This window comes from Lolium perenne, chromosome 1 (assembly GCF_019359855.2).
Source record: "Lolium perenne isolate Kyuss_39 chromosome 1, Kyuss_2.0, whole genome shotgun sequence".
NCBI classification, from domain to species: domain Eukaryota; kingdom Viridiplantae; phylum Streptophyta; class Magnoliopsida; order Poales; family Poaceae; genus Lolium; species Lolium perenne.
Window position 1 is genome coordinate 43,873,378 of NC_067244.2, and position 71,772 is coordinate 43,945,149.

Sequence of the window (71,772 nt, forward strand, 5' to 3'; positions counted from 1 at the left end):
GACTATTGGAACGTTTAGACAAGACATTCGGGTTTTAGCAGTTGATCCCGGGATTTGAACTAACATGAGGCGTCTCATGGCAGTCGGTTTCATCCCACTTTTCTTAACGAACGGTTCGGTAACGAAAGAATGAGATGCGCCAGAATCAAAAAGGATTCGGGCAGGAGTGGAGTTGACTAGAAACGTACCCATCACGATATCCGGAGCTTCCTCCGCCTCTTCAGCGCTGGCATGGTTCAGATGTCCATGGGCGGCATTGGCCTGCTTCTTGACCACTGGCTTCTTTCCTGACGCAGTCCTAGCTTGAGCTTGAGGGGGTCTTGGGGCGTTGGTGCGTTGAGGTGTCCTCATCTTGGTAGGACACTCGCGAGAGAAGTGTCCAGGCTTCCCACAAGCGAAACACCCATCGCCTTGAGGGCGAGCTGGCGGATTGGGGCGGGGGTTGGTATAGAAACCTCCAGGACGGGGTTGCGGAGCTGAACGATTGGGGGCGTAGTTGTTGGAGCGATAAGTTGGTGCTGGCGAAGGGTTCCTCTGGGGTGGGTTGGCGGGTCTTGATGGGGGCGGATTGCGGTACTTGGGGTTGCTGGGCCCACCCTATTACTGTAGCATCTTGCGCTTTCTGGTCTCAATGGCCGCTTTGCACTTAGACTCCACCATAATGGCGGCATCCACTAGCGCCTCCAGATCTGGGTAGGGTACAGCCACAAGGATACTCTGGATCTCCTCATGCAGGCCATTCATGAAACGGTCACGCTTCTTCTCATCGGTGTCTGTGTCTTGAGGGGCGTACCTTGCTAAGGTGTTAAACTTGTCAAGGTAGTCCACCACATTGGAGTTGTTCTGCTTCAGGTTGAAGAATTCATCCCTCTTCATTTTGATTAACCCAGTTGGAATGTGAGCCTTGCGGAACTTGGCGGTGAACTCTTCCCAGTTAATGACATGATCAGGAGCTTGCATGGCCTTGACGTTCTCCCACCATGCTCGTGCAGGTCCAGCGAGGAAGTGAGTGGCGAGGAGAACTTTCTCATTGTCTCCCACAGCAGCGACTTCCAAGTTGTTTTCAATGGTGCGGAGCCAATCGTCTGCGTCGAGGGGAGCGGTACACTTGGAGAACACGGGTGGGTTGGTGTTCTGGAAATCCCGAAGGCGTGACCTTGGCGCTTCTTCGCCGTGCCCTTCTCCATCTTCATTGTTGCGGTTTCCCGCGGCTGCTTGGGCGATTTGCCGAAGCGCGGCGATGTTAGCTTCACTCTCCTGGCGGGCACGCTGGCGATCCTCCATCAAGAGGCGTAGGATCTGAGCCATGCTGGGATCCGGAGGTGGTGGTGGTGGGTTTCCGGAAGTGGAACCTCCATGGCGAGTCTCAACCATCTGAGGAGGTAAAGAGGGTAGCCATGGTCATGAGATGACGGGAAAGAGGGATGTTCGAAGTTCAAGTACTTTGCCAAGGGGAAGGAACATGCATGCATAAGAAAGGAAATTTGGAAAAAGAGTAGCAAATCATAGCAACACGAATAGCAACAATCAAACATCATCGTTGGTTCCACCCAAAAGCATCAAGTTCACATCCATAAGGGTCACACATGGACCAATTCAACGTACGCCATACAAAAGGGACATCCTAGCATAAAACAAGTCGCGAGTGCACGCCTAGAAGTCATCAAGTGGTGCGGAAGGGCCATCAAATGGAGGCTCCTCGGGATCCTCCTCCGTAGTAGTAGTAGCCTCCACAGTGCAAAGGGGTGCGGGTTCCTCGGCCGCGTCGTTGATAAAGGCGCGGTCATCTTCATCTTCGTCGTCAAGCCCATCGAGTCCTTCCTACTCCATGTAGTCCTCATCGTCACTAATAAGGGCGGTGTGCTCCTTGCGGATATCCTCGCCGTCGTCCTGAGTATCCTCGAGCTTCTCCTCGGCGTCGCGGAGGGCAGCCTTGAGGTGCATAACCTTGACCTTAAGCATGTAGTTGGACTCGCGGGTACAGAGGGTCTTCTTCTGTTGGCGGCGATGCTTGAGCTTGGCCAACTTCAGTTCCATCTTGAACCCATCCATCTCATGCTTCAACACCTCGTTCTCCATCCGGTTGGAGTCAAGGCTGAGCTGAGTCTTGAACAGCAAGTTCTCCAACTGGCACACTTGGCGCCCAAGGGGACAATAGTAGGGGATCATAGTAGGAACCCCCTCCTCATTGCGGCGTCCCAAGAAGGCGTGAGGAAGTCCCATGGCCTCCAACTCGACACGGTGGTGAAAGACAAGGCGGGAGAGGGCTGCTTGGAGCACCCTCACAAGTCCATCCTCCCATGTGCGGTCAAAGACCTAGACCTCAATCTCCTCAAGCTGCTTCACACGAGAGCCACGAAGTGTGCAAACCACCATCCAGGACATCTCGCCGTCCTTGGTGCTCTCCATCTGTCCACCCTTCACTTCGGGTGCCAGACGTCCAACGGCCTGTGACACCTCGACGAGGGCGGTCTCAAACAGGTAGGGAGGCTTCTTGAAGCCAAGCTGGATGCTCTCAGTGAACATCGGTGGATCCATCTACACAAAAATTTTAAGTTCATAATTAGTATCATGATCAAAGTGTGCAAAATTTTAAGTGCGTAATGTAAAACATTAAGGATTAATGAAAGTAATATTTAATCTAAAAGAAATTAGGGGAGAGACTAGGCATTATTTCAGCAAATAGTCATCTCGTTTTTGATATAGAAAATAGTTTGGTACTAACTTGCGTCCATGCTAACTAGGGCTTCCTAAGGTCAGGATGGCTCTGATACCAGCTCTGTGGGGACCCCGGACTAGCTGTCCGAAATACCCTGTTATGCATTCAACTCACGATCCCATGATCATTGCACCGTGAGCACATAACCGAACTGAATATCCAGAATAACATCATCCATTACAGTACCGAATAAATAAGTCTTACAAAGCGGGGTCACATGACCCAGTCTTACATAAATGCCTCGACGGGCGAGTTCACAAAACACAGCAGCGGATACACATCAACGTCGTCGGGCCCAAGTCATGCCTTAGACCTACAGGCGTCTGACTTGGAGAGCGTCCTAGGTCGCATAGTCGTCATGACATCCTCCATCGTCTTCATAGTCCTCCTCATAGTCTGGCCAAGTTAATAGCCAGGGACAGAGCCGTAAGTACATTTGGAATTGTACTTGCAAACCATCATAAGAGGGGTACAACACAATCTAACTAAAGGAGACAGGAGAGTAAGACTAGTTTCTCTTGTGGATACAGCATGTGGAAGAGAAGTAGTTTCTCTTGTGGATATAGCATGTTCCAACCATAATTGTTTACATAGCATCCCGACTCCGCAAGTGAAGGGAACACTATGATTTTCCTATGACATCTCTATATCTTTGTTAAAGAAGAGTTGCATCCTTTCATCTCAAGTGATGAATATGCGAGGGAAATCCTATGACATCTCTATATCTTTGTTAAAGAAGAGTTGCATTCTTTCATCTCAAGTGATGAATATGCGAGGGAAATCCTATGACATCTCTATATCTTTGTTAAAGAAGAGTTGCATTCTTTCATCTCAAGTGATGAATATGCGAGGGAAATCCTATGACATCCCTATATCTTTGTTAAAGAAGAGTTGCATTCTTTCATCTCAAGTGATGAATATGCGAGGGAAATCCTATGACATCTCTATATCTTTGTTAAAGAAGAGTTGCATTCTTTCATCTCAAGTGATGAATATGCGAGGGAAATCCTATGACATCTCTATATCTTTGTTAAAGAAGAGTTCCTCTCAAGAACCATCTAGGAAAGGGTTCCCCGATTAGTCTCCATTTCCCACGACCATCTCCATATGGTCAACACACGCCCTTTTTTCGTACCTCATTGGTACAAATCCACACAACACTTTCTTTCAAGACATTTGCTCAAATCAAAATGCAAGCCCCGGTAAAGGTAGACCATTTCAACCCGTCCATGACCGCGGACGCGGCTATTCGAATAGATTTGACTCGGCAGAGTTTGCGCACTTTCCCCACAAGAACTGATAAATCCACCGGGATCATCCCCGGATCGTCATACGAAAGTATGCGAGACTCGGATAACCAGTCATAGTCTTTCGCCCGTATCCCTTGGCACAAGTCCTTCCCTGCGGGCTTACCCCTTCCCGGCACCCCGGCAGCATACCTCCTTTTGAGCGTATCTCCGGCGCCACGACAGAAGACCCTCAGTAATCGTCCGGCTATAGACAACTACAGTGTATTGCCTCCTTCAGAGCGCAACCCGGCGTCGGAGGTCTTCGTGACCCTCCCTAGAGAGTTGTGAAGGGTGCTCATGCCAATTTCAACGAACTACGGACTACGCCCGTGCCCACCTTGGATAATGTGGTTGCGCGAATAAAAGTTGGTCCGGTGTACACATGTACGCAGTGCCCCTTTTTAGAAAACACTTCTTTTTCCCCAACACCTTGGTTGCTCAACCAACCTTCATACACCACTTTCCCACACATCTTTATCAAGATCATTTGTTTTTCAAAAACCATACACTTGGGTTAACTCACCCAAGGTTTTCATAAACATTTACAACAAGGTAAACCTTGAGGGGTTCCCAACCTATAGTTTCACGAGAAGGAACTACTAGGGCACCATGGCCGAGATGCCGACCATCATGCCATGAGGGTATATGTGTGTGTCAGAAGAAAAGGATCTCACTTGCTTAAGGTAAGCGTGTAAGATGATAAAATAGGGTGGATCAACTTTCAGGTTTGGTGGTGTTATTATACATCTTGGGTGGGGTAGGTGTATCACTCTTTCAACCACCAAGAGGGTACACGGCATACTTCTCTCATTGTGAGAATTACACCAAACGTCACGACTTTAATACCTCTATTCAACAAAGTGGGGGTTGGTGTGATCACCTAATTCGGAATGGTTCATGCTCACGTTGAGCACTCAAGAGGACCCAAGGGAGTAGCACGGCCGTGACCATGCATCCCTTCATATGTGAACCAAGATGAAGAACCACCACAAGGAACTATTCCTATTACAACCATACATGGACCAACATAGAGAGATCATCACATAAAATAGATAAGATGCTTAGGGACATCAACAAATGACATCCAACCCACATCATTCAGAGTTCAAAGATGGCTTGCCTTGGTTGGCTTGTCCCTGGTCCTCCTCAAATTCTTCACCAAAGTCCTCCCCTTCCACTTCTCCCTCGTTTGTATCTAGCGTCGCAAAAGTAAACGATGCATACAATCAACTCATAATTCAAGAAACAAGAATAAATAAATGAAAAAGGAAAATATGCAGGGGAGTTGTTTGTCAGTAACAAAACATGACTTGGCCATTTTTATAAACAAGAAGTATCAAGGTTTGAATATAAACATCAAACTATAGACCTATCATTTTATGTGACACACATGCACTTATAACCAGAGATGAAAAATTACTAACAGAGGCTACTGGTATTTTTCCTGGATGCATAGTAACAAAGTAAGACTAACCCAATTGGAATCATTCAAAAATATTTATTTTTCAATTTTTAAGGTCCAAAATACTAACCAGAAACAGAGATCATATTTCATTTATTAAAAATCGCACAAAAATCCTAAAAATACAGGGCCAGCGGCATCTGAAAGGTAATTTCATACCGGTTCTAATGCAATTGGAATCACCTCAATCCGAGTTACCAATTTACTTTTATAAGCAAAACAGTACACTGGTTAGTTTTCAATTTTAGTTTCTATTTAACAATTTTTCAAATTAATGAAATGGGCGGGAACGCCCTGGGCCGTGCATGTGCTGTGCAGAGGGGCCGGCCCAGTGGGGCGCGCCGGGGGCCAGCAAAAAAACAAAAACAAAACAAGGCCGGGGGCCCGTGGCGGGCCAGGCAGGCCGACGTGGCCATGCACGCCGACGTGGCCGTGCATGCGCCATGCGCCCGTCAGATCTGGATCCGACGGCCCAGATCTGGCGCGTGCACGACGTCTGAGGCGCTCGCCGGCGCGGAGGAAGAAAGGGGGCGGCCAGGGGCTTACCGGCGGCTGGCGATGGCGTGGATCGATGCAGGCGGTGAGGTGGCGCAGGTGTGCAACTCGTGGGCATGCTGGCGTGGCTCGGCGGCGTCGGCGTCGCCTTGCTTGGCGGCGTCGGCGTCACGGGTGTCGCCGGTGCGTCGCCTTCGTCGTCTCCTGGCTGCAGATCTGTGGAACAGAGGGCAGCAGAGGAGGTTAGGCGAGGCAGAAGGAGGTGCTGGTGGTGTAGGAGAGTGGGGAGTGGCAGGAGAATGGTGTCGTCGACGGCTCCTCCTCGTCACCTTCACGGTGATCACCGGGCGACGGCGTCGGGTGGCAGCAGCAGTGGTGGCAGCGGCTCGAGCAGCTGCTCGAGCAGCCAGAGAGGGAGGGGAACAGCCTTGCGGCGTAGTGGAGGTGGGAGCTGAAGGGGGAGGCGTGGCTCTGGGGGGGTTTATATAGGCAGAGGGAGGCGAGGCAGTGGCATGGGCGGTGGCGACGGCCAACGGGCGAGCGGGTGGTGGCATCACGCGTGGGCCCCGCGGTGACGGCGGGCGTGTGGCGTCAGCAAGGGAGGGAGTCGAGGCGCCGCGCTGCAGACGAGGCGTGATGGCGCGTCGAGCGAGGCTCCGCGCCATCATGTCGCTTGACTGGCGCGCGGGCTAGGGTTTTCTGGCGTGAGCGAGAGAGAGAGATGGGCTGGTGGTCTTTGGGCCAGAGAAGAGAGAAGAGAGAAAAAGAGAGAGGGCCAGGGTTGGGCCAAGGTAGAGAGAGGGGAGTGGCGTCGGCCACGGTCCAAGGCAGAGAAGAAAAAGAGAGGGAAGAGAGAAAGAAAAAAAAGAGAGGGGGAGGTTTCCCCTCTTATCTCTCGGCCAAAACCCAAGAGAGAAAAGAGAGAGAAGAGAATGGGGCAGGGGTGAAAAAGAGAGAGATCATGCCAAGTGTATGTGCCCAAGTGTGACAAGGGATCATGTGCACAATTGTGAACTCATAAAATGATAATAAAAAGGTGATCATGGTGTTTAAAGTGCAACCCTAGGTGAAATGGTGGTGGGGTAGAGAAGAGAGTAGGGTGTTCCTCCCATCCAAATGTGGTGCTTACCACCATAGGGTTAGGGTCTCTGAGGGGCAAGGTGCATTAGAGGTGGTGCCATTTACATAAGTGGATCAAACCCTAAAAATTAAAGAGGGGTGTGTAAATTTACCTAAGGGTGGGTGACACACATGACATACCAAACAAAAATATTTGAGTTAACCCAGGCAAGGATTCTAACCTACACTCAATCACAAGTGTTAAATAAAGTTTTTTTTTGTTGGTTCAAATTTTTAACTTGGAGAAATATGCAGGTTTTGAAAAATGGGGTGTTACACGCTCTATGGTGGTTCTCGCAGGCCACTGAACTCTTGCCACTCGTCAGCCGCACCGCGCACCAGATTCCCTCGACGGCGGACACACGCGCCACCCAATCGCAACCGCCCCAGTCCCCCTCTCTCCATCCCCAATAGAATTTTCAGACCATTTTCTTGGACCTATGAGCAGCGTATCAAGCTTTTCTCCATTTTATTCAGCTGGGCATGTAGATCCTCTCTAGCAAGCTACATGCATGTGTGGGCATGCATTTGAGAAGATGTCGAATACTGACTGGCGAGTGCATATTTATTTGGGGTTTAGAGCATCTCCAACATGCGCTGTAAAATCTGGCGCTGTAAACGCGCGATTTGGCGCGCTGTATACCGCTAGCGCGCGTGTTAGCGAATTTGCCCGCGGCAGAGACTCTATTTTGCAGCGCGCGTTGCTGTGCGAAAAACGCACCTCCGGCAGAGGCTCTATTTTGCAGCGCGCGCGGCACAAACTGCTAATCCCGACCGTTTTTTGAAAATTTAAATCAAACAAACTATGAAAATTTGATCGAAAATACGAATATATTATAAAAGTTCAACGATACAATGCGACATATAGAACTGGAACTACTCGTCCGAGTCCCAATCGAAGTCCGAGCTGCTCGGAGTCGTCTCCGACACCGGCGTCGTCGTCCACTCGAAGGAGGAGGAGGAGGAGGAGGAGGAGAGGACGATGGTCGACGGCCCTGCGCCGTTCTTCTTTTCCTCCTCCTTCCTCGCAGCCTTCGCGGCCCTCGCCGCCTTCCTCGCCGCGGACTCGGAGCGGCGCTTCTCGCGCGAAGCTTTTTTCTTCGCCTTCTCCGCCGCCTTCTCCTCCTCCTTCTTCTCTTTCTCCGTGTAGAAGGCCGCCGTGGCGGCGACGTCCTCGGGGAAGCGGCGCGCCCATTCAAGGCGAAGCACCTCGTCGCGCTCGGCGATGAGCAGGCGCTGCTCCATCTCCCGCTATCGGCGCTGCTGCTCTCGCGTGATCATCGGCGGCGGCGGCGCGAGCATCTCCGCCTGCTCCCGCGTGAACACATCGTGTAAGTTCATCGCGCGGCGGGAGCGGCCCAGCCGCCACGCGACGGCGTCGTAGGCCCACGCCGCGTCGTGCGCCGTGTCGAAGGTGCCGAGGCGGATCCGCTCCTCGCCGGAACGGATCTCCGCGTCGTATCGGCCGCTCGGCCGCGCCCGAACGCCGTGGTAGCCGGAGGGTGGGCGGCGCTGCGGAGGCATCTTCGCGTGGAGGCGGAACGGCCGGAGGCGGAGCGGCGCGGGAGGGAGAGAGGCGGGGAGAGAGACGGACGGAGGCGAAGACGCGTGGAGGCGGAATGGCAGTTGGCCGCTTCGCGCGTGTCGTGTTTATAGCGCGCGCGGCAGCGCACGCGGCAGATTTCCCGCGCGGGATAGCGCGAAAGCGCGCGGGAGGCAAAAAATTTAGCGCGCGCCGTTTTCCCGCCTCCGCTGGAGCATCGCGGCAGCGCCCGCGTGCGGCAAACCGGCGGTTTTTTTGCCGCGCGGGGCTTTTAGCGCGCCTGTTGGAGATGCTCTTACTTCGGTAGACCCTCCTCCCCAAAACTCCATAACATCAATTGTGAAGACATTGGCGAGATGAGAGGCAGGATGATATTTTGTTGAGCCCGACTCCGTGACACCTAGTAGCTTCTGACTTGAGAAAAGGAAAGGGAAGATACAGAGTGTCATTTGCACTCAGTACCGGTCTACATCTTGGACTTTTGTGCGCGCAGCCATGTACGTCTTTCAAGCACATTGAGGGCCTGTTTGTTTGGGCTATGGCTGGCTGGCTATGCAGGAAAGCTGCTGTGTAGGGAAAGCAGCCGTGCAGAAAAAGCTGCTGCTCCAAGTTTCACTGTTTGGCAATTTGGCTGGCTGTTTAGCTGTGAATAGAGAAATGACTAAAATACCCAGAGTTTTCATAACATGTATTTGTACTAATTTAAAATATTGATCACTATAAACTACCATGAATTTGTTTCTTAGATTATTGCACAATTTGACTTGCACACATACATTTCTATATATTTACACTCCACGTACAGAGCTAACTTGGATGTGTCCATGGCTCAATACTACTAGTTGTACAAAGAAGCTGCAACTCGTATTTGTACTCAGCAGAGCTGCAAGAAATACTAGTACATAGAATCTGCCAAGACCTGGTCGCGTTTGATAATGGCAAGGAGATGTCAAGGGTGGCCGTAACCAGCGACAGGGTCTCACGCGGAGCTCGTAACCACGTTGGAGCTGAGATTCTCTAGCAAGGACAGCAGCGGCGCCCTCCCGCGTCCTTCCGGCCAGGTCGACAGTGGCTTCCATAGATCTGGATCGGCAGAAGACGTGCGCGGTCGATCTGATAGGGCGCGAGCGGCGAATGTAGGGCGCGAAAGGTTGGAACCGGCCTGAGACGGCGGACGACGGCGGGAGATGGAGAATGGGGAGGGGTCGCCGGCGGAGTGGCCGCGGCGGCGCGGGCGATTTCCCCACGTCTCCTGTCGCGATGGGGAAGAAACCATCCCATTGAAGAAAACTGTTCGGTCCAGCGGGGTGGCATTCTAACGTAAATACTGCGAAACGACATGGCCAGATCTAGAAAACGATTCGGGTGGGAAGTGGAAGCTGCGGGAAGCACCTCAAAACGTGCTTCTCCGTATCTGCATGTAGGCTGCTTTGGCTTTGGCAAAGCCAGTTTTTAAAGCACCCTGTTTGTTTCGGTTTGCCTGCTTTTTTCACTGGAAAGCTAAAAAAAGACCAAACAAACACCCCCTGAGTCATCGTCATCGATCTCGTCACATCTGAAAAGAGTGAATTGAGCTGGATCCCTATATAAATGGACTACTGGCACACACACAAATCGTTCTGAAGTTGTGTTGATGCACTAGTGAATTACGAGCGTAATACGTAGTAGTATGGTGCATCAAGCTCAGGGGTAGCTCGTGCAGGACGTGGCCGCAGATGACGCCCTCCACACACTTTCGACACACTACGTCCTTTAGGAGCAGCACCACCCCACGTCCAACCTGCCGCGACATAGTCAACTGCGTTGTCCATCCCCATCGTGGACGTGAGCCGCCTAGCCGACGTCGATGCCGACGAAGCCGCCAAGCTTCGGTCGGCGCTCCAGTCCTAGGACCTCTTCGCAGTGAGTAGCCACGGCATGCCGAAGGAGTCCCTCGACGGGATCCTCGGTTTGTTGCGGTCATTCTTCCACCTGTCACCGGAGGAGGAGCGGAGGCTCCTCTTCTCTGGCTGGCCTATCCATAGAGCCTCGTCGAGCTCCTGGACGAGTTCAACCTCGAGAGCCAAAAGGTGGCAAGCCTCATGCTCGCGTACATGGCAAGGAGCCTGGGCTTTGAGGAGGGGTTCTTCCTCGACAAGGTTGGCGAGCGGATGCTACTGGACGTGCGGTTCACGACTCAGATGGCGGGGACTATACCAAAGGATGAATTGCCACTTTCTCAAAAGAAATTGGTTTCTGAAGGGGGTGTACCAAAGCAAACCCCTGTTTATTTCTCACGTAAAGTTGGGATGTCACGAATAGCAGTATAGCACACAAACCAAACAAAAAAACCAAACAAAATGATCCGAAACTCGTGTTGAATGCACCTTACTCACTGGATGTGGCTTCGGTAGATCTTCGTGACCGCGTCTTAGGATTGACGCTGTTGGCCATGGCTTTTGAAGGCCCTGCAATGGCGCTTGTAGATGACAACATGGTACAACCTTCATGGAACTATGAATTGAGGGTGGCAGCGGAGAAAATATCCACATACTCACATCCTCCTTCGTGGTGGTGAAAAGAGGACAAGAAGAACAACTGCTCGTCGAGCTTATAAACCAATATTTGGCATGATCTGTCACACACCGCCGGCATCGACATTGCTGCTGCGGAGGACAGGAGAATATCTAACCTAGAACAATCCATAACTCTACTAGTATATACAATGGCTCTCCAATTCCCACTCTAGGGGGGTCACTGCTGCTGCTGCAGGGAGAAGGGGAGAGGAGCTGGAAAGAGCAGCAAGGTGAAGATGAGAGAGAATGCTTAGAGGCAAAAATAATACATGCCTTTTAAACCGGAGAGAGATGTGTGGTGGGAATGCATGCATGCAAACTTGTACTATGAGTAGATGCATGGTGCATACGAGCCATGGAAGCTGACCACTCCGCGGGAAACAACAAGCGGAAAAGAGGCCCAGTTAACTATCAACCATAGAAGCACTGGGAGGCCCATGATGGGATGAGTGGATACGGAAATTCCAAAGACATGCATCCCAAGAGTTTAGTCCCACATGGCTAAGCCAAGAAGATGGAGAGCAACTTATAAGGTGGAGCATCCCCTTGTCTTCTAGATGGTACAACCACACGAATGCCACACCAATAGCGCGTGCGCTCGCGTGAATATTCGCGACTTATGACTTGTGGACGTCGACGCGGTTAGCGATCCTAGCAAATAATATCTGCATTTTTTTCAACTAGTTTCTTTTCTAATACTTGTGCATGTTTATTTTCATGAGGATTTTTTCAAATAGTTTCTTTTCTAATACAAATGCAGGCTCAACTACTTTCTGTCAAGGCCTAATACCACCTGGGCTATGTTATTTTTGCGATATACTACTACTGAAGTACATTCTATATATAGGAGTATGATTTGAGGTCAACTTTTCTCGAAATTAGCTTTGATATTCATTAGATATGGCGGTTTTTGGTGGCTCTCGAACCGGCTGAGCCGGACCGGTGAACCAGTCGTTTGACCAGTTCACTCACCAGTCCGTTTTTTAAGACGATATGGATGCAGTTCTATCCTGTGTCTTAATTTGGCACTAGACTGTCTGCTTAGCATAGCTGCTCAACGCTTCAAAGCTTCAGCTTCCGTAATCTTCCAGACATAATTTTGCAACATTTAACCGTGATACTGGAATGCTCTTCATCATGATAAATAAGCTTAATATTGTTTACTTTTTATAGGTGGCCTTGATATATACGTGGAACTATTGCAACGATTCCCCAACATGGATCGACCTGGGCAGTAGTATATTTCAGATCAGGTTCGGGAGCTCCTCCAAGACTTCCGATTCGTACATATGGACTTCTGCGGTGCATAATAAAGTTTTGTGGAGACTGAGCATATGCAATGGCAATGAAGTGAAAATCTTAGTTTCTTATCCCCCCTTTTTTGATCATTACAGGGTGCCTACAAGCAAGCTATGCAATGTAGCAAAAGTATCCCTAAACAAGCAGCAAGTTCCACCAGAATCTCAGTTTCCACTACAGGCCGCTCACCTTCTCCAAATTCTTCAAATGCAACGCCCTTCAATGAAAATGAGGTGTCAGCAGCTCAACAGGCCATTCTGATGTTTCTTGCTTTGCTATTTTATTCTATATAAACCTGTACATCTACCAAATAACTCAACTCAGTTTCTGCTCTACTCTCTTAGGTGAAGTCTAAAATAGCTCTTTGCCATTCTGCTCTACATGAGTATCGTGAAGCACTACAAGAGGTTTCTGTTTTTCTTTCTTGCTGTTATTACTTCTTAAATTTAGCAAACATGTTTTACCCCCTTAAATGTTGGTCGATATCCGGAAACATGGATCCATTAAAATACTATATGTAGGACAGTATGAATGCAGATGTGTCTGCTTCTTCTGCCAGTGACAAAGACAAATGATGTATGGTTTGTTCTGCATTTTTTCTGCAGATGGAAGGGATTCCTTCTAAAGTGAGAAGCCTGAAAATGAATCTGATGTTAGGCAAGCTGTATAGGATATCCAGGAATAACCGTGCTTCGGCCATATGTTATAAAGAGTGTTTGAGGTACAACATACCGAAGGATTTTCTTCTATGATCATGGATTCTATAACTAGATAGTCTTTATAATATAAGCAGTTTTAGAGTTTCAGTGGGTCATTTCTTTTTTAGCTTTGACCCATTATGCAACAATTATCAACATGGACAATAGCGAATTGATGTCACTAGATTTGTCATGAAATATATTTATCTTTGTTTTAGAAACATATTGTTTAAATATTTGTGGTCAACGTGTTACTTTAAAGTGTCATTGTCCTATGCTAGTTTTATTATTAATCAGGCAGACAAGTTCATAGTCATAAATTGATATTGATTTTTTCTGTTCTATCCTAACAATTATTTTCTACACTTCAAAATGGCAACCACCTAGGATGTACATTAAGTCCCTGTTCATGTATTCTGCCTCTTAGGAGGATTGTAAAACTTCAATCTTTCCAATGAAATGAAATGCAAAGAGTCCTTTGCGTTTTCTCGAAAAAAAAATGGCAACACCTAGTTTTTCTCCTCTATGAATATCTTGTCATATTTTTACTCCTTGCTGATGTATTTTGACAAGTTACTTTCTACATCTTTATGTTCTGCTAGGCAATGCCCTTATGTATTTGAGGCTATTGCAGCTTTGGCTGAAATGGGGCTTTCTTCGAAGGAGTTTTCTTTATTATTTCTTCAAGTAAGTGTCTGCTTTAGTTTATAATCTGGAAAGGAAGGAAGCATGGTTTCTCAAAATGAATATAGTCTAATTTTAGTGAGAACAGATTAATGTCAATTATGCTAACTTTCCTGGTTGCGGATCATGTTTGCAATCCGATACTAGCGATTCTTTGCATGTTACTGTAGTTGGCTACAAAAATTGACAGGTGACTGTTTGCTTTACTATACAGCAAAGAGCTATTTCTCCACATTTTATACAAGAAAGGTGTTCAAATGTTTATATGGAGGGTGCACACTGCAACAAATGCCCATTTGTACTGTTAGTTCAACTAGTTGTATCCTGTTTATGGATTGCTGAAGGATATTTCTGAGCTGCATACGCTATTTACCTTTACAATCAAACATAGTTACATACTTACATGGCCATCATCCCACCAAAACTTACCCACTTTTTTTTTGCATTTCTTCTCTGTATATAAGCTCCAAGTTGTCGATGGATATAAATGTATGAGAAGTGAGCCCTGCATATGTGAACTATGCAGGAAAATGAGCATGCAATTTCTTAGTGTACCCTTAAGTTGTACTCATATTTTCAATCATTAGCTGCTGAAACTTATGTAGCGGAAAACTTGAAATGATTATTGTGTGTCTCTGTAGGCACCAAATAGAGGAGGCAAGCCACCAGGTGATTTTGTGGATGCACAACGTTGGTGGAATGTAAGTGAACTATGCTGCAATCCTGTTAGTCTGTTACGGATAGGCAGGATGTTACATGTTCACTACAGGAATGGCTCGCTGCGCCGACGGCCGTGGCGTACGCCGACGGCCAAATGTCGGGGCCGTCGGCGTACGTCCGGTCCATGGCAGCAGCCCACCGAGCCCCTCGGCGTATGAATACCCTCGGCGTAGAGAGAGCTACGCCGACGGCCACCCTCGGCGTACTCTAGACCGTCGGCGTAGCACAGTCATGTGCTCCGGTCCCGCTCCGGCCGTGACGGCTCGGTCACGGCGTCAGCGAGGCGCCGAGGGCCACCCTCGGCATAGGGCATCACCCACCTATGCCGACGGCCACCCTCAGCATACATATTTTTTTTTGTTTTTTTCTTCGCTCTCATTTGCTTTATATTATGTTTGTTTTATTTATGTATTAGTATGAATTATGTAAAAATAGTTACTTTTTTAAAAGGAAAAAATGGTAGATGGCTTATGTAGATCCCACGAGTGACGCTCTTCGTAGACGGGTCGATGGGAGCCAGTAGGCCCAACATCTGCTATGGATGTACATATGTCCTAAAACAAAGGAAAAAAGTCCATTGCTAACCCTAACTCAAACCCTAACCCTAACCCTAGGGGTAGATTTGCGGGGTCCCCGCCCTAGGGTTTCCCTAGATACAAACCACCGGAGCGTCCGAATCGGTGGAAACTCCTGCTACGGCTCATCCGGGGCCTATTTCATTCCAAACCTATAGTTTCCATGTGCATATGTCCTAAACAAAGCAAAGCAAATAAAAAAATCCATTGTTTCGCACGGAAAAAGCTATAGGGGTAGATCTGCAGGGTCCCCGCCCTAGGGTTTCCCAAGATACAGATCACCGGAGCTTTGGAATCGCTGGAAAACTTGCAGTTGTCCCTAACATATGTACAAAACTGTGATGTAAGGTTTGTCTAACCTTGCATGTACCCGCGTTGATGATTTTCGCATACATGGGCTAGCACTTGGTAAAATCCAGGATATGTATGTGGAAACTCCTGCTACGGCTCATCCGGGGCCTATTTCATTCCAAACCTATGGTTTCCATGTGCATATGTCCTAAACAAAGCAAAGCAAATAAAAAAATTCATTGGTAAACCCTCGCACGGAAAAAGCTATAGGGGTAGATCTGCAGGGTCCCCGCCCTAGAGTTTCCCAAGATACAGATCACCGGAGCATCGGAATTGCTGGAAAACTTGCATTTGTCCCTAACATATGTGTACAAGTGTGATGTAAGGTTTGTCTAACCTTGCATGTACCCGGCATTGATGATTTCCGCATACATGGGCTAGCACTTGGTAATATCCAGGATCTGTATGTGGAAACTCCTGCTACGGCTCATCCGGGGTCTATTTCATTCCAAACCTGCGTCGGAATCGCTGGAAAACTTGCATTTGTCCCTAACATATGTGAACAAGTGTGATGTAAGGTTTGTCTAACCTTGCATGTACCCGGCGTTGACGATTTCCGCATACATGGGCTAGCACTTGGTAAAATCCAGGATCTGTATGTGGAAACTCCTGCTACGGCTCATCCGGGGCCTATTTCATTCCAAACCTATGGTTTCCATGTGCATATGTCCTAAACAAAGTAAAGCAAATAAAAAAATCCATTGGTAAACCCTCGCACGGAAAAAGCTATAGGGGTAGATCTGCAGGGTCCCCGCCCTAGGGTTTCCCAAGATACAGATCACCGGAGCGTCGGAATCGCTGGAAAACTTGCATTTGTCCCTAACATATGTGTACAAGTGTGATGTAAGGTTTGTCTAACCTTGCATGTACCCGGCATTGATGATTTCCGCATACATGGGCTAGCACTTGGTAATATCCAGGATATGTATGTGGAAACTCCTGCTACGGCTCATCCGGGGTCTATTTCATTCCAAACCTGCGTCGGAATCGCTTGAAAACTTGCATTTGTCCCTAACATATGTGTACAAGTGTGATGTAAGGTTTGTCTAACCTTGCATGTACCCGGCGTTGACGATTTCCGCATACATGGGCCCGCACTTGGTAAAATCCAGGATATGTATGTGGAAACTCCTGCTACGGCTCATCCGGGGCCTATTTCATTCCAAACCTATGGTTTCCATGTGCATATGTCCTAAACAAAGCAAAGAAAATAAAAAAATCCATTGCTAAACCCTCGCACGGAAAAAGCTATAGGGGTAGATCTGCAGGGTCCCCGGCCTAGGGTTTCCCAAGATACAGATCACCGGAGCGTCGGAATCGCTTGAAAACTTGCATTTGTCCCTAACATATGTGTACAAGTGTGATGTAAGGTTTTTCTAACCTTGCATGTACCCGGCGTTGACGATTTCCGCATACATGGGCTAGCACTTGGTGAAATGCAGGATCTGTATGTGGAAACTCCCGCCACGGCTCAAACAGAGCCTATTTTATGGTAAAGTATGCCCAACCTATGGTTTCCATGTACATATGTCCTAAACAAACCAAAGCAAGTAAAAAAGTCCATTGGTAAACCCTCACACGGAGAAAGCCATAGGGGTAGATCTGCGGGGTCCCCGCCCTAGGGTTTTTCAAGATACAGACCATCGGATCGTCGGAATCGCTGGAAAACTTGCATATGCCCATAACATATGTGTACAAGTGTGATGTAAGGTTTGGCTAACCTTGGATGCACCCGTTGTTGACGATTTCCGCATACATGGGCTAACACTTGGTAAAATCCAGGATCTGTATGTGGAAACTCTCGCCACGGCTCAAATGGAGCCTATTTTATGGTAAAGTATGCCCAACCTATGGTTTCCATGTACATATGTCCTAAATAAACCAAAACAAGTAAAAAATTACATTGGTAAACTCTCGCACGGAGAAAGCTATAGGGGTAGATCTACGGGGTCCCCGCCCTAGGGTTTCCCAAGATACAGATCACCGGAGCGTCAGAATTGTTGGAAAACTTGCATCTGTCCCTAACATATATGTACAAGTGTGACGCCTCATTTTATGTGCTAAATGTTTTCCGTTTCGCGCGTTGGCGGACGGGTGCACGCGCGCGCCCGGTACGACCATACCGCATGTCCCGGCGGCCCCGTTTTGCGTAGTTGGCAAAGCAAACGGAGCCAAAAAAATCGAGCGGAGCCGCGTGGCGTCATTTTATGTGTCCTAGTAACCACTGCAAAAGACGGAACTGGGATACGGCAATTATCTTGGAAAACCCTTCACGAACAGGGCTATCTCGTCCGGAGTTCTATGGCTTTTAGGGGAAATGAGTAGGAAACGGCCCGTTTCACCACATAGTTTGTCGGAACGAGGCCATATTTGGCACGTGCGTGGGCCTTAGGATGGGAAGAAAGGCCCCGGTCGCGGATTTCCAATCCGAACCACGGGCGACGGTTTTTCCATTTTCGGGGTGCCGGAAGGGCTTTTTTTTGTGAAGCAGCTACATGGTGCGCATTTCAGTATCGCGCGGGACCTCCGCGCAGCGGTAGGATACCTCCTACGCACCACCTATCACATGCCATATGCGCGCGGAAGCCATCTGGGAATCCCACCCGCTTCCTGCGGTGCCCCGCCGAATCCGCTGGAAACTGACCGGATTTGAACTGGGGCGACACTTTCCTTCGCTCAATAAATGGAGGGAAAAATGTTTTTAGGTCTAGGACGCATCATTTTATGTGCTAAATGTTTTCCGTTTCGCGCGTTGGCGGACGGGTGCACGCGCGCGCCCGGTACGGCCATACCGCATGTCCCGGCGGCCCCGTTTTGCGCAGTTGGCAAAGCAAACGGAGCCAAAAAAATCGAGCGGAGCCGCGTGGCGTCATTTTATGTGTCCTAGTAACCACTGCAAAAGACGGAACTGGGATACGGCAATTATCTTGGAAAACCCTTCACGAACAGGGCTATCTCGTCCGGAGTTCTATGGCTTTTAGGGGAAATGAGTAGGAAACGGCCCGTTTCACCACATAGTTTATCGGAACGAGGCCATATTTGGCACGTGCGTGGGCCTTAGGATGGGAAGCAAGGCCCCGGTCGCGGATTTCCAATCCGAACCACGGGCGATGGTTTTTCCATTTTCGGGGTGCCGGAAGGGCTTTTTTGTGAAGCAGCTACATGGTGCGCATTTCAGTATCGCGCGGGACCTCCGCGCAGCGGTAGGATACCTCCTACGCACCACCTATCACATGCCATATGCGCGCGGAAGCCATCTGGGAATCCCACCCGCTTCCTGTGGTGCCCCGCCGAATCCGCTGGAAACTGACCGGATTTGAACTGGGGCGACACTTTCCTTCGCTCAATAAATGGAGGGGAAAATGTTTTTAGGTCTAGGACACGTCATTTTATGTGCTAAATGTTTTCCATTTCGCGCGTTGGCGGACGGGTGCACGCGCGCGCCCGGTACGGCCATACCGCATGTCCCGGCGGCCCCGTTTTGCGCAGTTGGCAAAGCAAACGGAGCCAAAAAATCGAGCGGAGCCGCGTGGCGTCATTTTATGTGTCCTAGTAACCACTGCAAAAGACGGAACTGGGATACGGCAATTATCTTGGAAAACCCTTCACGAACAGGGCTATCTCGTCCGGAGTTCTATGGCTTTTAGGGGAAATGAGTAGGAAACGGCCCGTTTCACCACATAGTTTGTCGGAATGAGGCCATATTTGGCACGTGCGTGGGCCTTAGGATGGGAAGCAAGGCCCCGGTCGCGGATTTCCAATCCGAACCACGGGCGACGGTTTTTCCATTTTCGGGGTGCCGGAAGGGCTTTTTTTTGTGAAGCAGCTACATGGTGTGCATTTCAGTATCGCGCGGGACCTCCGCGCAGCGGTAGGATACCTCCTACACACCACCTATCACATGCCATATGCGCGCGGAAGCCATCTGGGAATCCCACCCGCTTCCTGCGGTGCCCCGCCGAATCCGCTGGAAACTGACCGGATTTGAACTGGGGCGACACTTTCCTTCGCTCAATAAATGGAGGGAAAAATGTTTTTAGGTCTAGGACGCATCATTTTATGTGCTAAATGTTTTCCGTTTCGCGCGTTGGCGGACGGGTGCACGCGCGCCCGGTACGGCCATACCGCATGTCCCGGCGGCCCCGTTTTGCGCAGTTGGCAAAGCAAACGGAGCCAAAAAATCGAGCGGAGCCGCGTGGCGTCATTTTATGTGTCCTAGTAACCACTGCAAAAGACGGAACTGGGATACGGCAATTATCTTGGAAAACCCTTCACGAACAGGGCTATCTCGTCCGGAGTTCTATGGCTTTTAGGGGAAATGAGTAGGAAACGGCCCGTTTCACCACATAGTTTGTCGGAACAAGGCCATATTTGGCACGTTTGTGGGCCTTAGGATGGGAAGCAAGGCCCCGGTCGCGGATTTCCAATCCGAACCACGGGCGACGGTTTTTCCATTTTCGGGGTGCCGGAAGGGCTTTTTTTTTGTGAAGCAGCTACATGGTGCGCATTTCAGTATCGCGCGGGACCTCTGCGCAGCGGTAGGATACCTCCTACGCACCACCTATCACATGCCATATGCGCGCGGAAGCCTTCTGGGAATCCCACCCGCTTCCTGCGGTGCCCCGCCGAATCCGCTGGAAACTGACCGGATTTGAACTGGGGCGACACTTTCCTTCGCTCAATAAATGGAGGGAAAAATGTTTTTAGGTCTAGGACGCATCATTTTATGTGCTAAATGTTTTCCGTTTCGCGCGTTGGCGGACGGGTGCACGCGCGCGCCCGGTACGGCCATACCGCATGTCCCGGCGGCCCCGTTTTGCGCAGTTGGCAAAGCAAACGGAGCCAAAAAATCGAGCGGAGCCGCGTGGCGTTATTTTATATATGTGTCCTAGTAACCACTGCAAAAGACGGAACTGGGATACGGCAATTATCTTGGAAAACCCTTCACGAACAGGGCTATCTCGTCCGGAGTTCTATGGCTTTTAGGGGAAATGAGTAGGAAACGGCCCGTTTCACCACATAGTTTGTCGAAACGAGGCCATATTTGGCACGTGCGTGGGCCTTAGGATGGGAAGAAAGGCCCCGGTCGCGGATTTCCAATCCGAACCACGGGCGACGGTTTTTCCATTTTCGGGGTGCCGGAAGGGCTTTTTTTTGTGAAGCAGCTACATGGTGCGCATTTCAGTATCGCGCGGGACCTCCGCGCAGCGGTAGGATACCTCCTACGCACCACCTATCACATGCCATATGCGCGCGGAAGCCATCTGGGAATCCCACCCGCTTCCTGCGGTGCCCCGCCGAATCCGTGAAATGACCGGATTTGAACTGGGGCGACACTTTCCTTCGCTCAATAAATGGAGGGAAAAATGTTTTTAGGTCTAGGACGCGTCATTTTATGTGCTAAATGTTTTCCGTTTCGCGCGTTGGCGGACGGGTGCACGCGCGCGCCCGGTACGGCCATACCGCATGTCCCGGCGGCCCCGTTTTGCGCAGTTGGCAAAGCAAACGGAGCCAAAAAATCGAGCGGAGCCGCGTGGCGTCATTTTATGTGTCCTAGTTATTAGAAGTCGATGTGGTAAAAAAGGTAATCTGGATAATATATACTAGTATATTATAGTTATTAGATGAAACAATGAAAGAAAAAAAATAAAAAAATACATGTGCCGAGGGGGGCCCTCGGCGTATCCAAACCCTAGCGGCAAGCCCAGGGTCCACCTCAACGGCTAAGCCGATGGTGGCCCTCGGCGTAGGGCACGAGCTGTGCCCGAAAAACACCTGGTCGGCACGCGTTTTCGGCCAAGTCCCCGCCCCCGCCCGTGCTCGCGTTTTTCCCCGCCCTCTTTTCCCTGTCGTCCCGCCGCCGCCTCCTACCCGCCGCCGCCGCCGCCTCCTACCCGCTGCCGCCGCCTACTCAACTGAGCCCCGCGCCGCCGGCCCTGCTCCTCCTCTCGCCCGCCACCTCCACGGCCGGCCTGCCCCCTCCCCACCGCAGGTCGCCTGACCCGCCGCCGCCCTCCTCACCCGAGCCCCTCGCCGCCGCCCCTCCTCACCCGAGCCCCTCGCCGCAGCCCCTCCACCTCACCCGAGCCCCTCGCCGCCGGCCCCGCTCCTCCTCTCGCCCGCCACCTTCCCGTCGCCGCCTCCTGCCCGCCTCCTCTGGCACCTGCCCCCTCCTCCCGTCGCCGCCTCCTGCCCGCCGCCGCCTCCTCTGGCCCCGGCCCCCTCCTCCCGTCGCCCCCTCCTCCCGCTACCGCAGCTGCCTCCTCTGGCCCCGGCCCCTCCTCCCGCCGCCTCCTCTGGCCACGGCCCCCTCCTCCCGACGCCGCCTCCTGCCAGCCTCCTCTGGCCCCCGGCCCCCTCCTCCCGTCGCCACTTGTCCCGCAGATGGTAAGTGATTTACCTCTTTTTTTTCATTTTTGTTTTCCTTTAGTATTGGTTGAAATAGAAATGTGTATAGTTGAAATAGAAATGTGTAATGTGTAATGTGAATGTGAATAGAAATGACGATCCCGTATTTGTAATGTGTAATGTGAATGTGAAATAGAAATGTGAATGTGAAATAGAAATGACGATCCCGGATTTGTAATGTGTAATGTGCATGTGAAATAGAAATGTGAATGTGAATGGAAATAGAAATGCAAATGTGAATTTGTTCTAATAACATGGATTTGTAATAGGCTATGCCGTGACCGCCTCGTCGTGAGCCTCCCGGTGTGACGATCCCGGATCTTGACGCGCTTCTCACGGGCGCGGAGTTGGACACTCTACTGAAAGAGGGTGCTCCCGAAGTAAAAATAAACTTTGTGTCTTGGTTCATGAAAAAAGTAATGTCTAAGCTGTCCCTCTTACCTACCAATATGTGACTTGTCCCTGTTATTCCACGTAACTAATGCACACAACAAATTTGAACCGTGCTTGTAGGGAGCTGATGCAAACGTTGAGATGACAGATGAGTTGAGATGTGTTTCCCAAGGTTGTAACCGTGACGTCATGAAGTATGAGAAGTATGACGTGAATGGGTTTCGATTCCATACAGAGACACACCAGAAGGGCCGGGCGAATCCAAAAACGATAAATACTGGTGTCTTCACTAAAGGATCCGATACCTTTGATTACTACGGGAGGTTAGAGAATGTATACGAGCTGACCTTCAATCGTACAAACAAACAACTCAATCTCGTTGTGTTCAAGTGTCATTGGTTCGACCCAAGAGGTGGACAGAGAATTACCAAGTCCATTGGGTTAGTTGAAGTTAAGCCTTACACCACCTATACCGGAGCCGATGTCTATATTGTTGCTCACCAAGCCAAGCAAGTTTATTATTTGCCGTACCCATGCCAGAAAGCGGCCCTCAACGGCTGGGAAGTCGTGTTCCAGGTATCGCCACATGGTAACCTACCGATTCCCTCCGAGGACGATTACAACAACATTGACCCTGTAACATACGGGGGAATTTTCTATCAAGAGGAAGAGGACTTCGGGCACTTTGAGTTAGAATGTGTTCTTGAAGAGGACCTCAGGAACGATGCAGAAACTCGTGGTGAATCAGTGGTGGATCTAAAGGACATAGATATGCTCGAGAAGTTACAAGTGGAAGATGATAGCGATGATGAGCCTCCACCCGTCTATCAAGATCCAACTTACTACTCAAAAGATAGTGATAGTGATAGTGGCAAGGAGAAACAAAATGAGATTGACGATGAGATTGATGACGGCTGGTGAGGGTCTTTTATGTGTTTATATTTCAACATGCTTCTTATTTGTTTAGTATCTTTATGCTTAGTATTTATATTTTTTTCAACATGCTTCTTTATTGTTTAGTATCTTTATGCTTAGTATTTATATATTTTTGAACATGCTTCTTAATTGTTTAGTGTCTTTATGCTTACTATTTATATATTTTTCAACATGCTTCTTAATTGTTTTCTCTTTCTCAATGCAGGTGATTGAACAATATGAGCGGCGGCAAGGAGGACTCGTCGAGCTTGCTTAAGAAGATGCAACAACGCAAGAAGAATGTTAGAAGGAGTGAGAGGGCACCGCGTCGCAATCCGCGTTACGAGGACAGCGCGGGAGGAGGAGGAGGACGAGGACGAGGACGAGGACGGGGACGAGGTGGTGGAGCTGGAGGTGGCTTGGGAGGAGGTGGAGGTGGAGGTGGCTGGGGAGGACCGGACTTTGAGCCACCACCCTCGGCTTCAGGCGACGTTGCTTCCGGGTTCTTTTTGGAGGGGCCGTCTAGAGAGGAGGCGAAGACGGAGTCTAGAGCCGAGGAGGACTCTAGCCGCGGGTTTGAGACTCCGGAGGAGGATGGGCGGCCGAAGCCACTGAAGATTTGTGGGGAAGCGAGAGTCCCCGACGAGAGGAAGGAGCCTAAGACCCATGAGGCGAAGACCCTTATTATTCCTGCTGGCCCCGAGTAAGTGTACTAATTTGGCAATTTCGATTTTCATGTACTAATGTTTGATTTTCATGTGCTAATGTTTGATTTTCATGTGCAGCAATTGGACATTTCCTCCGGGGGTCAAGGGGCGCCTGCCTAGCAGCATGATTGGAGCTTTGCTTAGGAAGTTCTGGCCGGGCAAGTACTATCCCCTCGGCCCGTCCCAGTGGCGAGAAAGAAGCTAGCCACTACTTGGACGGACTACGAGAGTGCCCCTGGCGTAGGCTTCCCGACGGCTGCTGAGGCCGTGATGAGAAAGTTTTGGGTAAGACATATTTTCTCGAGCTTCGTTCATATTTGATGACCCCAATGTTCTAACTCATGAATCTCACAATTGTTTTTTGCATGATTGAAGTGTTTTTATCGTGTGGCGCCCGAGGTTGAGGAGACGGCCGCGAACCTTGGGGACTGTGCGGGCGACTTGTGAGAGGTTGACACCGCAGGTGTGGTACAACCAAAGGATCACGTCCGCGGGTCACTTCTGGGCAGAGAGAGGCGAGAGGGTCCATAAGCCGGACATTGTCGGTAAGAATGCTAAGGCCGAGTACGAGATGACGGTGGAGGACTACATGTCGGTGAGTAAAATGTCAATGAGATTCTACATTGCTACTAAGTTGCAATTGCATTAGATTGAGTTGAGTATTGCATTTTCAGGTTATCCCCGATTGGGCCGAGCCGCATGCCGAGGCATGGGAGGAGATGGTTAGGACGAGGTGGCTCAAGATGGACGAGGACTTTGCAGCCGTGGCGAGGCGGAACGCGGAGAACCGAGGCGACGGTGGCACACACTATGGGGGAAACCTCAGCTACGAGCGCTACAAGGGGAAGACGGTATGTATACATTTTATTTTCCATCATGTTCAAAGTTGGTACTCACAACATTTCCTTTCGCGATGCAGAGGGCCGCGTTAGGACCCGAGGAGGAGATGTCTGACCTCGAGATATACAACAAGATGCGGCTTAAGAAGCCCGATCTCTCGCAGCCTCAGCCCTCGCTCCCTGAGTACTTCGGCACCTACGCCGAGGACGTCGAGAACTACTGCGCGATGGTGAGGCATCGTCACCCGGAGGTGGATGACCCCATGAGCGCGGAGGTCGACGAGGAGTCATTGGTCCTATCGTCCGGAGGGTTGCCGCATGGCCGTCTCGCCATGCTGAACAAGGCCGTCAAGCATACCCTCACCACGACCTTCACGCGTCTCAAGACGGGACTCACCAAGGACAGCCCCCCTCACCCGCCTCGTCGCCGGGCTCGGCAACAACCCGCATACGACGTAAGTTTCCCTCATTTCCATCCTCTTTCCGACTTTCGTTCATACATTGCTAAGTGCTAACGAGACATGAATTTGTGAAATTGTAGCCTGACTTCGAGGCGGCCTACGTGGCCGCTCATCAAGAATATCAGGTGGCCTTCAACCAGCACCAGCAGCAGTTCATGGAGTACATGGCATATATACATGTAAGTTCCAACCTTTGTTTTCGCAAATGATGACAAGTCCCACTTTCCCCTAGTTTGATGCTTCATTTCTGCAAAGACTGACATGTAAACTATCTTGCAGGCATCGATGGTGGCCAATCAAACTGGACAGACAGTGGATTTAGGGCCGATGCCTCCCTTTCCGGGGCCGGCGCCAAACATGCCATCGAAGGAAAATTTCGCTGCGGAGTACTATGGGAGAACAACGGTAAGTTCTTCGCCAAACCGAATACTACGGCTTTCCTTTGCCTCGCAAATTGCTAACATCTCGGGAACATGTGTGTAGGGAACGGGATGTTCCGGAAACCAGGGTGGTGGGAGGGACATGACACCGGTTCATCATGGTGGTCCTTCTCCCGGTGCTACACCCGGTACTTCTCCCGGTACTTCTCCCGGTCCTTCTCCCGGTGGTTCTTCCGCAGCTTCTACCGGAAGGAATCGGCCCGGGCCGGTGTTTAGCGGCGACGAGCTCCTCTAGTTGTCCCATAGGAGCTACTTATGTATCCGCACTATTATGTATCCGCACTATGACACTATGACACTTGTACCTATGTTATGAGACTACGACTATGTATCCGCAACTATGTTATGAGACTTGAAGTTCGTGCTATGTCTATTTGCACTTACTCTATTTCGTGTGAATTATTTTGTGATTTAATGTGCTGCTAATCCTGGGAAACAACCAAACCAGCAAAAAAAAGAAAAATATGGTCAGTGCTACGCCGACGGGCTACCCCTCGGCATAGTGTCGACCTGGACCATATGGTCAGCGGTACGCCGACGGCCACACGCTCGGCGTAGCATGTGCCGGGATGCCCAGGATGCGCCACGTGGTCGACTACGCCGACGGGCAGGCGCTCGGCGTAGCGTGCGCCGGGGAGCGTCCAGGATGCGCCACGTAGTCGGCTACGCCGACGGCCAGACGCTCGGCGTAGCGTGCGCCACGGCTCGCCAGGGCCCGCCGCGTGGCAGTGTACGCCGACGGCCGCACCCTCGGCGTAGTGGTAACGTCCGTCAGGCCGACGTCGCCCGTTAGCGTGCTACGCCGAGGGGTAGTACGCCGACGGGTGGGCCTCGCCCTCTGCCCTCGCCGTCTACGCCGACGGTCTCCTCTACGCCGAGGGCCACCTGGCTTCCGCCGAGGCGGACCTTCCCCGAGGAGCTATGCCGAGGGTCCCCGTCGGCGTACCGTACGCCGAGGGCGAGGCGGTGGTACGCCGAGGGCCGCCGGCCGTCGGCGCAGCGTGCAATTCCTGTAGTGGTTGGAAGGCTGATGTTTTTGGAGGATATCATAACATGTTTGAAACATAACCATTTTAGGCATGACACCAATTGTAAAGATGGTATATATTGGAATTAATATATTTTGACAGCTGTTAAGGTTGCACTGTATGTGGTGTTTTATATTGTATACCCTAAGTAACTACATAGGTACTTGCTTTCTTATGATAGATTTCCTTAGTACATTGATGATTGAAAGTTGAAGCAGCATGGTATAAATGCTATAGGACTTACTAAATTGAAACACTACTTTGGCCTTCTTTTGATTCTGAAAATATGCCACCATTGGCACAACAAAAGGAAACATGCGCTTGTGCTGTTTTCTGTACCACCATTAATGCAAACTGATCAATTATTACTGAATGAAAAAAGTAAGCATACACCATGATCTGGTTCCTGGAGATCAAGGTCAAACAGTACTTTAAAAAAACGATTGGCCATAAGAGGAAGAAACCCTCAGCGCTGTTTTTGATAAGAGGAAATGGGTGTGTATGACCCATTGCGAGTGCGGAGGCTCGAACACGGGCGGGCGAGAACGTTTCAGCATGTGCTAGCCATCCAGGCACGCCCTGGTTCACAAGGGCAAGCAGTACTTTTAAATTGGATATTTAAAAGTTTACCAAAGGATCCATATTATTTTTTCCGAAGTTACAGTCCATTTCTTATTGCAGTCCTGAGCGACATGATTTGTTATTGGTTCATTACAAACTTTATTTCTCTTTCAGGCAAATATTTGATCATACATCTTGTTCTTGTCATTGATTTGCTCAACAAAGTTTACTTATTGTCTTCTTAACAGAGGTATGTAGAGGCGCAGTGTTGCATTGCTTCACATGATTATAAAGGTATTGCATGTTTTCTTTTTTGAATTTCATTTGAGGATTCTCGCATAAGATGTGCTTCGTATTTTTATTTTTTTGAAATGATCAAGGAATCACAGGGTTACAAAGGATATTAGCCAGTAGTAGTTAAATCTTAATGGTCCCATGTAAATATAGCACCATGTAGTCATTGTTTAAAACACCGGACCAGACTGGTAAAAACCAGAACCAGTGTGTTGTCTGGTTTGTAAGAGGAAAAGATCGCAGGAGCAAAAAACTGGAAAAATGTGACACAAACAAGGTGCGCTGTGCAGGAATCGAACCTCCGACTGACACGCAGGCTCAGCTACTTTCTGTCTCTGGTTAAAATAGCCGGCTATAGCCGATAGACGCGATTTTTTTTGAAGCTATGAAAGGCTATAGCCGGGCTATAGCGGGCTATAGCCATATAGCGGATTTGCTAAATAATTAAAAAAGCTAGGCATCATATAGTCATATATATATATAAAAAATCACAAATTAATAACATAATAACATCTTCATATAGAAGATACACATAATAGTTCACACATAGTTAAATACATAGTTTTGTCCAAATATTACAACATCATTACGTAGTTTAGGACGTAGTTATGCCCATAATTACATAGCTAGAGCTTGGTGGCTATTTCGCCAAGCAAATGGGCCGGTCGACTGAAATTTTGGATCCAAAATTTTGGGTCCATTGAGCGGGTAGTTAGCGGCTATGAGGCTAAATTAAGGCTAAATAGCCTTAGCCGGGCTATTAGCGGCTATTTCTGTTATAGCCTCTAAAGCCTCTGGCTATAGCCGGCTATTTTAAACAGAGCTTTCTGTCAAGGCCTAATACCACCTGGGCTATGTTATTTTTGCGATATACTACTACTGAAGTACATTCTATATATAGGAGTATGATTTGAGGTCAACTTTTCTCGAAATTAGCTTAGATATTAGTTAGATATGGCGGTTTTTTGTGGCTCTCGAACCGGCTGAGCCGGACCGGCAAACCAGTCGTTTGACCAGTTCACTCACCAGTTTGTTTGTGAATTTGATTACCTTTCTCCAATTGGCGATCCTGATTTCCACACTTCTTATATCCAGGTTGAAACCATCATAGGCAAGAATGATGAAGCAATCATGAATTTTGAGAAGGTAAATTGACAAGTGTAGGCTTGGAATTCCTTCTAACGAAATATATTTATCTGAAACAGTACATGCTTTGCAGGCTCGGTTAATTGATCCAAACATTATGACATATATGGATGAGTATGCAATTCTCCTAAAATTTAAATCGGACTACACTAGGCTAAACAAGTTGGTACATGATATGCTGCATATTGATCCTGCAAGACCAGAAACATGTGTTGCTCTGGCAGCATTTTGGGAGAGAAAAGATGAAAGAAAAGCTTTGACATATGCTGAAAAGGTTATTCCCTTTTATAGATATGGTTTATGGAAGCTGCCCTTCCATTTAATGTTTGTTACACTGTTTTACATTTTACAGAGCCTCCGAGTTGATGATAGGCATATAACTGGCTATATTATGAAGGTAATACCACAAAGCATTGTCCATACAGCATAGTTTATTTTTGTACCGCTGTCCTCTTGCGTTGCAGTATTATGGAAATGTTAAGCATATTTGGGTCGTTTACACCAAACCTGTTGCGACTCTTGATGTATTTACTTCAAAAATTTATGTATAGCTTTAGGATCCTATGTTTGTTTTTCTTCTTTATCCATATGTCAGGCTTAATGTTTGCTTACTGTTCTTTAGGGCAATTTGCATCTTTCATCAAATCGGCGAGATCTGGCAGTAACAGACTTCAGGGCAGCTCAGGAGCTAAGGGCGGATCTTCGCTCTTATCAAGGTTGTTACAAATAGATACTTCTGGTTGCTTATTCAAATCCTGCAGGCAGCCTAATATAAGTATATTCTCAGGTTTGGTCCGTGCTTATCTAGCACTTTCTAAATGTAAAGATGCATTATTCACTGCACGTGAAGCAATGAAGGTTATGCATCAGTCTGCGAAAGCCCTTAAGTTAGTTGGTGATGTGCATGCTATAAGTTCCAGTGGAAGAGAGAAGGTAAACTACCAAAAGCCTTTGTTTCTCTTATGATCTTATTTTGTATACATTCCCCTGTTATTGCGCCCTTTAGCAAGCTATTCATTTTGTTGCGTATATACGTATTTCCAGGCAAGAAAGTTCTATGAATCTGCCATTCGTCTCGAACCTGGATTTCTTGGAGCAGCATTGGCACTGGCTGATTTGCATATTGCTGAAGGACGGAATAAGGAAGCAGTTTTGTTGCTTGAAAGATATCTAAGGCAATGGGCAGATGATTCTCTACATATCAAGTTGGCTCAAGTATTTGCGGCAACAAATCTGCTCTCTGATGCACTCTCCCACTATCAAGCTGCACTAAGGTACACTTTCCCTTGGAGTTGAAACTGTGTAACAGCTATGGTAAATTGTAGGAAGGCTTCATATTGAAATCATGTACTTGCCCTGCATCTCAATCATATCTGTATACAGTCATGGGCATTTCTCTTGCCAGAGCCATTGTCTTTACGTGTCACCTATGGGCCGCTATCTCCAAAAGGGTCTATTGGGACTGTAGGACACCAGACTTGCTTGATTGAATGTGAGTAACTAACCGATTAGTATGTACAAAATGTGTTTAGGATTTTTTGGTTATTTCTTTTGTCCTTTTAGAAGATTTTATAAGTTCCAGTGGAAGACAACACTAGGCTAAACAAGTTGGTACATGATATGCTGCATATTGATCCTGCAAGAGCAGAAACATGTGTTGCTCTGGCAGCATTTTGGGAAAGAAAAGATGAAAGAAAAGCTTTGACTTATGCTGAAAAGGTAATTCCCTTTTATAGATATGGTTTATGGAAGCTGCCCTTCCATTTAATGTTTGTTACACTGTTTTACATTTTACAGAGCCTCCGAGTTGATGATAGGCATATAACTGGCTATATTATGAAGGTAATACCACAAAGCATTGTCCATACAACATAGTTTATTTTTGTACCACTGTCCTCTTGCATTGCAGTATTATGGAAATGTTTTTCAATGGAGTACATAAGCATATTCGAGTGGTTTATACCAAAACTGTTGCGACTCTTGGCATATTTACTTCAAAAAAAAAATTCGTGTCTAGCTTTAGGATCCTATGTTTGTTTTTCTTCTTTATCCATATGTCAGGCTTAATGTTTGCTTACTGTTCTTTAAGGGCAATTTGCATCTCTCATCGAATCGGCCAGATCTGGCAGTAACAGACTTCAGGGCTGCTCAGGAGCTAAGGGCTGATCTTCGCTCTTATCAAGGTTGTTACAAATAGATAATTCTGGTTGCTTATTCAAATCCTGCAGGCAGCCTAATATAGGTATATTCTCAGGTTTGGTGCGTGCTTATCTAGCACTTTCTAAATGTAAAGATGCATTATTCACTGCACGTGAAGCAATGAAGGTTATGCATCAGTCTGCGAAAGCCCTTAAGTTAGTTGGTGATGTGCATGCTATAAGTTCCAGTGGAAGAGAGAAGGTAAACTACCAAAAGCCTTTGTTTCTCTTATGATCTTATTTTGTATACCTTCCCCTGTAATTGCGCCCTTTAGCAAGCTATTCATTTTGTTGTGCATATATGTATTTCCAGGCAGGGAGCGGCGCGAAGCTCTTTTTCTTTGATTGACATCAAGTGACTATGGATCCATGATGAAAGTCGTAAGAAGAGAATTTCATGAAGGTCAGAGGGGAGGACTAGCTAAGGGAGGTTCAAGTCTTTGCGATGTTGAGGGACTTGCTTGGTGTTTCGGGCTTCACAGCAGCGGTATGAAAGTGGGGGCGACAACACAGGTGAAGTGCAGAGTCCTACCTTTCAGGGTGAAAACCCAAGGTCTGGCCTTAATTGGTTGTGCCTGGCAATGTCCTTGGTGGAGGCATTTGTTTTGATAGCGGGGACTAGTCTGTATTTCAGGTGTTCACTTGGCGGTGGATATATTGCTGTTGTTAGGCCCGAGATACTGTAGCGGGACTTTTTTTCTTAGTTTTCTTTTCTTGTTTTTGGCTGTGTGCATCCGTAGTGCCATTAGGGTGGTGCGTTGTTGCAGAGGCTGGGTATAATTGGTATCTTTTTGATATTAATATATTCCCTTTATCGAAAAAAAATGTATTTCCAGGCAAGAAAGTTCTATGAATCTGCCATTCGTCTCGAACCTGGATTTCTTGGAGCAGCATTGGCACTGGCTGATTTGCATATTGCTGAAGGACGGAATAAGGAAGCAGTTTTGTTGCTTGAAAGATATCTAAGGCAATGGGCAGATGATTCTCTACATATCAAGTTGGCTCAAGTATTTGCGGCGACAAATCTGCTCTCTGATGCACTCTCCCACTATCAAGCTGCACTAAGGTACACTTTCCCTTGGAGTTGAAACTGTGTAACAGCTATGCTAAATTGTCGGAAGGCTTCATATTGAAATCATGTACTTGCCCTGCATCTCAATCACAGCCGTATGCAGTCCTGGGCATTTCTCTTGCCAGAGCCATGGTCTTTACGTGTCACCTATGGGCTGTGCTATCTCTAAAAGGGTTTATTGGGACTGTAGGATACCAGACTTGCTTGATTGAATGTGAGTAACTGACCTATTAGTATTTGCAAAATGTGTTTAGGATTTTTTGGTTATTCCTATTGTCTTTTAGAAGATTTTATCGTAGTTTTAAATTTAGTAATGCATCTTAATTAAATAGTGTTAATTGAGCCCAGTGAATTCTGTCGTATAGATATTTTATGTAGATGTTTTGCCATGTCTAACAACTCCATTAGTTTCCATCCCTTTTAGCCATGGAAGGCAGACCCAGCAAGCTGGCTACTGAAAAGCTACCCGAGCTGTAAATGGAACCGCATCTTTACAAATGCGTGTGCTTTAGTTATCAATTTGAGTTCCCATTAGTGCATCTGGACCCAGGTAGAGATATGAACGTCCCTGGTAGTAGGCTGCCATGTAGTTCATTCACTTCGAGAAGCTTTGTTAAAGAAATCTCTTCTTGGCATGCCTGCTCTTTTATCCTTGTTCCAAGTTCAAAGAAAAAAGAACTCTCTTTTGCAGGATAAACCCGTACAATGAAGCTGCCAAGAAAGGATTGGAGCGGTTGGAGAAGCAGATGAAGGTATATGCATGCCACAACCGAAAGCTCCCCCTAACATTGATGAACTTGTGTCATGTTCTGGTTTCCCTCTAGCCTGGCTCCGCTGTAAGTTAAGAAGCGCTGATTGCTCTGGTTCCCCTTTGCTTTGCAGGGAATAGACCCGGATGCGCCCGAAGACGAGGACGAGAACGAAGCCGACGACGATGGTGACCAAGATGACGCCGAGCTGCTGTAAGGACCATGGGTTCAAAACGACGTCACATATCTGAACGCCGAATGTGCAGCGAATGCCGAAGCTGTAATGTGACAACGCCGATGGAAGGCAGCACGCTGGGCTCTATGTGGTGCGGATGGAGGTTTGAAGGGTGGATTGCGTGGCGCACTGCCGTGTGCCGATGCAGTGCGTGGGTCTCAGAATGGTTGTGCAATGTACTCTATGAAAACTGGCTAGGATAGGAGGTGATCTGGTGTACTCTAGGAAAACTGGCTAGGATAGGAGGTGACCTGGTGTTGTTCTGCAAACCCTGTTCGTCATGGAACGGAATATTGTGAGCTCCGTGAGTGCTTGCTAACAACTTAACACATTGTGCTTATGATTTGAATGATCGCTGGGAATTGCTTCTGTTCCAAGAGGAGTTACCTGTAACTGTAAAGTCTCTTTGACTACCCCTCCTCTGTGAAATTTGCATTTTCTGGAAGTTTGGAACTTTTTTTTTTCGCGGCGCGTGCCATATCTTTATAGAAGGGAGCAACAAAATTACAAGAAATCAGAGTGGGATGCGAACATCTGCCCTCGGCTAACCCACACACACCACCAAAACCTAGAGCTCTACTCTCGCAACCTGACTCTCCGCTCTCCTCCCCTCGCAGCTGACCAAAGGTTGAACTCCTCTAGAACTAAGTCTATGAGCTGCGCCGTGAACAACTGCCTTTCTAGGTTTCCGAACACATGGGCATTCATTTGCTTTCATAGCGTCCAAGCAATCAGCAGAAGTAGTCTTAGTTCCCATGATTAAGGCAGGTTCATCTCTGCCTCCATATATATGAGCCGGCTGAACAACAACCGTCTCCACCGGATCGATCCGCGGGCCAAGTTATACGTGCCAATGGGGAGAAGCAAGGGCGCCACCGCTCCCAAGATTAACGGCGAGGCTCCCAGGCCATGCCCCAGCCTGATCCCTGACCTGCTGTCGAACATCCACGACCGGCTGGGCTTCCTGGACCGCGTGGCCTTCGCCGCCGTCTTCGCCTCGTCCTGCGACGACGACCTGTTCAAGCCTCACGCGCCGTGGCTCGTCTTCCCCCGCAACACGCCGGAGACCGTCGAGCTCTTCACCATCGCCGATCAGCGCGGCGCCACCGTGCCCGCCCCGGCGCCCGCGCTGCGCGACCACGTAATCGTCGGCTCCGCCCGCGGGTGGCTCGCGACTGCCGACGCCCGGGGCCAGATCTACCTCGTCAACCCGGCGACCGGCGAGCAGCACGAGCTCCCGCACATCGCCACCACGGGCGTGTTCCTGCCCAGCGCCAAGTACCACCACTTCTCCCTGGTGATGGAGCCCTTCCTGACCATCAGGTACGGCCACGGGCCGCCGTTCAACCACTGCTGGGTGAACACGCACACGTGGGACAACAGCCTGATGCGCACGCAGTTCTACCGCAAGGTGGTGCTCTCGTCGTCGTCCCCGCGCCCGGGCGCCTACGAGGCGATGCTACTTTGGAGGCGAGAACTCGGCGCCCCGGCCTTCGCCTCGGCGGAGGACCCCTCGTGGAGCCTGGCCCGCTCGCCGGAGGGCGTGGAGGACGCTATCCACCACGACGGCCAGTTCTACTCCGTGTCCTACGCGGGCCTCGTGGAGGCGTGGGAGCGCGACGCCGGCTCCGGCGAGTACACCAGCACGGCCGTCGCGCCAAGGCTGCTGGCCGTGGAAGAACACAAGCAGGAAGACGGAGAGCCGTCGTGCCGCAAGTACCTCGCGGCAGCGCCAGGCGGGCGGCTTATGGTGGTGATCAAGTACTACTACTACGCCGAGCTGCAGGGCCGTCGCAGCTGGTCGTGCTCCTTCAAGGTACATGTCTTAGGGGACGACGGGCAGTGGAAGGAGAGGACGGACGTCGGCGACCTCGCGCTGTTCGTGGGGATGAACAACTCGCTGTGCTTGCCGACGACAGGGCGCCCGCAGATCGAGGCCGGCTGCGTCTACTATACCGGCGACGAGCTCGGGTCCTTGGAGGCGCGGAAGGGCTCCTTGTCGTCGCACTCGTACGGCAGTCGGGATGGCTCTGATCTACGGGCCGTCGGGGTGTACAGTCTCAAGGACGGCACGCTGAAGAAGATGGAGGCGCTCGGGAAGGAGCAGCGAAGCTTCTACCCGCCGCCGGCGTGGATCACGCCTTCCGTCCCGTGAACTGATCCGTGCGTATGTGTACCGATCGGATCCCCAAGTACGTAGCGCCAACCGCCAGGGCATCCGTCCATTGCCACGCCGTTTCGGGCCGCAAGTGTTTTTCTTTTTTGAGGGAATGTCCTTCGGCCAGCTTTAGTCTCTACTACTTATAAGGCACGAAGTGCCGTAGGAAAATTGAATCTCAACCGTTCATGTATAGAGATCAGACGGTCCATACTCATTTGTTCTCCCCTCCCCAAATCACGCGCTCTTCCATCTCGGCCGCGATTGACTGTTTTATCTTTCACCTCTTCGAGTCCTCCCTGATCCCTGGTCGCCGCCGCCGGAGGTACCGCCTCTGCCTTCAATCGCCGCCGTCCACTCTGCCCCGACCGCCGTGCTCCCGCCACATCTCCCTCACCAGCGCGCCAATCCCCACGCATCGACGGCGGGTCATCTGTCCACTCCTGCGGCCTGCCCTCGCGACAAGATCTCGGAGCTGCTGCATCCCCACTAGCGCAGCCGCATCGCAGCAAGCCCTCCCCATCGGCCCTGTTTTTCTCCGAGAACATGTGGGGCGGCGCCATGGCTGCCTGCTGAAGCTGGTCTGGTATCCAGGACCGCAGCCGCAGATGATACGGGAAGACAAACTGCCGCCCCAACTACAACATGTGTTTGTCCCGATGCGCGCGCGCCAGCCCGGAGCTGCCACTGTCCCTCCGCCCCGTTGTGTTTGTCACTCTGTTTTATTTCATGGATACAAATCCTGCACTTCTGTATATCATCTTTGTAATAGAAATTCTGCTCTTTTGGTGATAGGTTGCAGTGAGAAACGATGAGTAGGTGCTGAAGCCGCAACAATTATCTTGGGAATCTTCCTGGTATACCAGCGAGAAGGAGGTGTAGGATCTGTTCTACAAAGGTTGTGTTTCCGTTTCATTGTACATTCTCTGTTCATCTTAAAAACGTTGAAATAGTGATACTGGATACTCTAAAACACTTGGGACTTTGGTGTATTTACTTTATTGTTTCTGTAACTTATACGGTGCCACTGGTCTGGATCACGTTGTGGTGCCTTCATGGAGAAATTGACTCAGGATCCGAGTGCGTATACCAGGATTTGTGTCCTATTTAAATTGGAGTTTTTCTTGTTGATCCCAACCTGGGCCATGCTAATTAATTGCATTTCAAGGAACATGTGATAGAGCAGGGTCTTGGATGATGTGATTAGGATCATAGAGTGCGCAGGTTTAAATTGATAACAAATAGTGTGTCACTTTCTACATGCTCACTGCCGCATGCATGGTCAAAATTTACAGGCAGAGATAGATCGTGTGCAACGCCGTCAACAGCGCGCCTCCTCGAGGTAATGGTGATGCCCGAGCCTTCATTATTTCAGTTTCGCGAAGAATTCACTGTTTGTATTTAGCAACTATGGCATATTAATTCCAAATTTCCAACTCCCATTTGATTGTTTTGGACTGACATTTTTTTTAGAACCGTGGGTGAATGATTCATTCTCTTGGTACCCCTAATTCTTTTGGTGAATAAGGAAAGTACTGTATCTCACATGTATTAGATTTTATCAGTCTTAACTTTCTAGATAAGTTTCTCATGTTAATTACTTCAGTCGATGGATCACTTAAAATCGCCATCCCAAATTAGTGAACATGAGTTCAGACCAAATATTAGGGAACCAAGCTCAATAAAACCTCAATTTTGAATAGTAATTAACAAGGATTGCTGGGTTGCAGGGCTACACACCACCTCCTTATGTGCAAGCTCGTTCATGCTATTCTAATGACGGTGCAATTTTTGTGCTATCCATGAGCCTAACATAGTTATATGTGTAGTGATTGTTTGGGATTTGCACAACTTGACTTGTGTGAATTTACTAACTAATACAGTATCAGTTTGCATAAATTATACACATGTTGTGAGGCCAAAGACCCACATCTTACCATAAGTTGCTGATCTATAAATTTGGACAAAATTTTGAAATCATGCGATTGAACTCAATATTATCACAATTTTTTCTATTTTTAAATTCAAGGAGTGAAGTATTAAAGTGAGACACCAGTCGAATTTCCTCCTGATAAATTGAGATCTGCTACAAGGTTACATTTCTTTCTACTAAAATGAGATGCCACCATTACTTCCAGTGCTAAAACAATCTTTTTTTTTGGGCACCTTCCTGTTTTGTATTGTTGGGTGTTAAGATGTTCGGAAGTGGCACGTAGGTGAGCTGGTGTGGTGCGAGGAAGATATATAGACCCGCTGTCAAAGGCGACATGGAAGATCTTTATTGGGGTTGCTAAGCAGTTTTGTTGCGTTTGCTTTTACCTGCTTAAGAGTAGCTTCAGCGATGCTAAAATAATGTGGTGTTCAATTCCCGTTAGATGCTTTGGTGGAAAGTGGAACCTGTAAATTTTAGTTCAGATAGTGCAATTTCTAATGATATTTAGATGTTCACGTGTATTTTGCATTTTTTCTCATGTTACTTCACATGAGACTAATTAAAGATTATGTCAATAAACACTTTTTTGCCACAGGCACATGTGTGCTTCTAGATGCTGTCTTAAATCAAAGGAAAGAGGTGCCAGGTGTTAATATTGTTCACGTTCAAGAACTGTTACATACTTACATGAGGAAGAACCCACTAGCATCAATAATATATATAGAAAAATCTGGAATACATGTATGTACAGTCCATTCATAACCATTGAGATATGTACCTTTCCAGCAGATGCATTCCCGCATGGCATGAGGTCACAATATAAAACCTTGAACGGCTAAAGAATAAATTACAAGGCTTGACTATGCAACTAAAATGACATGGACGCAATTAGATTAGCAAATATGTATCATCTGTAGGACTCCTAGCTACCACATTGAAATCTCTCACATCATATTTTAAATAGGATATAAGCTGACATGTTACCCCTCAACATGTAACAGTTTGCACTTTATTTTCTATATACTTGATTACATTATATATTAGTGGAAACACGTGCGTTGCACGGGCACACTTACTAGTGATGATTAAAGACACTTGTACCATTTATTATTAAGAAAGACAAAACATCATCATCCCAAATACAACTAAAAGATTAAAAACAAACCTTTGCAAGTTCATGCGCTAATGAATAGGCCTCCCTCGCTACGGGAAAGAGTCAAGGTGCCGACGGCAATTTACTGGGGCCGTCGGCACATGTCCCGAATAGGACATGCCACGAAGAAGGTCGTCGGCACAGAAAAGCTTGTGCCGATGGCCACCGTCGGTACAGAAAAAGGCCGTCAGCATAGGCATGGGCTGCCCGTCGGCACAGAAAGGCCGTCGGCACAGGTCCTCGGCAAAACGGTGTTAGGGGGTAGGCTCTGTGCCGACGGCTTTTTTCCTCTACGCAACCCCCGGATCGATATCGCCTTTTCAGTTTTTGGAAAAAAAAGGAAATGGTAAAAAAATTCAAAAAATAAAATCCTTTAAGATGTCTATGTGTTATGTCATCTAGCTGCAAGAGAATTTAATAAAACTCAATTTCAACCTTTTTTGCAAAATTGTGTCATGTATCGGTAAAATGGTTTTCTGGTAGCATACGTCGTCGAAAAAATGTATAATATATCAAAATGATCGTGGGTTTACCCGGTTAGCCAATTTTTGGATTCTCAAAATTCCAAATAAAATATGAAAGCAGGAAGATTTTAGTTTTTGACAGAAAATCTAGATTCTTTAGAAAATAAAATTAATAATTAAATTCTGCATAAAGATTATTATTGATGTTAATTTAAATAATTATTTAAAGTTCAAAATTATAAAGAGTTGGGATATCACGGTGTAAGGGTTAATAGGATTGATATGGTAGTATTATCATCAAGGTGTTAATTCTATCTTGGAAGCTCAACCCAATGGAGAAGTTGCTAGGGTTGGAGTAGGGTTGGAGTAGTATGAGGATGGGTGACCGAGCAGAAAGTTAGACCATTAGTGTAATTTGACTTAATAGTTAAGTGTAGTTAGAATTAAATATGTGAGAGATTAAGGAAATTTGAAAAAAAAAGTTGAAAAAATTTGAGCCAGATTTTCCAAGCGGCCCTTAGTTTTATGACGACGACTTGGCTGTCGGCATAAGTTGTTGTGCCGACCGCAAATGGGTCTGTGCCGAGTCTTTATTGTGCCGACGATGGCCGTCGGCACAGCCTATGACGACGACCAAAGTGGCCTGTGCCGACGGCTAAAGTGGCCTGTGCCGATGATTTCTGGCTGTCGGCACGTTCACTGGTTCCGTTGTCTGCGCCGGCGTTATTGCGTGCAACCACCCGCTGCCGCTGTTGTACATTAAGACGCCCTGCGGTTCGTCTCTCACCACTCCCAAACCTTCTCTTCGCCGTCGCCCCTCCCAGATCTTCTCCTCGCCGCTCCAAACAATGTCGACCTCGTCCTCCCGCAAGATCGCCGCGGCGAATGGCTTCGGCCGCGGCAGCCTAATCGTGCCGGAGGCGTGGGCGCTGTACCGCGCTGGATATCCTGTCCCGCCGGACATGCGCCTGCCAAGCAGCGGCGGCTGGAGGATGGCCGCGAACGGCATTGGCGTCCCGCTGCCGCCGAAGCCGGACACAGAGCAATGGAGGGACGGCATCAAGGAACGGCAGGCTCAACTCACTGCCGAGGAGCGGGCGGATCCGACATGGGCGGCCAAGGACAACGACGAGTGGTGGGCCACGTACTTCAAGGCGAAGTACGACTTCGAGATGCGCAACACCATCGGCCTCATCTGCGGGCCGGACAACTGGAACAAGGACGGGCGCGCCCTGTTCTGGGGCATTCCGGGGCGTACCCTCGACAACATCATCCGCGGCATCTGCAACGGCGCTCCAAGGTTGGAGACACCGCCCTCACCGCCAGCGTCTCCTCGAGGAGGACCACCGCAATGGCAGCCGAGGAGGACGACGTACTCATCCTCCTCGAACTCTTCTTCCTAAGGGACCGGCCCGGTCAACGCCGTCCTCATCGTACCGCTCGGCGCCCTACACCGTCCCCAACGGGAGGTGAAGGAGGAGCCGGCGACGCCCGTCAACACGAGGCGTAGCGGCAGCGGCTGCCGGCGGCAGCAACAGAGGCGTGGCGGCGCCCTCCTCATCCCGAAGCCGGAGGTGAAGGAGGAGCCGGAGGAAGCGTCGCAGGCGGCGCTGCTGGCGGAGTACGAGCGGCAGCAGCGGCTCATCGCCAGCAGCGACGACCCCAAGGACTACCCAGGGTTGCGGGCGGCGTGCTTGGCGTCGATGAACGACAAGGACGCCTGGAGGGGCGACATCGACAGGGCGATCGCCATGTCCATCCGCGACTCTGGAAAGCCGCTTGTGGACCTCACCGACGACGACGCAGGACCAAGCAGCTTGGTGAAGGACGAGCCCGACGAGCGCGTCAAGCAGGAGGTCGTCACCGATGACATGTACAACTTTCGCCAGTACTACGACGCCTCCGGCCACCGCAAGTACTTCTAGATTAGATTTAGTTTAAATTTAGTCAAATTTCGTTCGAATCTATGTAAATATATGCCAAGTTTGGATGAATCTATCGAATCTCGTTTAAGTTTAAAATTTTCGAAATTTTGTTTGGGGGACGCGACTGGGGAGCGACGTCCCCTAAACGCGGCACGAACGAAACACGTCCCCAAACGCTCAATCCGGCGCGGTTTGGAGGACGCTTTGGGGGACGCGAGATGCTCTAAACATAAACTTATTTTGGACGAAGGGAGTATGCCACTTATTCAAGAGTTAGTCAAAGTTACTAGATCTCTGTTGAAATCTAGTTCCATATTATACCAAGGTGTATGTTGTACTCCTTTTCCACTACAGAAGGAGTATCACACTTATTCATGGACTCGATGGGAGTACGGATACCTTAGAGCATCCCCACTCGTTGGCGCTCCCCACGCCCAAATCCGGCGAAATTTTCGTCCGGATTGGATGAAGTTTTGGCGTGGGGAGCGCCGAAGTTCCAGCCGTCCCCCCGGCAGGAAACCCCCAACCTCGACCATTTGACATATTTCAAACAAATTCAACATAAAATTTAACAAGTTCGGCAAACAAGAGGACGAAAATTGCTGAAACAAATTCGGCGATAACAGTACAATGTTTAACAAGTGCTGAAACAAATGAAGCACACAAATTTCACAATTTTTCAAACAAATTAAGACAGACTAGTTGGCGTCGGCGTTGGCGTTGCCTCGGAGCCTCCATATGTGCTCCACCAGATCATCTTGCAGCAGCTGGTGCATTGTAGAGTCTCGAATCTCCTGGCGCATAGCAATGAAGGCACGAGTTGCCAGTCCGGCGTACATGCTTGCCAAGCAACCAAGGATCATCATGTGCTCCTCGTCTTGGGCGGCTGCTGCCATCTCTTCTTGCATAAGCTCGACGAACATCTGCTCCTCCTCTTCGTCCGAGTCCATGGCCGGCGAGGCAAATGGACGAACACCTGACGGGCGTGGTCGAGGCAACCCGAGCCGCGAGCGACGACGAGCAAGCAGGCCGGAAAACAGGCCGGCGGAAGAGCAGCCAGATAGGCCGTCGTCCAAACACGGCGGAATATAGGCAGGTGGGGAAGGAGTGGCGGCGCAATCTGGGCAACAAGCCGGCGGGGTGGTGCCGGCGGCGAGAGAGATACGAGGGGTGGGGGAGAATTTGAGCGACGTGGCGGTGGGGTTCGTGCGTCGAGTCACCGACAGATCGGGCCCTTCCCCGCTTTTCACTCGTCCGGAGTCCCTGAGAGCTCCCCGGGGGGCCGGGGGGGGGGGGGGGCGTGGGATCGCCGGATGAATTTAGGCCCAAATCCGGACAGCGAGGAACCGGGGGGCGCGGCGGGCCGGGCCCACGCCGTCCGGATGGAAAAATCGCTCGCCGGGGGCCTCCTCGGGGGGACGAGTGGAGATGCTCTTAGATATACTCTGAGGTGGGCCTCAAAGAGAAAAATAATATATGTGAGGCGGTATCTCCCTCTATATATGAGTTGACGGCACCACCCTCAGCCCTAGGGCACCGCCTCCACCGGATCGATCTGCAGGACTACGTACATACCAATGGGGAGAAACAAAGGCGCCGCCGCCAGGCGTAAGAAGGCCGGCGCCTTCGTCAGGAAAGGCAACGCCCCCAAGGTTAACGCCGAGGCCCCCAGGCCCTGCCCCAGCCTCAGTCCTGACCTCTTGGCAAACATCCACGACCGCCTGCGCTTCCTCGACCGCGTCGCCTTCGCCGCAGTCTTCGCCTCGTCCTGCGACAACGACCTGTTCAAGCCCGAGCCGTGGCTCCTCCTCCCCTGCGACAAGCCGGAGACTGTCCAGCTCTTCTCCATCGCCGATCGGCGAGGCGCCACAGTGCCCGCCCCGGAGCCCGCGCTGCGCGACCACTTAATCGTCGGCTCCTCGCGCGGGTGGCTCGCCACGGCCGACGACCGGGGCCAGATCTACCTCGTCAACCCGTCAACCGGCGAACAGCACGAGCTCCCCCACATGTCCACCATGGGCGTCTTCCTGCCCAGGACGAACTACCACTATTTCTCCCTTAAAAACGAACCCTACCTGACCATCCGGTACGGCCACGGGCCACCGTTCCACGAACACAGGGACGCGCACGCGAGGACTACTACGTACGCCGCCGACCAGATGCGCAAGTGGTTCTACCGGAAGGTGGTCCTCTCGTCGTCTCCGTCGTGCCCGGGCAGCTACGCCGTCATGCTCATCACGGAGTGGAGGACTGGCGCCCCGGTCTTCGCATCGGCGGATGACCCCATGTGGAGGCTGGCCCCTTCGCCAGACGGCGTCGAGGACGCCATCCACCACGACGGCCAGTTCTACTCGGTCTCCTACACGGGCGTCGTGGAGGCGTGGGAGCGCGACGCGGACTCCGGCGCGTACACTAGCACGCCCGTCGCGCCAAAGCTGGCCGTTGAAGAACACAAAGGAGAAGGCGGAGAGCCCTCATGCCGCAAGTACCTCGCTGTCGCGCCTGGCGGGCGGCTGATGGTGGTGATCAAGTACCCCGAGGTGGTTAAGGAGCGCTACGGCAGCGACAAGTGGTCGTGCGCGTTCAAGGTCCATGTCCTCGGCGACGACGGGCACTGGAAGGAGACGAGCGACATTGGCGAACTCGCGCTGTTCGTCGGGGTGAATACTTCATTGTGCGTGCCGACAATAGGGCGCCCGCAGATCAAGGCCTGCTGCATCTACTATACCGACGACGAGCTCGGCCCAGCGGAGCTGCGCAAGCACAGCGGTCGGGATAACTCTGATCTACGGGCCGTCGGGGTGTACAGTCTCAAAGACGGCACGCTGAAGAAGATGGAGGCGCTCGGGAAGGAGCAGCGAAGCTTCTACCCGCCGCCGGCGTGGATCACGCCTTCCATCCCATGAGAGCTAGGCCTGCTTTGGACTGGATTTTTCTTTAAGATCGCTAGCAGGTTCAAGTTAAATAAATTGTAATTTATCAAATTGCAAATGTCTGCGTGCGCCTAGCTACATGTTATCGAAAAGTGTTTTGCTGAATAAGACTGCACATAGTAGAAGTAACATAGCTAGTAACATCAGAAATCTCAAGACATTTTAGTGACATGGTATGCTAATAAATGAAAAAAAAAAATGAGATGGTAACTAGCTATGTTACCATAACATCACATATCTCAAGGCAAGATAAATCTACAACATAATAAATGATACAATGCATGACTCACTATGAAGGTAGTAACCTAGACTAGTAACATGACCTATGTTACTAGTCTAAGTTACTCTCCACTATGACCAGCCTAATAATTCGATCAGCTACGCAAGCTCTGACGGCGGCTACATGCACAGGACCGGGAAAATTTAAGAACAGAGCACTTCTCTACATGCAAACCACGAATTATTATGAATCGAATGGAGTACTATATGCTTGTAGCCCTATCCTACACAGATAAACCCACACAACCAAGCCGCAAGAAGGAATCAAGCGCTTGGATAAGCAAATGAAGTGATATTGTCGTAACGGCTCGCTCCTTAACTTGCATGAACTCTATCAAGTTTTGGTTTCCATCGATATGGCGACCAATGAGTCTCCTGCTGTAGGAACCATGCATGTTGTAGTATCTTCTAAGAGCTCTAAGCTCCCAGTGTTCTAAGCTTCTGTGGACGATTGTCAGGTCGCTTTCGCCGGGTCTACGGTTGTGGTGGATTTTTTTTTATCGCACAGTAGGTAGTTTTTTTTATTGCAGGAAGGATCAGCAATTTCTAGACAATTCACACATAGACGGTTCACTCGGTACTCCCAATGGAGGCGTGGAGCAGGCGAGCAGCCATTCCTCCCATCTCTCTCCCTCACACGAGTCGCTCCTTCCTCTCTCTCTCTCTCTCTCTCTCTTGCTCATGAAATTCCCTCTGCCGCCTGCGATTATGGTTGACCGCCTCCACTGCTGATCGGCGCCGCTCTCTCCAACCTTTGGGGATGCGTGGAGGGAGATCCATCTGGAGAGGTAAGGCTCTCCCACAGTGAAGAACGCCATCGACGTTGTTGGTCTGAGGCATGGAGCTCGGACTCCGGCAAGGGAAACCAGAAAAATGGCGCAGCCGCTCCTCCTCCGCCTAATTTTTTCAAGGGCTCCTCTCCATCTAGATTTCGACAAGTCCGAGGCTGCGCAGGGTCGTTGTCCGCCTGTCCCCGCGAGCAGCGCCACTTCGATTCCAAACCTGACTCTGGCATCTCCAAGACCTACCCACAGCACACTACGGGAAAAACGCTCGTTGCCGTGCAACCACATTTTGCCGTGTGCTCGCGCACGGCAAAGAATACTTTGCCGTGCAACGTAAACAGAAAGCGCACGGCAACGACCAACGCACGGCAAAGAGGACCTACGGCGCACGGCAAAGATAAAGCGCACGGCAAAGCCTCAGCAAAGCGCACGGCAATGAAAGAAGGCACGGCAAAGAGAGGAAGGCGTTGCCGTGAGATGCCCTTTGCCGTGGGCCAGCCCCTGCCGCACGGCACAGGCTTCTTTGCCGTGCGCTGTGCACAGTCTCGCACGGCAAAGGCTGCTTTGCCGTGTACATTTTCCTTTGCCGTGTGCCTTGTGGTATTTTCTCCTTTTTCTTTCTATATTGTACTTATTTTAATGCTTATATTTTATTCTTGAAATATGACAAGTACCACATCTTTATTAATGAATGTTTATACTATATTTTTGCAATACGACAAGTACTCTAAGTCATTACTCCCCCTCCAACATATCAGGGTTTCGGCGTAAACAAACCGCGTTCGGGGAATCTTCCAAGTGCTATCGCCTGAAAGAGAGGAATGCCACACAGCCTTGCACCATTTGGTGAATCACACCTTCCAACACACTTTCACACATATCCTAGGTCCACATGCAAGTGTTGGTGGCATTCCGGTGCTCCGGCGGTCGTTCCCAGCCGGCGGTGCGTGCATCGGGGGGTCTACCCCCCTAGATTTCACCGCGCGAGGTTCCACCAACATACTTTTTGATAGGTTTAGTTTTGTTTAGGCCATATACACATGGAAAGCCAGGTTTGGCACACTTTGGCACATTGTAGCCACCGGTATACCCGCAGCGGGACACTTCAGCCTACAAGTCGAGGAATCTTCCAAGTGTTATCGCCTGAAAGAGAGGAATGTCACACATGGGAGCAATGCCTTGCACCATTTGGTGAATCACACCTTCCAACACACTTTGACACATATCCTAGGTCCACTTGCAAGTGTTGGTGGTATTCCGGTGCTCCGGCGGTCGTTCTCTCCCGATAAAGGCGGTCTGCGTGCCTCGGGGGGTCTACCCCCTAGATTTCTCCGCGCGAGGTTCCACCTACATACTTTATGATAGGTTTAGTTTTGTTTAGGCCATATACACATGGAAAGCTAGGTTTGGCACCATTTGGCACACTATAGCCTCCGGTATACCAGCAGCGGGACACTTCAGCCTACAAGTCGAGGAATCTTCCAAGTGTTATCGCCCGAAAGAGAAGAATCTCACACATGGGAGCTATGCCTTGCACCATTTGGTGAATCACACCTTCCACCACACTTTCATACATATCCTAGGTCCACATGCAAGTGTTGGTGGTATTCCGGTGCTCCGGCGGTCGTTCTCTCCCGATAACGGCGGTCTGCGTGCCTCGGGGGGTCTACCCCCTAGATTTCTCCGCGGGAGGTTCCACCAACCTACTTTTTGGTAGGTTTAGTTTTGTTTAGGCCATATACACATGTAAAGCTATGTTTGGCACACTTTGGCACATTGTAGCCACCGGTATACGCGCAGCGGGACACTTCAGCCGACAAGTCGAGGAATCTTCCAAGTGTTATCGCTTGAAAGAGAGGAATGTCACACATGGGAGCAATGCCTTGCACCATTTGGTGAATCACACCTTCCACCACACTTTCACATATATCCTAGGTCCACATGCAAGTTTTGGTGGTATTCCGGTGCTCCGGCGGTCGTTCCCCCCCGATAACGGCGGTCTGCGTGCCTCGGGGGTCTACCCCCCTAGATTTCTCCGCGCGGGGTTCCACCAACATACTTTTTGGTAGGTTTAGTTTTGTTTAGGCCATATACACATGGAAAGCTAGGTTTGGCACACTTTGGCACATTGTAGCCACCGGTATACCCGCAGCGGGACACTTCAGCCTACAAGTCGAGGAATCTTCCAAGTGTTATCGCCCGAAAGAGAGGAATCTCACACATGGGAGCTATGCCTTGCACCATTTGGTGAATCACATCTTCCAACACACTTTCACACATATCCTAGGTCCACATGCAAGTTTTGGTGGTATTCCGGTGCTCCGGCGGTCGTTCTCTCCCGATAACGGCGGTCTGCGTGCCTCGGGGGTCTACCCCCTAGATTTCTCCGCGCGGGGTTCCACCAACATACTTTTTGATAGGTTTAGTTTTGTTTAGGCCATATACACATGGAAAGCCAGGTTTGGCACACTTTGGCACATTGTAGCCACCGGTATACCCGCAGCGGGACACGTCAGCCTACAAGTCGAGGAATCTTCCAAGTGCTATCGCCCGAAAGAGAGGAATCTCACACATGGGAGCAATGCCTTGCACCATTTGGTGAATCACACCTTCCAACACACTTTCACACATATCCTAGGTCCACATGCAAGTGTTGGTGGCATTCCGGTGCTCCGGCGGTCGTTCTCTCCCGATAACGGCGGTCTGCGTGCCTCGGGGGGTCTACCCCTAGATTTCTCCGCGGGAGGTTCCACCAACATACTTTTTGATAGGTTTAGTTTTGTTAAGGCCATATACACATGTAAAGCTATGTTTGGCACACTTTGGCACATTGTAGCCACTGGTATACCCGCAGCGGGACACTTCAGCCGACAAGTCGAGGAATCTTCCAAGTTTTATCGCTTGAAAGAGAGGAATGTCACACATGGGAGCAATGCCTTGCACCATTTGGTGAATCACACCTTCCACCACACTTTCACACATATCCTAGGTCCACATGCAAGTTTTGGTGGTATTCCGGTGCTCCGGCGGTCGTTCCCCCCCGATAACGGCGGTCTGCGTGCCTCGGGGGTCTACCCCCCTAGATTTCTCCGCGCGGGGTTCCACCAACATACTTTTTGGTAGGTTTAGTTTTGTTTAGTACATATACACATGGAAATCTAGGTTTGGCACACTTTGGCACATTGTAGCCACCGGTATACCCGCAGCGGGACACTTCAGCCTACAAGTCGAGGAATCTTCCAAGTGTTATCGCCCGAAAGAGAGGAATCTCACACATGGGAGCTATACCTTGCACCATTTGGTGAATCACACCTTCCAACACACTTTCACACATATCCTAGGTCCACATGCAAGTTTTGGTGGTATTCCGGTGCTCCGGCGGTCGTTCTCCCCGATAAAGGCGGTCTGCGTGCCTCGGGGGGTCTACCCCCTAGATTTCTCCGCGCGAGGTTCCACCTACATACTTTATGATAGGTTTAGTTTTGTTTAGGCCATATACACATGGAAAGCTAGGTTTGGCACCATTTGGCACACTATAGCCTCCGGTATACCCGCAGCGGGACACTTCAGCCTACAAGTCGAGGAATCTTCCAAGTGTTATCGCCCGAAAGAGAGGAATCTCACACATGGGAGCTATGCCTTGCACCATTTGGTGAATCACACCTTCCACCACACTTTCACACATATCCTAGGTCCACATGCAAGTGTTGGTGGTATTCCGGTGCTCCGGCGGTCGTTCTCTCCCGATAACGGCGGTCTGCGTGCCTCGGGGGGTCTACCCCCTAGATTTCTCCGCGGGAGGTTCCACCAACCTACTTTTTGATAGGTTTAGTTTTGTTTAGGCCATATACACATGTAAAGCTATGTTTGGCACACTTTGGCACATTGTAGCCACCGGTATACCCGCAGCGGGACACTTCAGCCGACAAGTCGAGGAATCTTCCAAGTGTTATCGCTTGAAAGAGAGGAATGTCACACATGGGAGCAATGCCTTGCACCATTTGGTGAATCACACCTTCCACCACACTTTCACACATATCCTAGGTCCACATGCAAGTTTTGGTGGTATTTCGGTGCTCCAGCGGTCGTTCCCCCCCGATAACGGCGGTCTGCGTGCCTCGGGGGTCTACCCCCCTAGATTTCTCCGCGCGGGGTTCCACCAACATACTTTTTGGTAGGTTTAGTTTTGTTTAGTACATATACACATGGAAAGCTAGGTTTGGCACACTTTGGCACATTGTAGCCACCGGTATACCCGCAGCGGGACACTTCAGCCTACAAGTTGAGGAATCTTCCAAGTGTTATCGCCCGAAAGAGAGGAATGTCACACATGGGAGCTATGCCTTGCACCATTTGGTGAATCACACCTTCCAACACACTTTGACACATATCCTAGGTCCACTTGCAAGTTTTGGTGGCATTCTGGTGCCCCGGCGGTCGTTCCCCCCCGAAAACGGCGGTCTGCGTGCCTCGGGGGGTCTACCCCCCTAGATTTCTCCGCGCGGAGTTCCACCAACATACTTTTTGGTAGGTTTAGTTTTGTTTAGTACATATACACATGGAAAGATAGGTTTGGCACACTTCGGCACATTGTAGCCTCCGGTATACCCCCGATAACGGCGGTCTCTACCCCTAGATTTCTTCGATCGAGGGTCCGTCCCGGTACTTTTAAAATATCATGATAATTACATTATTAAACAATATACATGTTAAAAGACATGTTTAATATAATTTTGAAATAGATTTGAATTTTATCGATTATTAAAATGGTGAAAAAACAACTGTACCGTGCCAAAGCGCACGGCAAAGACAGTGTTGCACGGCAAAGAGTTGTTTGCCGTGCAGAGGCGCACGGCAAAGGCTCTGTTGCACGGCAAAGAAGCCTTTGCCGTGCGGAAGCGCACGGCAAAGCCTCGAGGCGCACGGCAAAGCCTTAGGCACACGGCAAAGGTGTGCCGCTCGGCAAAGGCTGGTTTGCCTTATCCACGCGCGCGGCTCGGCCCGACCACACATCGCCTCCCACCAGCCACGCACGCTCCTCACCAGCTGCCTGCGCCGCCGCCGCCGAGACCCCGCCCCCGTCGCGCCGCGCCGCCGCCAAGCACTGCCCCCGTCGCGCCGCGCCGCCGCGTCGCCTCGTCGCCGCCTCGCCCTGCCCCCCCGCCGCCGCCTCGCCTCGCCTGCCCCGCCGCCGCCTCGCCTCGTCGCCGCCTCGCCCTGCCCCCGCGTGCCACCGCCGCGCGCCAAGGCCATCCCCGCCGCCGCCTCGCCTCCGCCACCACCGCGCCAGGCCCCTCCTCCCGCGCCAGGCCCTCCTCCTCCTCCCGCCCCGGGCTCCCCCTACGCCTCCTCGCCCGAGTCCGCCCCCAAGCGCGCCCCCGCTCCTCCTCCCCGGCGCCCCCGCAGACCGCCCCGAGACCGAGCCCGAGCCCGAGCACGAAGGTAACAACCCCTCTCCCCTAGCTGAGTTGGCTTCTGCAGCGGAGCGTGAGCGCTGCTCTGCCGCGCGCCGCTGGATCCGCGATCTGCGGCCGCCGTGCGCGTCCCTCGCCTTGGCGGTCCCGCTGATTCGGGCTGCTTTGCTACCTTTCGATACGTGCGCGCAGCGGCAACGAGAAGCGCCGGTGACGAACGATCATGTTTTTATTTTTAGTTTGTTTGGTACACACACTTCACGTGCCGCCCCTGGTTCGCACGGGGATGCTAGAATAATCCAGTGAGTGGTGGCATAGTTAATGTGCCCATGGTTTTTTAGCTCATTCGGAGGAATTAATGCCAGTGCTTCACGCGGCATCATCGTGGTGGTGATGGAAGCAGGCGGTGTTTTCGCATGGTTGCACTTCGGTTACTAAGGAAATTGCAAAAAATGTAATGTGCTGCGGTAAAAGTTGTGAAATTTGTGTGTGCCCCGGCCCTTCTCCGATTATAATGTGATAGTAATAGTTGTCAAATAAATTGTGTTCGCTTGCAATAATTAGTAATTCATTTTGTCGCTATGCAGGCGATGCTTCGAGGAGGACACGGGGGGCAGCGTCGCGAGGGTCTCTGAGGGGGCGTCCCGGATCTTCTTCGAGGTGGTCACGGGGGCGGCGTCGCGGGGGTCTTTGAGGAGGCGTCCCGGATCTTCTTCGCCGATTCGCTCACGCGTCAAGGGTAAAAATCTCGCCCCTATGTACCTAGGTTTTTTTTTGGGTCTTGATCACCAAGTATGTCGCGTTACCTAGGCGTCTTTTCCCGACCGTAAGGGTTACGCGGATAAATATGCATTAGTGGTCTCGCATATTATGAAGCGTAACTCTTACGGCATTTATCGGGACAGTCGGCGGATGCGTAGTTGGGTATGTTCTCCCTGCTCTACCCCGACCCGAGTCAGGATTTCGGCAGCGCCTCCCCGTTGTTCTCCGGATGCACACCCCTCTCGGCTTTTTGGCGAGACGTGTATCGGGAGAGCAGCGGGGAGGTGCTGCCGAAATTCTGTCGGATCAGGGTAGAGCAGGGAGAACGTACTCAATCTACGGATCCGGCGGCTGCTAGGAGCCCACCTAGTAGAGATTCAGGTTGATGCATGCGTAAAAAAGGAAAAATTAAAATGCGGATCATGTTTGATATAAATTCTACGTTTGTCTGTTTTGGTGCTAGTTAGAGGATGGATAATCGTGACTGGATGTACGATGGCAGAATTGGTCCGTGGAAATATACTGAGGAATGGGGAGAAAAGACCAAGCAGTTCGTGGACAGGGCGTTTGACATCCCTAGCAGACCTAGGACAGTTTTTTGCCCTTGTAGTAAGTGCGCTAACCAAAAAACGCAGGACAAGGAAACTATGAGTCTTCACCTGATCAAGTCTGGGTTCAAACCATCCTACAAGATTTGGACTTTTCATGGAGAAAAGGCGAAGAAACGTGCTAGGAAGGAGGTGCGGCAGATTCAGCCTACGAGAGAATATGATACTGGGTTTGATAGGTGCCTAGAGAACTTGGCTAATGGTAATGTGCCAGAAAGCCCTCATGTAGAGGCGGAGACATCTAGGGATGCGGAGACAAGTGAGGAGCCGGAGGAAAACACAAAGAAGTATTACGAGGCTTTGTTTGCTTCGCAGAAACCCCTACACGTAAATACAGATGTTACCCAACTAGATGCCATCGCTCGCCTTTTGGCCTTTAAGTGCCACAGGAATGCGTGCGAGAGATGGGTTCGATGAACTTCTGGTCCTCGTTGGCAGCATTCTGCCGAAAGGGCACCTCTTGCCGCAAAACTTCTACTATTCGAAAAAATTGCTCAGTGACCTGAAGATGTCATCTCAGCAGATACACGCTTGTCCAAAGGGATGTATGCTATTCAGAGAGGAGCATGCTAACACAAATTATTGCATCCATTGCAAAAGCTCTAGGTACTTTGAGGTTGACACCAATGGTGATGGTCAGAAGAGGCAGACCACGGTTGCCAAGAATATCCTCCGCTATCTTCCAGTCCTACCGAGGATCCAGCGGCTCTTCATGACCGAGGATACGCCCGGCCAGATGAGGTGGGCTGTAGAAGGGATCAGACAGCAGTGGCAAGATGATACATCCGTCGGATGGTACTGCATGGAAGAACTTTGTCAAGAAATATCCCCTGAAAGCCGGTGACCCGAGGAGCGTAGCAATTGCGATATCAACCGATGGGTTCAATCCATATGGTATGTCGGCTGCGGTATACAGTTGTTGGCCAGTGTTTGTTATTCCCCTGAACCTACCCCCTGGCGTCTGCACGAGATCAGAGTACATGTTTGTGTCGATGATAATCCCAGGACCGAAATACCCGGGTAAGAACATGAACGTGTATCTGGAACCACTGATTGATGACTTGCTTCTTGGCTGGGAAGATCGCGGGATCCGAACTTATGACGCGGCAAAGAAGGAACACTTCGATATGTATGTCCAGTACCACACGTCTACTGCATGACTTGCCGGCACGTGCTTTGTTCTGCGGGTGGTGTACACATGGGAAGTGGCCTTGTCCGGAGTGCAGCAAGCCGTGACTTTCTTACGGCTAAACAAGGGTGGCAAGTATTCCTGCTTTGATGAAGCTCGATAGTTCCTTGAGCGAGAATCATGAATACGGGAGTGATGTAAAGAGCTTCAAAAAAGGCCGTGTTGTCCATGCACCGAAGCCAATTCCGAAGACCGGACAGAAACCAAGGCCGAGTTAGACGCTCTCGACCTAACCACGATGGGAATGGTTTCTGGGATATGGGGAGACACACCAATGGACCCACAAGCCGTGCTTCTGGAAGCTTCCTTACTTTGAGTTTCTGGAGCTCCCGCATAACATTGATATAATGCACACCGAGAAGAATATCAGTGAAGCCATTTGGAGCACCATAGTGGACACTGAGAAGACGAAGGATAACATAAAGGCTCGAATTGACCAAGAAAAGTTGTGCGATAGGCGAGTTGAACATGAAACCACCTCATGGTGCCAAAAAACTTGGACTAAGCCACATGCTCCGTTCTGCCTCACAAAGGCCCAAAAAGGGAGGTCTTCCAATGGATGAAGGACTCCTTGTTTTTCCCCGATGGGTTCGCAGCCAAGCTGGATGAGGGGTCTTAACATTGAAACGTTGCGAGTACAAGGACTGAAGAGTCATGACTACCACGTATGGATTGAGCGGATAATGCCGGTGATGATTCGAGGCTATGTCCCTGAGAAGACTTGGCGAGTGCTAGCGAGGTTGAGATATGTCTTCCGCATGATTTGTGCTTGGGAGTTAGACACTAAAGTGATTGAGAAGCTGGATGAACAGGCACCCATGTTGCTTTGCGATCTAGAGAAGATCTTTCCTCCAGCGTTCTTTAATCCGATGCAACATATGATCCTCCACCTCGCGAAGGAATGCTTAAAGGGGGCCGAAGCCGGGGCCGTTGGCAGTTTGGTCCCGAGAGAGAAACACAAAAGCTTCGTCGGATGGCGGCAATAAATGCAAGATCGAAGCATCCATAGCCGAGGCAGTCCTGAACGTGGAGGTGGCAAACTTCACCACTAAGCACTATGATCCCAACATTCCCACAAAGCACAACCCGGTCCTCCGTTACAATGCCGCCAACAATGAAGATGTACCCAAGCTTAGCATCTTCATAGGGCTTGGCGGCAAGTCAAAAAATGGCTCGAAGCCGTACACAACGAATTTACATGAGCGGGAGTTGATCCACTCATATGTCTTGAACACCATGGTGGAAGTGAAGCCGTACATCAAGTAAGTGCTAACCATTTAGTTATTCGCAAACATTCATCGTATGTTCGTGGCTAACTCTTCCTCCGTTCAACTTTGTAGACAATTCACGACTAAATATTGGAGGTATACCCACAGGGATCCTACCTCGGAAGAATCCAAGGATATTTTCGATAAGGGCGGCGGTCACGGTTTGAGTAGGCTGGTTCTACGTGGTTTGGTACTATCCTATCCAAATTTGTTTGTACACTGTCGACATTTCGGCCGACATTTCTTGTTCTAAACTTGTCGTCCTAATCTTGTAGGCAAGAACTGACAAAGACATGAATCCCTTGCTACGAAAAATTGCTAGGGGCTTCAACCATTCCGTCGACTCGTTCAATTCTTATGACGTGAACGGGTATCGCTTCGGACCCATCAATACACAACAAGCCGTCCAAACAAGAAGACAATAAATAGCGGGGTGGTATGTCAAGGTGATGATGGACTCCATTACTATGGAAGAGTCGAGGGTATATACGAGCTGAATTACGGGTTTGACAAAGGGCTAAATCCCGTCGTATTCAAATGCCATTGGTTCGACCCACGCCGCGTGAGACGGGATCCTGAAATTGGATTGGTCGAAGTTGAAAGAAGCTCTGTTTATAAGGGAGAGGACGTGTACATTTTGGCCACCCAAGCCTTCCAAGTATTCTATCTCCCGTACGCGTGCCGAAACCCGACCAAACGTCTACATGGATGGGATGTTGTGATGATGGTTCCTTCACGCATTAGGCCACCCCCGCCAAACAAGGATGATTACCGCCGCGTAGACCCCTCAACAAGGAGTGTTGATTTTTATCAAGAAGAAGGGCTCCCCGGTCATTTCACTATCGACTTGTCGGCCGTTGTTGATAACATGGTCGTAGACGATGAGCAAGAAGAAGATGCGGTTATGGAGGAAGACAATGAAGAATATGAAGCTGAGGATGTGTGTGCCGTAGAAGACCTAAGTTTGCTCGAGGCGTTCAAAGCAGGCATTGACCTAGGTCCAAATGGACCACCTCCAGGTTTCATCGATGATTATTGGTTCGCTGATCCTGATGATGATGAAACATGTGGTCCGATTACGGATGTCGACATAGGCTACTGATCTATGTAGTTGTAATTGTGAGGCTATCCTATGTAATAAACTATGTGCTATGTAGTTGTAATTGTGAGGCTATCCTATGTACTGAACTATGTGCTATTTGTAATAAACTATGTGCTATGTAGTTGTAATTGTGAGGCTATCCTATGTACTGAACTATGTGCTATTTGTAATAAACTTTGATCTATGTAGTTGTAATTGTGAGGCTATCCTATGTACTGAACTATGTGCTATTTGTAATAAACTTTGATCTATGTAGTTGTAATTGTGAGGCTATCATATGTACTGAACTATGTGCTATTTGTAATAAACTATGATCTATGTACTGAACTATGTGCTATTTATTGTTGATTTCACTAATATTCATCTGTTTACATTGCATACTAATAAACCACTCTTTTCATTGTGTTTGCAGGTGATTGAAACATGCCGCCAAGAAAAAGAAAGGGAGGTTTCAAAAAGAAGATCAAGGCCGTGGCTGAGCTTGTGGGACTTTCGAGTGGTTCGTCGTCGCAGACACGTCCTCCTAGCGCTCCTCCTAGCCCTCCACCACGGAGGAAGAATGCCCAGCCACGGCGACTTCGTACCCCTTCTCCTAGTCCTCCCCCAGCCGAGGATGATGACGAGGAGCAGTGGGGTGGGGAGGACGAGGAGGACGGTGAGGAGCACGGTGGGCAGGATGAGGAGGATGGTGGGGAGGATGGTGGGGAGGACGGTGGGGAGGACGGTGGGGAGGAGCTCGAGGAGGATGAGGGGTTGGGGGGTTTGCCGCAGGAGCTAAACAAAGACCTAGCTTGGTATCCGCCCGAGGAGGAGGTGTACGTTGCAGCCGAGGAGAGGCTGGAACCACGGGACAAGAAGCCGTATAAGCGCGGGATTACGAAACTCCCCAAGCTAAAAACTTGGGCCTTCCGCGATGTTGTTCTCGTGTCCGCTGGAAAGAGGTACATACTGATTTTGGCATTCCATTATTGAAATTTTTATCATTATACAATTTTTTTATCACATGCATACTGATTTTGGCAATTCGTTGTGCAGCATGTTCAAGTATGGTGACCCGAGGAGGCTCCCGACACGTGAGTACTCGAACATCCTTGGAGGCCTAATTAGGAAGCATTTCCCTGGGATTGTCAATCTCCCTAGTGGTGGCCGCGATGTGGCTTGGACTTGGAAGCACTACAGCTACGCGGAAGATCCTAGCGGCAAGTGCACCAACATGCAAGAGCGGGTTGTCCGCCACTTCTGGGTACGTGACTTTTGGCTTCTTAGCATTCAAACACTTCTTGACTACCAATAGTTGCTCTAATTCCTCTTGTTTTACCTATGTGCATGGTTGCGTAAATACTTCCACGAGGGCGAGGGCAAGGAAATTGCGTGCGACGTTATCTTACACGAGTTGTGCGGGGTGAGGGTGGCGGCATGCACTACGAGGCACGTGTCCGGTGCGTCCGCGGCCGGCACGCCGAGCACAAAGTTTGGATGAGTAAGGCTGATTGTCGGGATACGCTCATGGCACCGTGGCGGTACTGCAGCTATTAGCATCGATGTGTTCTTTCGATCCGCAGTTTCATGTAGTTTATGTTCTAATAATGGGTCTATCTTGTGTATGTAGAACCCTCCTCAGTACGTCGGGGAAGACAAGGCGTGCTTTCTTGCGATGGTCATATGGTGGACATCCCCCGAGTACGCCGGAAGCACGAGGAGGGCAAGCGAAGCGTTTAGAGATGGGAGGTGGATCACATGTCTGGGCAGCAAGAACTTGGCCCTTACCTTGCAGCAAGAGGTGAGCAAATGGTTTCTTCATTCTTTCGTTTCATGTTATTGTTAGCCCCGCAAGGGTGTCCCTCTTCACTTACTTGCATGTACTCTTTTGCGGGAAGTGAAGACAAGCGTGACACCAAACTTGTTTGGCCTTTTCCAAAAGTCCAAGACCAGGAGGGAGCCGCATCTGAAACGGGGTCCGTGTGGGTCAACGGGCTAGCGGAGGCCCGGTGTGGCGCGTACCGCTCGAAGTTCAAGGACAAGCACGGCGAAGACGCCGACCCAACCACCGAAGACTTTGACGTTGAGGTTGCGGTGCTTGCGGGACAAGGCAAGAAGGGTGGCCGCCTATGGATTCTTGACGGGTTAGTCGACCCAACGACCATTCCATCTCTACGCCAGATCCGTCGTGGGCGTACGAGCGAGCAGCCTCGGGTAGAGACCCGCCCACGGGCTTCGGACCTAGGCGTGGAGAAGTTACGGGTAAGTTCTTCGTCGATCCTCTACGCTTCATTACATGTTTTCCATTGCAATGTTGCGACATCGCGGCAACACAACGTAGGCGGAGATGGAAGAAAGGGAACGGAGGCACCAAGAGGAGCAGATGCAGATGACAGCGGCGGCTTAGGGAGAACATACGAATGCAGCGAGCGAATGTTGCAGCGAATGCAACAACGGCGACGGATGTTCAGGCAGATGTTCATGAACCGGACCGTGCGACTTCACCACCGGGGAGTAGTGGTCCTAGCACGTCGTGTCCTCCTATGTTCCCACATTTTGTAAGTGGTTAACTTAATATCTCCGTCTCAATCTTGTTTGTTGTCTAACCGAACTTTGGATATTGCGGATCCCCACGCCCGATCCGGCTGTGATGGCGCTCCTCCGGCAAGCGCCAAGTCGAGCCAGCCGACACCTGGCTTGACCGTCAACAATACGGGCATCATCCGGAGCCTGCAGCAGTTTCTAGGTGAGTTCTCCTACACATCTAATTCTTCCATACCATGTCACTTGTGAATTTTAGCCATTCAACCATGTCAATTTTAGCCATTATGTTCAATTTTAGCTATTCCATGTTAATTTTACTCATTCCATGTCATTTTTAGCCATTATGTTGAATTTTAGCCATTTCATGTCAATTCTAGCGATTATGTTCAATTTTAGCCATTTCATGTCAATTCTAGTTCTTCCATGTCTTACATGTCAATTTTAGTCATTCCATGCCACTTATGCATCAATGAACTTGTAGGAGGACAAGGAGGTGGAGAAGGACAAGGAGGTGGAGAAGGACAAGGAGGTGGAGACGGAAATGGAGAAGGTTGATGTTGGTTGTATGAACTTTGTTGTGCTATTTGGATCATTCTATGTTGGAGACTTTGTTGTTGGACTATTGTATGGACTTTGTTGGACTATATTATGTATGAACTTTGTTGTTGATGATGTGCAAATACTCTATATATTATGCTATATATGGATCTGGATATATATTTGTATTTGTGAATTGTATATGCAGGGATTAATGAGAAACAGAAAAAATCTGGAATTTTTTCAGCACCTTTGCCGTGCATATGCACACGGCAAAGACACATGCACACGGCAAAGAAGGCCTTTGCCGTGCACATACACACGGCAAAGGTTGCCCTGCTGTTTGTGCCTCTAGCGGCTGTGGCAGTTCTGCTGTAGCATGTTTGCCGTGCGGGGTGGAGGAGAAGCGCACGGCAAAGAGGAGACTTTGCCGTGCGGGATGGGGGTGGAGCACACGGCAAAGCCGGCCGCACGGCAAAGTCTGAAGGCGCACGGCAACGACGTTCGCACGGCAACGCTGGCCCAGCGCACGGCAAAGGCTTTGCCGTGCCACTTTCGCGCGGCGCACGGCAAAGACGGCTTTGCCGGGCGGTTCATTGCCGATCAATCTTTGCCGTGCAAGCCCGCACGGCAAAGGTTTTGCCGAGCGTATTTTGGCCTTTGCCGTGCGTTCCTGCTGCACGGCAAAGCGCAGTTCTCCCGTAGTGGCAGGCCCGCGTCATCAGCGAGGGCGAACACACCCTCATCAAAGGTCATAAACTGCAAGATCTGCGGTTGATTGATGCATATGGAAATTTACTGCCATGTTTTGTTTTGTTTTTAGGAGTTACTTAATTATTTGGTAGATCTACAAGACAAAGGAATTTTCCACTCATATTCCACGGTCATGGATTTTAGCGGTTGCTGCCGAGTTGGTATCCATCCCCATGTTTCAGTAAATTTGAAGGATTTGGCACGGTTATGCATTAGAATATTTACCTAGCAGTGAATCATAACATGGAAGGATTTGATGAAGTTTGTCGTGAAGGGAATGCATGTTTTACAAGGAATTTAACTAGCATGTTTAATCAGCAATTTGCATATTTATAGTCGTCATAGTTCAGGGATATATTATATTTATTCAGTTTTGAGATTCTTATTTAAAGCTGGACTAGTGGCCAGTGAGTTAGCTGAGCCAGTTTAATGGAATAGACATGTTCCAGATCAAAAAAAAAAAAAAAAACGAGTTGAAGGCTGGCCTACTTCTCATCCCCCGGCGGGCTGCCTGCACCTCCCCAATCTATAAGCCCAGTTCCATGTGAACGTGGGGAGGGTTGGCAATGGCAACGCCTCTTCCCATCGCGACAGAGATGGTGCTAATCCTCCAGTGTCTGGTTACAAAAAAAAATGGAAGCGTCAGTTTTTACAGCAAAATATGTACGCCAGATATTATATCTTATTTCTTACAGAGCCATTTTTTTCAATTATTATTGGTAAGTGTTGGTACATGATATTTATTTCTGAAAGCCAATGAATGTTGTTATTGATGCTCTCTCACGGTTTGTCAATTTGAAATTTTCATGTTGTCTTGGCTCACTGCGAAATAGAGGGACCGGAAAGCAGAAGTGCATGGTTTATTCATATTTTCCCCCTGCCGATCTAATTTTTGGTCCACTTTTAGTAGATTTTAGGATTATAAAGCCGCTTGATTTAATTTTTCACCCTGAGTTCTTCATACCAATCGTAACTTTGGTTCAGAAGTTTTAAGTTTCATGCTTGAGAAAGATTCATTGAGACAATCATGTTCTGTACATATTTCTGCACCTGCACTAATTGCTAGGTATACGTAATACATCATGCATAATGCACATACTCTTTGGTGGAATTCACTGTGATTTTGCTGGAAATGACTTTCTACTGTTTGCTTTTCTTGGTTGGAGGTTTCCTCGATGTTACCTTGCATGTCAGATCAGTGAATGTTGAAACTCACAGGTGCATGTGTATGCTGTGAACATATATCTTCCCCTGCTAATCTTACTTAGAGGAAATTGCAAGAACCAGTAACTCTTTGGGACGTTAATGCACAGACCAGTGACTCTAAATTTTTTTTGCACAGACCAGTGACTCCATGTCTCAGAGCTTGTATTCCCTGTTTTAACAGTGTACCAAGTATTAGAAAACACTTAAAAATTCGTAAAAAAATAATTACTCATCAAAAAGTTATGAATTTTTTTGTGGATGTACTTAAGGATGTAATAGAACCATTTTTCACATAAAACCCCTTTCGACTGCACAGTAAGCATTTTTACGAAAAACACTTAAAAACACTAAAAACGCTTAAAATTCATTAAAAAATAATTATGCATCGACAAATTCTGTTTTTTTTTTGGAATGTACTTAAGGATGTAATAGAACCATGGTCCCGAAGCGGGAGTTCGAGCCGTCCGCCAACGACCACGAGGCCGGCAGCAGCCGGCGCTGGCGGCGTCCCGCGAGCTCAACGACCTCGAGGAGCTGGCCAAATGGCCGCACCTCACCGAGACGCTGCGCGCCTCCGCGCTGGAGGAGATGGCCAGGAAGGCCCAGGAGGACGCCCAGGCAGAGGCATGGGCCCGGGAGTAGGGTGGCGCACCGACGGCCACCGCGTCCCAAACAGGACTTGTAATTATTTTCTTTTTTTTGACATTTGCGCTGCGTCCGCGTATTGGGCGCACCATGCAATCCAAACGGACACGCAGACGCGGGCCGCTGTCCGGGTGTCCGCGCGGCCACCCAAATGACCCAAAACAGATGGCCCAACATGTCCGTTTGGATCACCGCGTTGGAGATGCCCTTACATCCTTAAGTACATCCACAAAAATTTCAGAACTTTTTGATGCATAATTAGTTTTTAATGAATTTTTAAGTGTTTTTAGTGCTTTTTCGTAAAAGTTGGTTACTGTAGAGTCAACAGGGATTTTATGTGAAAAATAGTTCTACTACATCCTTAAGTACATCCGCAAAAAATTTCAGAACTTTTTGATGAGTATTTAATTTTTTATGAATTTGTAAGTGTTTTCTAATACTTGGTATACTGTGGGAATACGAGCTCTGAGATCTAGTCACTGGTCTGTGCAAAAAAAAATTGGAATCACTGATGTGTGCAACAACGTCCCGAAGAGTTACTGGTTCTTGCAATTTCCTCTCTTACTTTCAATTCATTTGTAGTGGACTTTTGAAATGGCTGATTGGTTGTAGGTTTCTCTATTTTAGCCTATGGTTAGAAAATCTAAGGAGGTGAAAATGCAGAGGTACATGCTTTGTACATATTCCCTTATTTTTAGTCTGGTTAGTGGATATATGAATGATTAAGCTGCCTGATTTAATGGTTTACTAAGATTCTTCAGAACAATCACAAAATACTATCCAGTTTCTACTATATTGAGATTCATTAAGACTATCATGGTTTACGTTTATCGATAACGGGTAAAACTTCATATATTTGTCTTGAGTTCATTCATTTCAGATTGGTTCAGTTCTATAATACAAAGAGAATCTTATATTGAAATTGGATTTGCAGAACTAGAAGAAGTTTCCTTTGTGTCAACACTGACTTGCTAGATGATTTTAATATCAGGTGTTGGTCATTTTGGAATTAACTGAAAGTTATTTACACACTTGTTCTGTCTATGGAACCTACCGCGGTGCCCGTTCTTAGAGATATTTTGCATTTAGAGAGGCAATCGTTTTAGGAAAGTTGGTAGCAGGGTCTGGCATGTGTAAATCCAGATTTCGTTAGGCCTCTGTTTCTACGATATTTCATACAAGGATCTAGGCCCTTGGGAGTTGGAAGAAGTTTTACTTCGTGGTTTTGGTTTGCAGCACCATGAATGTGTGACTGTTGTTGCATCTGCTACGCCTGTGAGGCCTTATGTGCATTATCTTTTGCAGAACATTGACCGGCTGGTCCGAGACGCATCACAGTTGATGCCAAGAAGGAGAAATTCAATTCGGCACATGGGAGCATATGCTCCTGCCATCGGAAAAACATTTTCAAATGTTAAAAAAATTTGAACAAAAATTTTCTCGCTTACATATCAACATTTTACGTGCGCACATCAAGTCTTGCAAAAAAACTGACATTTTTTGTGACTTGTGTGAAAAAGACAAACAAAAGGTCTCGTACATAACCTTTTTTTACAGCAAACTTTATCTTTTTTATAGATGACACTCAAAATGTCGGCTTTCTGTGGAACTAGTTTGTGAATGTGTAGAATTTCGAAATGTATCCACTAAGTTTTGTGTTCAAAATTTTTAATATTTTAAAAATAAATTTAAAACGAAGTTTAAAAACCGGGAGCATATGCTCCCGGGTGTCAAAACGCCACTCCCAGGAAGGTGGTGTGGTATTGTCTTGCTTTGGTCTAGATCGGGATATCACTCCCGTTGCAGCTTTAGAGGAAGAATGTTTGGTAATGTACTGAGTAGAAAGAAATCTCATAGTGCCTTCCTGTTCTTTTGGGGTGCTCTTCTGCCCCGCCACCCTTGGTGCCATGCTTCTGCGTTGGCTTTCGGTGTGTTTCGGATCTGATTTGTTCTTTCTTCATTATCGTTTTTGCGACGATGTAAGTTGTTTGTGCATTGGTCATTTTTTGACGAGCCTGTGGGTCGTTCTTTGTTGGAGGAGGCAGCCTCTACCAATGTCTTACTGGGAGATTGGGAATGTGATGATGCGGGTGTGTCTTTTTGGAACAATGGATCCTGATTTGGGTGCGTTTGGTTTGCTCTTAGGGTGTTTATTTGATTGGTTTATGCTTTGGCTGGTGCAGTCGTTTGCCTGTGTTGATCCATTTCGTTTAAACCATGATAACAAAAAGTTAAGGGGAAACCAACACACATTACGCGGAAAAAAGAAATGGGTGCAGTAAAGCGCGCTAGGTCCATCTAGTATATACATCTATTTTTGGCAATTATTCTAACCGGAGGGAATAGTATATTTGAAATATATTCTGCAGATTGAAGAGATCGGTGGGGCTTATCCCGGTCTACTTCAAGATACCAAAAAAAAATTCCAATTTTCGTTTACCAAGCAAGTTTTGGACGGGGATAATCCCAAGATATCCCGCACAAACCCTCTCATTTTTGTGCAAATTAAAATCCCCACCATACTATTAGATTGGGATGGAAGAGTATTTGGGTCAAAGAAAGGGTTTCATCAAATCCCCTCCAAACCTTGATCCCTTGGGGATGAAATTACACCCTAGTGAACAAGGCCATAACTGTAAAGTCACCCGTCATCTCTTCAAGTATTGATTAAGTGTCTGGATACATTCGAAAATCAGAAAAATCTGTGATATCATTTTCGAGGCGGAGGGAGTAGGTGATACACTAGTAGAAAAAGGGCCTCTAGTCCCGGTGCATTTGGACCTTTAGTCCCGGTTGCGCAACCGGGACTGCGCAATCGAGACTAAAGGCCTCCACCTCTAGTCCTGGTTCAAATATAAACCGGGACTAAAGGGTCATCCACGTGGTGCGGCCAGGGGGCTCGGGGTAGAGATACGAACCGGGACTAAAGGTTCTCTGTCGCGGTAGAGAAAATGGCAATTTCTCTGCCGCGGCAGAGGTTTAGGGTGGAGCAGCGTTTCTCTGCCGCGGCACGCATACATCAGAAGGAACCACAACATCGGTCATGAATATATAGACACCGTCATGAAATAAAGTACATGTAATGCATATTACAATATAAAGTCAATCCTCTTTACCATCTCTATTGTCTATCCCTAATGTCTAAATACAAACTCCCGATGGTATTCTCCATTTGGAGCTATGACCTCCCTAACTAAGAATTGAAGGAGATATGCCCAAGAGGCAATAATAAAAGTGGTTATTATATATCTTTATGTTTATGATAAATGTTTATGTGTCATGCTATAATTGTATTAACCGAAATATTAGTACATGTGTGATATGTAAACAACAAAGAGTCCCTAGTATGCCTCTTAACTAGCTTGTTGATTAATGGATGATTAGTTTCATAATCATGAACATTGGATGTTATTAATAACAAGGTTATATCATTGTATGAATGATGTAATGGACACACCCAATTAAGCGTAGCATAAGATCACGTCATTAAGTTATTTGCTATAAGCTTTCGATACATAGTTACCTAGTCCTTATGACTATGAGATCATGTAAATCACTTATACCGGAAAGGTACTTTGATTACACCAAACGCCACTGCATAAATGGGTGGTTATAAAGGTGGGATTAAGTATCCGGAAAGTATGAGTTGATGCATATGGATCAACAGTGGGATTTGTCCATCCCGATGACGGATAGATATACTCTGGGCCCTCTCGGTGGAATGTCGTCTAATGTCTTGCAAGCATATGAATAAGTTCATAAGAGACCACATACCACGGTACGAGTAAAGAGTACTTGTTAGGAGATGAGGTTGAACAAGGTATGAAGTGATACCGATGATCAAACCTCGGACAAGTAAAATAACGCGTGACAAAGGGAATTGGTATCGTATGTGAATGGTTCATTCGATCACTAAAGTCATCGTTGAATATGTGGGAGCCATTATGGATCTCCAGATCCCGCTATTGGTTATTGGTCGGAGTGAGTACTCAACCATGTCCGCATAGTTCGCGAACCGTAGGGTGACACACTTAAAGTTGGATGTTGAAATGGTAGAACTTGAATATGGAATGGAGTTCGAATATTTGTTCGGAGTCCCGGATGAGATCCCGGACATCACGAGGAGTTCCGGAATGGTCCGGAGAATAAGATTCATATATAGGAAGTCATTTTATAAGATTTAAAATGATCCGGAAGGTTCTAGAAGGTTCTAGAAAAGTCCGGAAGAAACCACTAAGGAAGGCGGAGTCCCGGAGGGACTCCACCTCCATGGCCGGCCAACCCTAAAGGGGGAGGAGTCCCAAGTGGACTCCCCAAGGGGGGCCGGCCACCCCCTCCCAAGGAAGGGTGGGAATCCCACCTCTAGTGGGAGTCCTAACTTGGGTAGGTTTCATGTGTTATGGAAGGTTTTGGTTTGGGGTCTTATTCGAAGACTTGTAGACCAACTCTTCACTACTGCAGAAACGCTTATAGCCTCCAGGTAATTAGTGACATGCAAAATTATGCCTGTCACTAATAATTGTACTAGTGACAGGCATAAATAAGCCTGTCACTAGTTAAAAACACCAGTGACAAGCTAAAAAAAGAATGTCACTGAGTTTTTTTCTAGAGTCGGGCCGGAACCGAAAATATGCTAGTGACAGGCTCGCAAAAGCACCTGTCACTAGCAAACTAGCGGGAAGCCCAGTTTAACACCACCCGCTACTTCTCATTTCTGGACCGGTTTGGCGCAATGCTTCTATATAACCGACCCACAAGCGCCAAACCCTGTAGTCATGAGACGAGGAAAAAGGAGTATCGTCGGGGGTGGATGGTGTCGTTGATGAAGAAGATTATGACCAGTTCGATGACCCAGATACAGATGAAGATGACGAAGCTACCCAGGACCCTGAACCTACCCGAAGGGATCAGACTACATTATCTGTCACGCATCCATTCAAAAGACGCAACCATTTCGAGGGTCTAACTATACCCGGAAGAAAATCAAGACTACCGTTGAAAAGATTGTTGAAGATGATGAAGCCGAAACCTAATTTATTTTGATGCAACCTGTTATGAATTACTCTATATATGCGTGAAATTATATTTTTTCTAAGTTTTATAGTTGTTACTATTTTTGAATTTACATTTTTTTTGCATACGGCTAAAAGGTCTAGCTAAGACTTAGCCAAAAAAAAAATCTCAGTAGCATTACGTACTCCCATCCCGAGCCCTCAAATCCCCAACCGCAGCCGCCCTTCTCCTGGTCGCAGCTCCAACGCCTCCATCGCCGGCGCGAGCCGACTCCAACCGCCGCCGCGCCACCAGCCGACTGCAACGCCACCGCGCCGCCAGCCCACTGCAACGCCGCTGCCACCCGACGCGCGGCCCTGCATCTCCAACCGCCGCTGCGCCGCAAGCCCACTGCAACGCCGCCGCCGCCCGACGCGCGACCCTGCATCTTCAACGCCGCCCTGCATCTCCAACGCCGCCGCCGCCGCCATGCATCTCCAACGCCGCCGCCCGACGCGCAGCCGTGCATCCCCAATGCCGCCCTGTATGCCCCCCTACACATCTCTCTCCTATTCTTGAAATATGACAATTCTCCAGTTTCGCCTCCAAACTTGGCTGCGCCGATAGCACCTATGATAATACGGAGTACATGGTACCACAATAAACAGGCAACAGTCAGCTGGAACTGGTCTTGGACATCCATTGTTCTCCAGTATCTGGTACTTCACAAGGATCAGCGTACCCGAGCCTTCTCTACCGCAGGTATGGTACTAAATATGTGATAGAGAAAATTATACCTGTTCACATATGAAGAAATGTTCGCATGGGCCAAACTTTTTTTTGATGCAAATCTGCTAGGTCATGTTATATACGTGTTTGTCTACTATGGTGTTCTTGAAGATAAAGATGAAAGATCTGAATCTTCAACTTAGTCCGGCCTTAGTCGCATGAACAAAACCATTGTTATTAGTCTTTCTTCTTACTAAACACAGCATGGGATCTAGCTACTCAAACGGATTTATCAGTAGAATATAAAGGCACAAGCTGTTCCGAATCTAATTCTTCATACCAATAGTGCAGAAATATCTGCTAATAAATAATTCCTACGAAAAGCTACAGATGTAAACACTGGTAGAAAAACAGGCTTCCGTCCAGCCCCATAAGTCGCGAAGCTATAGGAACCGCGACTAATGGGACCTTTAGTCGCGGTTCGGGAGGCGAACCGCGACCAAAGGTCTGGGCCCAGGGCGCTCGGTGGCCAGCTGGTGCATGTGGGGGGCTTTAGTCGCGGTTGGCCTGGCCAACCGCGACTAAAGGTGCCCGAAGGCCTTTAGTCGCGGTTGGCCAGGCCAACCGCGACTAAAGCCCCTCCCCTATATATACCCATCCAGCAGCCAACACTTAGCCATTTGGAGCCATTCTCTTCACAAACTTCACAAGTGGGTGTTAGGTTTGCTTTTGGTTCCTCTTATGCACATAAGGTGTTTGATGAAATGCCCCAAGAGCATGAAACAAACATGATATGAAGTGTTGGAGCCACACTTGAGCTTTCTCATTTATTTTTTCCTCCTCGATCGCGGTTAGCAACTTGAACTTTTGATGTGTCATTGATAAAATATGCATATGTGTGTAGTTCATTGTTTAATTTATATTGTTTGTAGCTAGTTAGTTTAACAAATGCATGATGGTTAATTATATATTTTATATTATAATAATGCAGATGAATCGGCAATGGATGTACGGTAACCGACTCTCCGGCGAGTTCACTACGGGTTTGAAAGATTTCCTCGTAGTGGCTAATGCGAACAAGCATGGGGGTTTTGTTATCTGTCCATGTGTTAACTGTAAGAATCAGAAGGGTTACTCTTCCTCAAGAGATGTTCACATGCACCTGCTTCGGCACGGTTTTATGCCAAGCTATAATTGTTAGACCAAGCATGGAGAAAGAGGGGTTATAATGTAAGAAGATGAAGAAGGGGATGATTTCATCGATGAAAGCTATCTTGCTCATTTCGGTGATACTTTCATGGAGGATACTGAAGGTGAAGGGGAAGGTGAAGGGGAAGGTGAAGAAGAGGCACGTGATGATCCCGTTGATGATCTTGGTCGGACCATTGCTGATGCACGGAGACGCTGCGAAACTGAAAAGGAGAGGGAGAATTTGGATCGCATGTTAGAGGATCACAGAAAGGCGCTGTACCCCGGATGCGATGATGGTCTGAAAAAGCTGGGATGCACACTGGATTTGCTGAAATGGAAGGCACAAGCAGGTGTAGCTGACTCGGGATTTGAAAACTTGCTGAAAATGTTGAAGAATATGTTTCCAAAGAATAACGAGTTGCCCGCCAGTACGTACGAAGCAAAGAAGGTTGTCTGCCCTCTAGGTTTAGAGGTTCTGAAGATACATGCATGCATCAACGACTGCATCCTCTACCGCGGTGAATACGAGAATTTGAATGAATGCCCGGTATGCACTGCATTGCGTTATAAGATCAGAGGCGATGACCCTGGTGACGATGTTGAGGGCGAGAAACCCAGGAAGAGGGTTCCCGCCAAGGTGATGTGGTATGCTCCTATAATACCACGGTTGAAACGTCTGTTCAGGAACAAAGAGCATGCCAAGTTGTTGCGATGGCACAAAGAGGACCGTAAGTCGGACGGGGAGTTGAGACACCCCGCAGATGGAACGCAATGGAGAAAGATCGACAGAGAGTTCAAAGATTTTGTAGCTGACGCAAGGAACATAAGATTTGGTCTAAGTACGGATGGCATGAATCCTTTTGGCGAGCAGAGCTCCAGCCATAGCACCTGGCCCGTAACTCTATGCATCTACAACCTTCCTCCTTGGTTGTGCATGAAGCGGAAGTTCATTATGATGCCAGTGCTCATCCAAGGTCCGAAGCAACCCGGCAACGACATCGATGTGTACCTAAGGCCATTAGTTGATGAACTTTTACAGCTGTGGGGCAGACCTGGTGTCCGTGTGTGGGATGAGCACAAAGAAGAGGAATTTGACCTACGAGCGTTGCTTTTCGTAACCATCAACGATTGGCCTGCTCTTAGTAACCTTTCGGGACTGTCAAATAAGGGATACAATGCATGCACGCACTGCTTACATGAGACTGAAAGTGTACATTTGCCAAATTGTAAGAAGAACGTGTACCTTGGGCATCGTCGATTTCTTCCGAAAGGTCATCCAGTAAGAAAGAAAGGCAAGCATTACAACGGCAAGGCAGATCACCGGCCGAAGCCTGCGGAACACACTGGTGCTGAGGTATTTGATATGGTCAAGGATTTGAAAGTCATCTTTGGAAAGGGTCCTGGCGGACAATCAGTTCCGAAGGGAGCTGACGGGCACGCAGCCATGTGGAAGAAGAAATCTATATTCTGGGAGCTAGAATATTGGAAAGTTCTAGAAGTCCGCTCTGCAATCGACGTGATGCACGTTACGAAGAATATTTGTGTGAACCTCCTAAGATTCTTGGGCGTGTATGGGAAGTCAAATGATACAAAGGAAGCACGGCAGGACCAGCAAAGTTTGAAAGACCCTGATGACCGGCATCCGGAACGGTTTCAAGGTCATGCCAGCTACGCTCTGACCAAAGAAGAGAAGGTCATCTTTTTTGAATGCCTGAGCAGTATGAAGGTCCCGTCTGGATTCTCGTCCAATATAAAGGGAATAATAAACATGGCGGAGAAAAAGTTCCAAAACCTGAAGTCTCACGACTGCCACGTGATTATGACGCAATTGCTTCCGATTGCTTTGAGGGGGCTCCTGCCGGAAAATGTTCGAGTAGCCATTGTGAAGCTATGTGCATTCCTCAATGCAATCTCTCAGAAGGTAATCAATCCAGAAGTTCTACCACGGTTACAGAACGATGTGATCCAATGTCTTGTCAGTTTCGAGTTGGTGTTCCCGCCATCCTTCTTCAATATTATGACGCACCTCCTGGTTCACCTAGTCGATGAGATTTCCATTCTCGGTCCTGTATTTCTACACAATATGTTCCCCTTCGAGAGGTTCATGGGAATATTAAAGAAATATGTTCGTAACCATGCTAGGCCAGAAGGAAGCATCGCCAAGGGCTATGGAAATGAGGAGGTAATTGAGTTTTGTGTTGACTTTGTTCCTGACCTTAAGCCGATTGGTCTTCCTCGATCGCGGCACGAGGGGGACTAAGTGGAAAAGGCACGATCGGAAGGAAATCAACGATATGTATGGACGGCCATTCTCTGACTGAAGCACACCACACAGTTCTGACCAATTCCAGCTTGGTGGCTCCGTACTTTGAGAAACACAAGAATATTTTACGCTCGGACAACCCTGGGAAGCCTGAATCCTGGATTAGGAAGGCCCACATGGAGACTTTCAGCAGTTGGTTGAGAAAACATTTAATGAATGACGATCATGTTGTAGATCAGCTGTACATGTTGGCCAAGACACCATCTTCGACTATAACGACTTTCCAAGGGTACGAGATAAATGGGAATACATTTTACACGATCGCCCAAGATAAAAAGAGCACCAACCAAAACAGTGGTGTCCGCTTTGATGCAGCAACCGAGAATGGGCAAAAGGTCACATATTATGGTTACATAGAGGAGATATGGGAACTTGACTATGGACCCTCCTTTAGGGTCCCTTTGTTCCGGTGCAAATGGTTCAAGCTAACAGGAGGTGGGGTAAAGGTGGACCAGCAATACGGAATGACAATGGTGGATTTCAACAATCTTGGTTACCTTGATGAACCATTCGTCCTAGCGAAAGATGTCGCTCAGGTTTTCTATGTGAAGGACATGAGTAGCAAACCGAGGAAACGGAAAGATAAGAAAATGATCAGTACATCATGCGATGATCCAAAGCGCCACATTGTTCTTTCAGGGAAAAGAAACATCGTGGGAGTGGAGGACAAGACAGACATGTCAGAAGATTATAATATGTTTGCTGAAATTCCGCCCTTCAAAGTGAACACCGACCCAAGTATTAAGTTAAATGATGAGGATGCTCCATGGATACGGCACAATCGTAAGCAAGCAGGGACACAAGGAAAGAAATGATGTGTAATAATTTATTGTACCAAACTTTGTTGAATGGATCATGTGAATTATATTACCCGTGATGTGTTTGGTGTCCATTTTCGAATGATTCAATTGACTCGAGATAGCACTGATGATACATGAAATTTGGAGTGATTCAGTCATACTCCTGCATACAGGAAATTTGGAGTGACTAAGTCATACTCCTGCATACATGAAATTTGGAGTGATTTAGTCATACTCCTGCCTAGGCGTGTAATATGCATACTCGTAGTCTTCATAGCCGCCGCCGTTGTACTGGTAGTCATCGCCTTCTAAGTTGCCACCGTCGTCATCGCTGCTGTCGTCGCTGTCGTCGGGCGGCGCTCGTGGCTCGAACTGAGGGTAGCGCAGGCGGGGGATATCGCCGGCCGTGATGTAGTCCATGACGCTCTGCAGAGTCCGGCCGTACCACCATAGCCGACGGCCGGCCTCGTGGAAGTTTCCAGGAGGCAGACCGTCCTCCTCATACCTGGCGAGCGCCCTCTCACGCCGATTGATGAAGAAGGCGTCCCAAGTATGCTGGTTATCGGGATGCCGGCGTGAGGTCGAGGTAGTAGTGGTTCGTGATGGCCGCCCGGCGCGCAGTACCCTGAGGGACGGGAGGGACCGGCACGCCGCCGGCGCTTAGGCTCCAGCCGGCGGGGACGCGGTAGCCCGGTGGGCAAGGGTAGTTCGAGGCGCAAAGCTCCTCCACCTGCTGGTAGGTTAGAGTGGGTGCGGTGGAAGCCATGAGAGAGTGATGAGAGATTGTAGAGATGTGATAATGCTGGCCAGGCCGGGCTACATATATGTAGTGACAAATGGCGGGAAAAATGGGAGCGGGAAGACAGGAGGCGGGAAGAAAGTGGCGGGAAGAAAGAGGCGGGAAGAAATTGGCGGGAAGAAATTGGCGGGAAGAAAGAGGCGGTAAGACAGGGAAGAAATGGCGGGAAGACGAGGCGGGAAGAGGGGGTCAGCGGAAAGACTGAGGCGGGAAGAGGGGGCCAACGAGAAGACAGAGGCGGCCGGGAAGAACTGGTGGGAAAAACTGGTGGGAAGAGGGAGGCGGAAAGATTTCTATTTTTAAGATTTTTAATTGACTTAGTTTTATTTTTATGAATTTATTGATG

The 71,772-nt window shown here is 48.9% G+C and overlaps 3 protein-coding genes across 3 annotated transcripts; all 3 read left to right on the forward strand.

Moving 5' to 3' along the window:
* The first annotated feature begins 10,720 nt into the window (after positions 1 to 10,720).
* Positions 10,721 to 33,410, forward strand: LOC127348161 (anaphase-promoting complex subunit 7). The gene is made up of 16 exons (XM_071821491.1): positions 10,721 to 10,904; positions 11,021 to 11,103; positions 12,577 to 12,714; positions 12,826 to 12,888; positions 13,087 to 13,202; positions 13,782 to 13,866; positions 14,505 to 14,564; positions 27,510 to 27,560; positions 28,585 to 28,701; positions 28,775 to 28,975; positions 29,054 to 29,098; positions 30,791 to 30,884; positions 30,956 to 31,101; positions 31,736 to 31,965; positions 32,663 to 32,723; positions 32,854 to 33,410. The coding sequence occupies exons 1-16, from the start codon at positions 10,721 to 10,723 to the stop codon at positions 32,935 to 32,937; spliced, it is 1,758 nt and encodes a 585-aa protein (XP_071677592.1). The 3' UTR covers positions 32,938 to 33,410.
* A 398-nt stretch (positions 33,411 to 33,808) lies between these two features.
* Positions 33,809 to 35,110, forward strand: LOC127330612 (uncharacterized). The gene has a single exon (XM_051356768.2). It carries the CDS (start codon positions 33,809 to 33,811, stop codon positions 35,108 to 35,110), a length of 1,302 nt encoding a protein of 433 aa, XP_051212728.1.
* A 7,055-nt stretch (positions 35,111 to 42,165) lies between these two features.
* On the forward strand, positions 42,166 to 43,494 carry LOC127330619 (uncharacterized). The gene has a single exon (XM_051356773.1). It carries the CDS (start codon positions 42,166 to 42,168, stop codon positions 43,492 to 43,494), a length of 1,329 nt encoding a protein of 442 aa, XP_051212733.1.
* Positions 43,495 to 71,772: the final 28,278 nt, after the last annotated feature.

Bases quoted from the DNA above. Each gene is read 5' to 3' on its own strand.
- LOC127348161 (XM_071821491.1), top strand. From the start codon at position 10,721: ATGGCAAGGAGCCTGGGCTTTGAGGAGGGGTTCTTCCTCGACAAGGTT. The intron at 12,889-13,086 runs GTTTCTGTTTTT...TTTTTTCTGCAG, and splicing joins ATCGTGAAGCACTACAAGAG to ATGGAAGGGATTCCTTCTAA. The intron at 31,102-31,735 runs GTAAACTACCAA...ATGTATTTCCAG, and splicing joins GTTCCAGTGGAAGAGAGAAG to GCAAGAAAGTTCTATGAATC.
- LOC127330612 (XM_051356768.2), top strand. From the start codon at position 33,809: ATGGGGAGAAGCAAGGGCGCCACCGCTCCCAAGATTAACGGCGAGGCT.
- LOC127330619 (XM_051356773.1), top strand. From the start codon at position 42,166: ATGGGGAGAAACAAAGGCGCCGCCGCCAGGCGTAAGAAGGCCGGCGCC.